This window comes from Eucalyptus grandis, chromosome 11 (assembly GCF_016545825.1).
Source record: "Eucalyptus grandis isolate ANBG69807.140 chromosome 11, ASM1654582v1, whole genome shotgun sequence".
NCBI lineage: Eukaryota > Viridiplantae > Streptophyta > Magnoliopsida > Myrtales > Myrtaceae > Eucalyptus > Eucalyptus grandis.
In genome coordinates, this window is record NC_052622.1 from 37,078,283 (window position 1) to 37,150,371 (window position 72,089).

Consider the following 72,089-nt stretch of genomic DNA (forward strand, 5'->3'; position numbering starts at 1 on the left):
GGTCTTTACATTATTTTTAATTCTCGTGATTTTATTTAAGTCATTTACTTTCTTGTTCTTATACATCATTTCCTTTTAGATACCACTTTCCTTGCTTTTCATATAGATCTGTTAATCTCTATACCTCCTTGTTCTCTCATATAGTACTCCGATCCTAACCCCTTTATGGTATATATATATATATATATATATATATATATATATATATATATATATATATATATATATAACAATACTCATGCAACAATTTACAACGAACATCAATCAATTGCAAGTAATTTGAAGATTCCAGAACTTTTTCTCTATCAAATAAATCCTAGCGAAAATCTGCATAGATGAAGCACATGCGACTGGAGAGGATTCCTTAATGTTGCTTAATCAATGCGAGTCACATATATTTGGTCAGTGGACACAGGTCACATGATTTGGGTAAAACACTATACAAGCAATTAATGCAACCAAATCTTTTTATTGGAAATATTTCCCATAATAGAGTTATGTCGGCAGTGCAGAATGATCAACTAGCTACTAAACAATACAACTGTCAATCATCTTTCTTTGTCAAATAAATTCCACCGGGTTGCCAAATTTCCCTACTCCATTATAACTCAAAAATTCAACAGAAGGGTCAAGCCATCACATGACAAAAATAAAAGAACCCACGATGTCAGCAATGTGACGGAATCAGAACACCACAAGGAATTATCAAACAAGGTCAAGCGTAAACGCAAGAACAAGAAAATCCCCCATGCACAGAGCAATTTCTACAATATTTACTTTGCTACCCAACATGCAGCGAATCTTTCGAATACTGATGACAATATTTCGCAATCAAAGTAATCCAAAAAACTGATTCTGACAGACGAGCCCCTAAACAACAAACGTGAACACGAGCAAATAACAAAACGAAAAGCACCAATACAACTCGGGAGCAAACAAGCACTGTACGAGAATTTTCCCATAAAAAAAAAAAACAAGCACAATAATCTCCAAACCAACCGTTGCTACCATTGAATTGAAGAGAAAAACAAAGGCAACACTAGAATGTAACTTAAAATTCTAGGACCTTTTCTATGTATAAACCCTAGAATTTCAAATTTAAAATTCTCACTCAATTCTCAACAAAACCATACAAATTATATATGGTTGGAAAGATCTCGACATGTAGAACAAAAGCCCTATGATTTTAGGATTAATCGAGTAAAATTCCACACGAATAAATAATGCCCATATTCGGCTCAAAGAGGAAGATTTCGAATTTGTTTATATAAAATAAAATAAAAAAATTGGTTCTACAATCATATATGACCGGCTCTGATACCACATGTAGAAAATTATTCACTTGAATAATTAATTAATCAAGAAGAATCGGATCCATATATGATTGTAAAACACCAAGATCAATAAATACAGCGGAATTAAAGCGTATCTGTTTGAGTCATTGCTTCACTTGAAGAAAATAGATCAATCTGATAACCACTGATCTGTCGGAATGTTAGATCTTCCTCTCTATGACATATTTCGATATAGCAGCTTTCAATGGGATTAAAACAATTGATAGGTATAACCTACCATTTTATAGACTAGAGAGGGGATCTAGCAAACCCTGATCAACAACGTGTCAACTGGGCCCTTCTCATTACGGGCTTCAATCAAACACAATTGCCTACACTTTGCTCCTCAACTAGGCCCGTTAATAATAGATGCCAATACCCAATTCAATCAGATCACTTAAGGGTTTAACAAATATTGGACTATCCATTAACCCAATTATTTAAAATAAAAAATTAATTAATTAATATAAGCCCATATTATAGGAAATTTCCAACAAAAGTCACAAGGTGAATCTAAAACAAACTCTGTTCTTGCTAACTTTCACTTGACTTATGGTCTCTAGAGACGTGCAGAAGTATCTGTTTGCCTTATAGGCAATTTATTATTTTTTAATGTTTGGCCGTTGAGACGTGACCTTTGAGATTCTAAGTCATTTGCTGTGAGGCATCTAACTTGGTCATCTTGTCACAATATTGAAAAGTCTCCGCATGTCCGTTTCATTCATACCTCGATCCTCCTCACATCACTGTCCCGCCAGGTGCCTGGCGTCCTGTCGCTATTCACTAAAGAAACATCAACCCTGCTGCTGTGATCGCAGAGAGACTTGAAAGAGGCTAAAGTTTGATGGCTATGTTTTTTATGGAATTGGTGTTGGTGCTAAAGTGCACCGTGCGCAGTTGCCGGGTGAGCAATTAGGAAGGGATGATGCGATGCAAAAGAAGCGGAGCATGAGGATCATGAAAGTGTAGGAGTAATCGATGGCAATGCGGCAAGATGGCGGATGTCAAAGCCATACAGTTGGATGAGAGGATGAGGTGCAAGTGTCGGCAGTGGGTGAAGACTGATTTCGAAGTTTGTGCTTCCATTAAACTGAAATAGTTCTTTGCTCGGTGTTGCTGCATATGAAGTTCCTTGTATTAGGCCATTACTTGGGTGGCTATCTTGTGTAGTATAGAGAATTTGTGTGGATCATTGCTTTATTTGAATGGATGAACCCTATTGACCGTTGATGGCCATCTTGCCAATTCTTTGAAGAATTGGGTTCACCTTGATACAACAATTAGCAATGAATTAATCGCTCACTGCTTGGGAGAAAATACCAATTGACCCATAGAGTTAAGGTGTGCACTTGACAATATAGATTAAACTTTGGTACAAGCATGGCTAATGCCGTACCTCAATAGTCTTAAAATATGAGTAAACACCATGATTAACAAGTGCAAAAAAATATCACATCACCATATGTCCTTGTTCAATAGTGATAGCACAAGTCATTTCCAAATCTTCACAGGACGGAAGAGGCGAGGCCAATTGGTGGATTCAACCATTTCAACATATAAGGGAAGCTTTAGTATTGCAGACAATATGACAGGGATGACCACCAACAAAGTAATGGGGATGTAAATCCACTTCCATCGTTCGCTTAGGACAATCACAAGAGCATAGCCAAAAGCCACGAGTATGAAGACGAAAGAGAGGAAGAGAAAAGTGAGGCCTAGTATCATTTTTCTTGGTAGTGAATGAAGAAAATCTTCTGCGGCATAGCGTGAGGTTAGGATAGCCAAGAACATCGAGGTGGCGGTGACAGAGGAGAAGAGAGATAAAGCGTATGCAACGGTAAATACCAAGAATGAGTCCCTTTTTAGAAAGACCGGGTTACCCCTATCGTTGCTTCCAGGTATTGTAAAAGCTACTGTAAAGATGAGGGTTGATATGACGCTACAAGATGATGACGTATCCTTTATCCATTGCCCCGCCTCTTTGACCAAATCTTTTCGCTGTTCTACAAAAACTCCCCAGTATGTCTTCCCGCTCCTTTCTTTTGTTTCTTTCAATTCCAGACTTTTAGAAGGACTGCTCTTATCTTCTTTTACCTTCATCGATCAACGCAAATGTAAATTCAAGAGCGAAAAGGGTAGCAGAACAAATAAGGTGAACTGACCTCAAATTTTAGACTTTTTATCAAAGGAGGACTCTTATCTTCCAGCACCTTCAGAAAATAAAGGACACCTATCAATGTGATTGTAAGTAAATTAAAGAGTGGCAAGCAAATATGGTGAACCAACCTCAAACCATTGAAGTTCCCTTTGCATAAGAAAAGCTGCTCCAGAAACATCTGCTGGTACGTATCCGGGGACCATTCTACTACCTGCCGCCATCGGGTCGCGGTTCCTCGAATATGGTACCTCAAATTTGGGATTGTGTTGTACCATTCATTAGTCTAAATAACTCAACATGCCTTCCCTTCACAATTTCTTTCATCAGTTCTTTTGCGAATTGTTTACTCCACATCAACTCCGGAAAATGCTCAAGACATAACTTGACTATTTCAGAGATTCCGCTAGATGCAGCATCAAGGACAATGGTCGAAGTCAATTTGAGTATTTCAGGTGCTTTCATACGAGCCTTCCTCTCGTTTAAAGTTAGTTTTGCTAACTCAAGCAAGCATTCGTGGCTTACTTTCAATTCTCCAATCCTTTTGATAAAACGTGCTGCACAAACATCAGATAAGCAATTTTGCCAGCAATAAAGAATCAAAGGATATGGAGGCTTTCACATTTGTGCCGTGTTCTTACGTATATAGTAGTTGAGAAGAGAATGATGAATTCAAGATATTAATCGAGGAAGCAAACTTCATATGGCTTGAAAATCAAAATGCATGTATCGGAGAACAGATGGATCCATTGATGAACATACAAAATATCATGAGATAAAAAGAAAAAAAGAAAAAAAGAAAGAGTTTTGAAAAATGGGTAGATTCAACGACAGATCAATAGATATGTTTTCAAACTAATTAGTTTTACATATTCTCTTGATGGGATACATGTCAATTAGACTTTGAATTGAATGGAATCTAATCATATCGTAGTATACAAATCAAGAGCCGATTCATATTGATAACTATGATCTCAACGGGATATATCAATAATATCAATTTACAATTTAAGATAGATATCTCTACCCATGGATGAAATAAGGTCCTTTTTCTATAGATACCATGGCATGTTTTTTGTCTAAAGATACCATGGCAGTTAGTGTACCTGGTTTTGTGGCAACATTCCGAGTAATGTCTTGAACCGGTGAGTCGCTGGTGTCACCACCATTAAGAGGAAAGAAAAATCATGTTAGCAAATTATAAATTGATGATGAACAAAAAGATACATATCAGCGCATGTAATTAAATTTATTAATGCTTGAATATGTGAGAAAAACAAATTGGATCAATCAACCTCAATAATCTGAGATCCAAATCTATTCTCGATAATTCTACTTGACAATTTGACTTGCCTAAGTAACTCAAACTAACTTTATAAATGTTAAATTAGATATTAAGTTGTACCACACATCATGATTTAGATATTAATTGTATACCCTATCCCCTAACTTTTTTTTTTTTTGTGAAGAAGATCTATGAATGATATGCTTTTTGTCATGTTAGTCCATCCATCAATCGGATTTAACAGAAATACCTCGAGCCATCTTCATGTCTTTGGTGTTGTCAAATGGTGTATCAACCAAGCAAGGGACACCTAAGAAGGGAACAGATAGAGTGAACCCTGTGTGGATAAGTTGTTTGAATTGTACAAATCTAACAAAAGCAAAAGAAGCGTAAGAAGTACCTACATTGGTAAATACATTTTTCCCAAAAATCGAGTTTAGCTCCACTACGGTAGTAGGACTTCACATGCACAAAGACTTCCAACAGGCCATTGTTTTTTGTATCAACCGACGTCGCTAAGTCACGGTATTGGTGAGCTAAATACAAGAGTATGTCTTTTGGGACACAAACAAAAAAGTAAATTAAAGTGAACAGTGAATTAATTGAGATAAGAAAAGTGAGTGTGAAATCCTACCCAAATGGCCGGCCTTAATAAGGTTCATCATGATATCATTACAAGGGGGGTATGTTATACGCTTGGCCAGGTACCAGATAACCTCCTTTTGCTTAGGAATACTTCTCGTAGCAGACAACAGGGCATCGTGTACCGTAGATTCACCACGGACTTTTTCAAGTTGTTCTATTGATTCCTTTGCCCTCCTTATTTTTCCTTTCTGGGCGGCAACGCAGAAGGCTTGATCTAAGCCGCGAGCTTTAAGTTCCCGAGGGATGCGCTTTAGCAGTTTCTCCACCAATTCATCTTGTCCAGTCACAGCCGCAATATTGAGCACAGTAAAGTCACCATCACCATCTTCTATGGTCATAAGTTGGGCCGTCATTGCTTCGGGATCTTTAGTGAGGATTCTCTCTATAGCTTTCCAATCACCTTTTAATGTGGCTTCAAACAATTGTCGATAATTTTCATCAACCACCGGTGTCGGTGGTGTCGGCTCGACTGCAAATATTGCACATTAAAAGTCCTCAGTCTTTAAAAGTTTTTTTTTTTGGTTGGGCTTTGTCAATTACAATTCAAGATATTCTTATGATTTTAAAAACTATGAAAATATTATATTTGAATTTTTATGTCAGCATTTGGACCCCGTGAAGTTTAAAATGTTTTGTATTACACAAAGTCAAAATCCAAGAAACACAATATTTATGAAAAAGGAAAAATTAAAGGTTCACCAGTCTAGGTGAATCTCTTTGTAACCAAAAAGAGAAATGAACACAAATAACCTTAAAAAAAATAATTAATTACACCTTGTATACTATAGATCATCTATTCCAGACTGATCAAGCTCATTCATTGCATGAAATTTTCTGTATTAAACTTAGATAGTGAACTTTTAAACAAGAAAAATTACACGTTAAACTGAAGGAAGGTCCTGATTTTTTTTTTTCAAGATAAGTATTATTTCATCAATTAGTTTTTTGGGACCTTCAAATTGTCATATCTTGGACAATGTGTTTTTAGTGAGTTCTTATTTTTCATTGCCATTGATCATATCCGCTATATCATTAATAACTAATGAGCTCGATCTTTTACTCTTTCGAGGTAATTTTTTTTTTTTTTTTTTGGGATTTCTTTGTATTAATTCAAGATATTATTCAAAATTTAAAAATTATGAGAAGATTAAATTTAATTCATATCTCAGCATTTGTATGCTGTAAAATTTAAAAAGTTTCGGAGTAAAATAAACCAAGATGCATCCTCCAACACAAGGTTAATGAAAAATAACAATTAGAAGTTCAAAGCGAAACAACTTTAGTTGGTTTGCGACTGCCTTGGAAAAGCTTTGTCAGTTGCCGTGCCTTCTGGATTTACATTTAAGAGAATGTCTTTAATAACAATAGGAGAGGATAAGGATACGACAAGTGTTAAAAATTTTATATGAGCATCATAACTTTTTTTTTCCATCACTCAAGCTTCATATCAGTGAAAATTTGTTTATTGGAGTGCCATGATTCATTGATTTATTGATTTTGGTAGAGTGAGACTTGTTCAACATGTATCAACTTATTATGAACGACTTAGATAAATCCTATTTAATCAACAGAGAAAGGAATGGCTCCCTTGGCAACGGCGTACCCCCCTGCCTTTGCTTCATCAAGAGAATTTTGTATTTCTGAAGGATTGGTTTCTTTGTTGGAGTCCACGTCCACACAAACATCTTGGATAATAGAAGGAAGAAAACCAGAGTTGATGCAAATCGTCTTTCTGAAACTTATATGTTCCTTCAATTTAGCGGGGCGAAAAAGCTGAATGGTCACCCTAGAATCTACAATTTTTAAATGGGTACATTTTGCGTATTTACTGTTTGCTTGAAACGAATAGTCATGCCATGGGCTCAAGAAAATGAATCAACTAGCAGTATTTCGTGGCCACACATTGCTTTTGCATTTTTAGTTCATTGGAATTAAAAATTTTCGGCCTCTGTAATTAGCTCCAATTGAATATGCCGCCAAACTAGATAAAGGAAACAAAGAAATTATAAGACCACATCGCTCATACCATAAATTTTTCTGGGTTGGGATATGAATATGTTTGTACTTGGTGGCGGTTCTGCAAGATCTGAATTTCCTTGTGTTTCACTTTCTTCCGGCGCCATTGGGTTTCTCTCCTCATTGCAATCTTTCAACAACAAAGTAAACGGAGGATGCAAAAATGGGTAAGATATTCAATTATCAAAGAGTTTTAGTCTTCCTACGCCGAGTTCATCCCTTCCCTTTATACAAGTACCTCCCCTAATATAAACCTACACCTAGAGCAAGTAAAGCATATAATTCTTTATTCACTTTATAGCGAGTGGAATACTTTTCTTTTCTTTTCTTTTTTATTGAAGCAGTTGGATTACTCAAGTGTAAAAAGGATTTTTTTTTTTTTTGAATGTAAAAAAGATTATCACTAGAAATAAAGACTAGACCTTTACAAGTTGGCAAGTAAGCTTAGGCTCTAGGGCCACACATAATTAGGTTTAGTACCTAGTGATCGAACTATTACTTGAAGGTAACTCTGTCTCTCTTTTTTATGATACAGTTCATTCTATTCCTTGAGACCAAAGGAGTCTTTTCCAAGTTAAGCAACTTCTTTCTCGAGCTCGGGAAAGTTATTCGGGCAAGTTATTTTGCAAGCTTTTAGCTGAATAAATCTATCGGCAAAAACAGGCATCTCACTTTGTCTGGTCCAAAAATAGGTTTAAGGATATTAGAAGTATCAAAAGTTTCAGCACTCATAATAGTGACAACCATTTTTATTGAAGAGTTATTTTTGGCTTAGAACAACAACATGATTTCCTTTTTGGAGATGACTATAGTGAATTGATTAGCTTGAGAATCGTGTCTTTAAAGGATGAGTCATGTAGTCTCTTAATGATAAGTAATTAAATATTCAAAACCCATTTGTTTTGCCGTATGCTCTTGACGAAATTGCTTTGTTGGACAACCAACTGCCAATCCGATTCGCATTTAAATTAGAAATGGAAAATAATTAGTCCTCACAAGGTGATTGCTCGGACAAAACTTTCCAATAAGAGGAAGTTTTCTGGTAGTTAATTTTAATGAACTGGTCATTGAGTTCTTATGAGTGACGAAACTAGGACTGACAAAAAGCAGTCGCACCATCATCCAAAACTAGGAGGGAACTTGTGCAGCCAAGTCATACCAAATTTAGGATATTTGACTTTGAGTAATACGTTTTGCTTTTGCTTACTAGTTTCTTGAATCAATCAACTGTATTTGATGGCCACACATTGCTTTTGCATTTTTACTTCATTGTTGGAAATTTATTTATCTTTGGTCCCTGCAATTACATATGCCGCCAAACTAGATAAAGGAAACGAAGAAATTATAAGACCACATCGCTTACACCATAAATTTTTCTGGGTTGGAACATAAATATGTACCTGGTGGTGGTTCAGCAGGATTTGAATCTCCTTGCATTTCACTTGGTTGCGGCGCCATCGGGTTGCTCTCCTTGTTGCAATCTTTCAACAACAAAGTTATGGAGGATGCGAAAATGGGTAAGATATCCAATTATCAAAGAATTTTGGTCCCCTTAAGCGGAGTTCATTCCTTCTTTTTATAGAAGTACCTTGCCTAATGTAAAGGTATGCAAGTAAAGCATAACTTGTTTTTATTTTGTTTTTACGTTATAGTGGTTGGATTACTTGGGTGAAATGATTATCACTAGGAATATAAACAAGACCTATACAAGTTAACAAGCAGGCTCAAATCATTAGGTTCATTTCCCAATGATCAAACCGTTGCTTTAAGGTGACTTTGTCCCTCTTTCTTAGGATAAAGTTCATTCTGTCCCTTGACACCGATGGAGTCTTTACCAAATTAAGCCATTTCTTTCTCGGCTTAGGCAAGCTATTTAGGCAAGTTAATTTGCAAGGCTTTAGCCGAATAACGCCATTCACAAAAACGAGCGCTCAGCTTTGTCGAGCCAAAAAGCACAAGTAAGAAACTTCAATTCCATAAATTTGCTTAATGTAGAAAATAATTAGGTTTCTTCAAAATTTCTCTTTTGATAAAATTAATTTCTAAGGAAGTAAAATCTAAAAATAAAGAGAAAACATAATGCATTTAATATATAAGGGATATCCACAATAAAGAAAAACAAAACATGTGATGTTGTTAGTTATGGCAACTAGATCCTACACAGAAATAGAAAAGTTCACAAAAGAAGGAAAGTAAATAAATTGAGATTAAGGGCAACTTTGTCTTTTTAAAGAAAATGGGGTGCACTTAGTCGGATAAGGTATGGAAATAGCGGCACCCGAAAGTTTTCATCTAATATATAATGGAAATTTTCCAATATTTTCATTTCTAAATTTGTCAATAAAAGTACGTTTGGTAAAAGTTTTGATTGCTGTGTTTGAAAATGAATACAGTTAAACTTGGAAAATTTAATCACACTTTGTATGCTTTAGATCTTGCATAGATGACTGGTATCAGGCTCATTCATTGTAGTGGAATTTTTTGCACAAAACTTATATGGTAAATTTCTAAACAAGAAAAATTAACAGAGATCATGAGTTTTTATAAATATGTATTAAATCATGAATTAGTTTGGTGAGACCTTCTAAGTTTCATACATCAAACGATGCGTTTTTACTGAGTTTTAATTCGTAGTTGCCATTGATCTAATCCATGATATCATTCATACATTGTAAGCGCGTTTTGTTCCTCTTTGGAAGTAAAAGAGTATTTCTTTTGGGGGTTTCTCAATTATAGATATTGTTCAAATTTTAAAAAAAAATGAAAAGATTATCTGTAAGTTCATATGTTAGCATTTGTATTCTATGAAATTCAAAGTGATTTGGACTAACAAAAGTCAAAATGCATTAAACAAAAGGTTTATGAAAAACTAAAATTAAAAGCTCAAAAAGAGACAAACCTCTAGGTTTTTTGCGACCAACTTGGGAAGCTTTATAAGTTGCCATGCCTTCTGTAGTCCCTTTTTTGTGAAACTCTTTGTTACCGAAAATTCAATGAATATAAATAACCTAATTAATTTTACTCTATATGCTTTAGATCATGTATACATTATTGGTATCAGGCTCGTTCATCACATGGAATTGTTTGCATGAAACTTAGATGGTAAAATTTTAAGCCAAAAAAAAAAAAATCATCGTGAGTTCTCTCTCTCTCTCTCTCTCTCTCTCTCTTTTTTTTTTTTTTCTTGTTTTTTTTTTCGGATAGGTATCAAATTAGGAATTAGTTTTGTGGGACCTTCTAGGTTCCATATATTGGATGAAATTCAAAGTGACTTGTACTAACAAAAGTCAAAATCCATGATTTATGAAAAACGAAAATTAAAAGTTCAAAGTGACAAATCTCTGGTTGTTTTGCAGCCATCTTGAGAAGCTTTATCAGTCACCATGCCTTATGAGCTCTCTTCTACGTGAACTTCTTTGTTACCATAAAGAGACATGAATATAATCAACCTTAGAAAATTTAATTCCACTTCGTATGCTTTATATCATGCATACTAGCTCAATCATTGCATGATTTTTTTTTCACTGAACTTAGATGGTAAACTTTAAAACAAAAAAAAAAATTAATGTTAAACTTAACAAAGATCACGACTTTCTTTTCGAAATAGAATTGTATCATCAATTAGTGGGAGGGATGTTCTAGCTTTCATATAGTGGACAATGCGATTTTGTAAGTTTTTGTCTCATTGCGATTGATCTTATCCATGATATTATTAAGTAAATTATGAGCACATTCTTTTACATTTCAGAAGTAAAAAAAAAAAAAAAAAAAAAAATTGGGCTTTCTCAATTATAATTCAAGATATTATCCAGATTTTAAAATTTGTAAAAAGGTTATATTTCAATTTATATGTCAGCATACGTATGCTCTGAGACTAGAAGTATTTGGGATTGAAAAGGTTAAGATGCTTGAAAATCAAGATTTATGAAAAACAAAAATTAAAAGTTCAAAGTGACAAATGTCTAGTTGTTTTGCAATTGTCTTGGCAAGCTTGATCAATTGCCATGTCCTCTGAACTCAAGTCTATGCGAACCTCTGTGTTAACAAAACATAAGTTTACATAAATAACTTTAGAAAAATTAATTACATTTGGTACGCTTCGGTCTCAATAGGTTGGGAAATCTCACTTTTAGCCCCTATACTTTGGTTATAAGTCCAGTCCTCTTACTGTTCTATGGTGACAATTTAAATCACTTCGTTAAAATTACCGGGACAAAGAATTTTGCGTCCCCCAATAATTTGGATGTAAGCTCTTTTTCAAAAAGAAAATTTTTTCCGATGATTTAGTTGGACTTTCCAAATTATTTAGGAGTCGTTTTCCGTTGGTCACACCAGAAAATTCTAAGCAGTGTCTTTTTAGGATACATACTTGACTCCATCGCATGATTTTAGGTACTCTGGACTCAGGTTAAGAGCACAACCATAATTGTATGAGTTCCAGCTTAGTGGAATCGACATTTTTGCCTCTTGAGTCAGGCTCATGTATTATTACACCATTTTTCTAAAAACAAAATCCACCAAGATATTTAGTGTACATACGGTCTACAAAAATGTTTTAGTGAATCTCTTATCTTCACCAAAAAGAAAATGTTTTAGTGACAATTGCTTCTTATTTCAACTTCCATTTTCTTGAAAAGATATTTGGAGGGTGAAAAGTAAGAGCTTTCGACAAGAATGAAAGTTATAGAAACATGTTTGGTGTAGTTGTTTAAAGCAAATCTCGTAAAAATAATGTCAATTTTGGTCGTTCTAAGTTTTAAAGTTCAGATGTCGAAAACACGACAACCAAATTTCTACCAAACATATTTTCATTGAAAACTTGTGGAAAGAAAGAAAATTGGAAAATTTTCTCAGACCAAACATGCCCTCAGGTTCGGCCCAAATTAACCCCCAAAAAAGCGACACTTTTCCAATTTTTCCATCACCTTTTGGGATGAAATCAGAACAAAGAAAGGAAAGAACAGAACATACCTGGCGATGGTTTCGGAATCGAACTGTCTTGGATATCCATGAAGGTTTCCAAGGCGTGCCGCGAGCAGGTAAAACTCTAAAGCGGTGAAGTAATTTCAAGGGGTTGAAGTCGAAGTTGTTTTCTGCTCCCATGGGTCTTCTCCTTTTATAATCGACCTGGGGATGGAGCCAAAGTTCCAGCTGTAGAGACGACGTTACCCTTCTCTTTTCCCGAATGACGTCCACATCTCCAAATTTTATGACGTCAGAAATTTTATAGAAATTCCTATTTATTTATTTTTCTTTTCTTCCACCATTCCCTTCTTTGCAAACAACATATTTCCATATATTTTTGTTAAGTGCACCCGCCGTGTAAAAATTTCTTACTTTACATAAGCGGGTTTTATAGAATGACAAATAATGCGATTTTTATATTTAGCATGTATATTTATTCCATAAACAGGTTTGTGTTTCCATTCTAACATTGCTTGTATTAAAAAAGACTATTACATCGACAGTGTGCGTAATATAAATCCTATTTCAATGGGCTTTTATCATGTACAATGGTAGTATGAAAATTTCTTGACACGAGTAGATTTTAGGTAATCAAGATAATCAATTTTTACTTTTAACGTGTAACTTTATACGGTAAATAGATTTGTATTTTCATCCTGGGGGATCGTATAGGCCAAAAAAAAAATGTACTTTTACAATGACGATATATGTAATATAGATATCCATAATATTTGTATTTCCAGCCATTTGATCCATACTTTATAAACAACATGGGGAAATCATTCTCTTCACCAATTTTTTCTTAACTTTTATTTTTATTGTCAAAAAATCATTCTAACATAATTTGAGCTTGGATTGCGCTAAGGTGTTATTCTCCCATAAGAAAGACATTGACATATTTAATTTTACCTCGTAAGGTGAGATTATTTTCATCCTCAATTAATAAAATAATCATATAATTTTAATTAATGTAAGTATCCTAAAAATCTTAATATCAGAATTCTTTCTAAGAATAGAATGATTGAAATGGCTGAATAACCTGACTCACGGTGGACCTAGTTAATTGAACATGGAATTTATGCTTATTTTTAAAAAGTAAGGAAAATGGGAAGGACAAAAATTTTGGATGAAAATTTAATCAATGAAATCAGCTCATTTTATATAATAAAGACGGAACGTTTTTTCCGTGTATCGTGGGCTAAGTAACATCGATACGAACATGTAATATGCGACACAACACAACATGTCAACACGTTATTAATCGAAAAAAGAGAATTTCAACACGTTTGGATATGTTATATATTAAATGAATATTAAATACTATTCAAATTCATAAATAAATAAATAAGCCTATAATAAATCTATACTAATAGCATTAATAAATTTATTCATAAAAAATTGGAACAAATGACTAACGAGAGATTAAAGTCAAAATATATTTTAACCCACTTATTTATTTATTTTTTAGCCTTACCTATTCATTAATAAATGTATTTAGCATTCGGTATTTTTTTTTTTAGCTGGGGCTAAATGGGCCCCACCTATTTATTTCATCCTCTTTGCTTTCTTCCCCCACCCCACCCACCGCCTGGTACTTGTCACTTCCTAAAATTGGAATCACCCTGCACGAGTCTCCATCCTCCTCTCCCTTCAAAAAAGAAAAGAAAAGAAAAATCACAAGTTCTTTCACCCTTAGCCTCTCGTTTCTTCCCCAGCAGTAAGTTAGGCATCCCATCAATAATTGTGACACCAGCTGTCCAACTGAATTGTTAACATTTGTACTTAGACCATCAGCATCGAATTTAATGGCCAAACTGGATTCTTGCAGTAAAAGATCCCTACCTTCATCTCGTCCCATCAATAATTAGGACACTCACTGTGCAACTGTACTGTTAACATTAATACATGGACCGTAGTAACGAATTTAATGACCAAATTGTTGGAAGCACGCAATAAAAAATCAATACTTTCGTATGGGGAAATCTTCAAAAAGAGCTTAAGTCTAAACCCGTCAATTAAAAAAAAACATATCTAATTAGATCTATCTTCACTAAAAAATTTAAGTGAATGAGTTTTGTGTCAATTTGGATATATTAACAGCTCCACACTACATTAATTCTCCGATATGGGATTTTTTTAACACAACTCACCCACACATGCTTCCTAACAATCTCCTCATCATGCATATGGGAACTTAGTGTTTTTAGGTCTACTTCCTCTTAATCCAATTATCAATATCTCATCTTGATTAGATTGGAGGCCCATTAATCTATCATCTGCTTCGATATCATTTATTGAGAGCGCGTAATAGAAGCCCAATACCTGCACCAAATGAGATAACCAAGAGAGAGCTCAAGTTTGAGCCCGTCAATATATCTAATTAAACTCAAGTTAATAAATTATGAACCAACTAAGAGATATATTAAGCATTTTACACCATACTAATTTTCTAATATAAGAATTATTTAACACAACTCACTCACACTTACGTCCTAACATGAACTTAACTCATAAGACTCAACTGATAGAATGCCTAGTAAGCTCATTGATTAGGCATGACAATGCAAATGACCCGCACAGGCCATCCACGGAACATCTGGTGTGGTCATTGATCTCAAGTTTCCAATGGGCAGAGTTTAAATGAAGCACATGACACGTGGTGATGATTAAGTGATGCAAAGCGTGCACAATTCACGGCGGAGTCAAATAGGATCTAAAACCTTAACATTAAACTTAACGAAAGTCACGAGTTCTTTTCAAAATGGATATTGTAGAATTAGTTTTATGAGACCTTCTTATTTTCATATTTTGGACCATATGTTTATCAAAGAGGTTTTATTTCTCGTTGCCATAGATCTTATCCATTTTGCATATCTTGGACCTCCTGTCATGAGTTGTTTTCAAATTAGATATTGTATCGTGAATTAGGTATGTATATATATGTATTATATGACCATCAATGGACATAGAAGAAAACGCATGATGGTTGACAATAAAATAAACAAATGCCACGTATTCAGTTGTTAATATACGACGACGCACGATTGGTAGCTGCTTGTATGAACACTGACGGGAATTTCTCATTAATGAAGTTTTAAATATTACTAAAAGAGCCAAGATGGTTAGCATCGAAGACGCATGTTGTGGAAAACAATAGTTGCTGTTCAGAGGCCTAGTCATGGAATAGTCACCAATAATTGCACAATTCTCAAAACACGATGAAGACGATTATGTAAAGCATGGGCGGAATGGGTCTATGAGAATAAAAAGAGAATGGGCAGAGTCGATGGCGGTTACTGGAGAAGATGCAATTGCTGAGTGGTTATTACGTTTTCATTATTATAAATACTACCAATTATCCAGCTAGAAAGCCCCGGACGAATCAATCACAATATTACCATTTTATCTTATTTTTCCTATACTTAACTTTAATTTCTTAGTCATAAATTTCAGATTCCCATCATTGATTAGATTATGGCGTGTTTCTTTATCCTAATACCTCGTTGTTGGCTAAATTTTGATGTTGTATCTTACCATCATTAACTTATGCTGTCAATTAAATTCCAACATAGTTTGAGATTGATCTTGTAACTTTTGGACCTTATCGTCGATTAAATTCTAGCTTGGTAAAAAATTGTACAGTGTTATTTAAAGGCGCTAGATTCCTCATTGCATAAGATATCTTCTGTCCGGAGTTGGTGTAGAACCATTGTCCCTTTTAATAGGAGAAAGATATTTCATTGTGAGAGTAATTATGGTGAAATGATACAAAAAATAGTTTTTCTTCAAATAAACGGATCATTTGTCTCCTTAAAATTAGTTCATTCCCACGAAATATACAAGTATCTCCCTTTAAATTAGGGAAAATTCCAAATATGGGCTTGAAGTGCCATTATTTTCTCAAATAAGGGCTTGAAGTGAAACTTGTTTCAAATTAGAGCCTAAAGTGCTCTCATTTTAGAGGTGAGGACACCTGGAGTGCCATAACTTGGCACGCCGGGACACTTAAGTGTCATAATTTTAAAATGGTACACTTAAGTGCCATCATCGGAGTAAAATAGGACACTTAAGTGCCACTCCGGCGAAAATCCGGCCAAATGGCTGACGTGGCGACTTTCCGGCGAGCTCGGTCCAAAACGGCGTCGTTTTGCACGCTGACGTGGCGTAGAAAATGCAAAAACAACGCCGTTTCGTGTCTACGTTTAAATAATAGTATATAAATTAATTAAATTAGATTTAAAATATTCAACAAATTTTAAAAAATAAGAAAATTTTAAAAAATTTAAAAAATTAAGAAAAATTTTAAAAATTAAGAAAATTTAAAAATTTTAAAAAATTAAGAAAATTTTAAAATTTTTTAAAATTTTAAAAAATAAGAAAATTTAAAAAATTTAAAAAATTAAGAAAATTTTAAAAAATTTTAAAAATTAAGAAAATTTTAAATTTTTTTAAAATTAAGAAAATTTTAATTTTTTAAAAAAATTAAGAAAATTTTAAAATTTTAATTTTTTCTGAAAATTAAGAACATTTTAAAATTTTTTTCAAATTAAGAAAAATTAAAAAAATTAAAATTATAAAAAAATTATAAAAAAGGGGGAGTGGGAGGCCGAACGGGCGGCTCCCTTGCCGCCACCGCCGGCTCCCTCACCGCCGCCACCTCCGCCGCCGCCGCCTCCCCCTTTTTTTTAATGTTTAAATTTTTTAAATTTTCTTATTTTAAAATTTTTAAATTTTTTTAAAATTAAAATTTTTACAATTTTCTTTTTTTAATTTTTTAAATTTTTTAAAATTAAAATTTTTACAATTTTCTTTTTTTTTTTTTAAATTAAAATTTTTAAAATTTTCTTTTTTTTTTAATTTTTAAAATTAAAATTTTTAAAATTTTCTTCTTGTTTTAATTTTTAAAATTGTTTAAAATTAAAATTTTTAAAATTTTCTTATTTTTAAATTTTATTTTTAGTTTTTTAAAATTAAAATTTTTAAAATTTTCTTTTTTTAAAATTTTTAAAATTTTTAAAATTAAAATTTTGTTTTTTTTTTTATTTTTTTTAAATTTTTAAAAATTAAAATTTTTAAAATTTTCTTTTTAAAAAAAAATTAAAATTTTTTAAAATTAAAACTTTTAAATTTTTTAAAATTTTTAAATTTTTATGCTGATTTGGAGCTCCGGCGAGCCACGTAGGCAAAAAATAATAATAAAATATTCCACGTAGGATTTCCAAAGAAGGTCGTCGGAGGTGGCACTTAAGTGTCCCACTCGAAAAAAAGTGGCACTTAAGTGTACCGTTTTGAAGTTATTGCACTTAAGTGTCTCGGCGTCAAGTTTATGGCACTTGTGGTGGACTTCCCTCTCATTTTATCATATAAGGGCTTGAAATAGTTATAGCAATTTCAAATAAGAGCTTACTCTCTATGGCTTGTCGGCTAGCATAATATTCCAGCTGATCAGAAGTATTTTCATCTAAACACATTTTTAATTTACATTTTAATTAAATTAGGTTAAAAAAAAGATAAACGTTTTTTTTTTTTTTTGTCAAAAGAGTAAACATATCGTTGATGGGGTGGTAGCAATAGCCGGCGAGGTTGCTGGTGACCCTCGCCAAAGACGGCAGAGGATGGCAACCCTCACCTAGGCATCAACCACCCCACCGGTGATGAGGCGGCAACCACAAGCGAGAGAGAGCCCTCCCATCCATGTGTGTTTTCTTTTTTAAGTTTTGTTTTTTTATTCAGTTTTTTTAATGGAAAAAAATTAAAAAAAATTAAAAAAACGAAATTGTCCTTCATAGAACAGTGACTTCATGCTCTTATTTGAGACTAATATGACTATTACATGCTCTTATTTAAAACAAGATTAAGTTCAAACCCTTATTTAGGAAAATGATGGCACTTTGGCCTTTATTTGAAATAATATCCACTTTAAATCCTTATTTAAAAAAATGATAGCAATTTGAGCCCTTATTTAAAATAATGTCTACGTTAAACCTTTATTTGAAAAAATGAAGGTATTTCAGGTTTTTATTTAATATTTTTAAAATTAACAAAGAATTTTATTTTGGTGGGGCTCTCGTGCAAAAGCTGGTGCGGTTTCGCTCTTTCGTTTTCAATGACTCGCAACGTTTTGGACTTTCGGATTTTCATGTAAAACCAAAAAAATATAAAAAAGAAACAGAGAGAAAAATTGTTTTCGTGGGCAGCGTGATTCACCATTTCTTAGAAACGAGTAGGATTGATGTAGCAATGGAAGGACTCGTACTGGTTAAAAACCGACGGAGCGAGCACGTGCATGTTACGTTCCTTCCCTTCCAACTGCGGGACAAACATGCAACGGTTATGAAGATGATTGATTTTTTTACTCAAAAAGACAGAGTCAATGCGGTCCTTTTGAAAATATGTTTCGCCTTTTGCACTTCATTTATTTCATAAAAAATAAAAAATGTAAACGTTTTTTTAAAAAATTATCATTTTATAGATGATGAAAATATTATTTATTTATTTATTTATTTTATAAGCGATAGAAACAATCATTTTTAGAAAAATGAATTATAAACTATTTATTTTTCACCTTTACCAAAAAAAAATTATTTATTTTTCACAAGATAAACGAAACCTTAATATTATTTTCCCAGCAATATATTTGAAGCATTAACTTCTCTTTTTTCAAGAGGGGTGCTATTTCCGCCCTACTAAGTCAACTCCATTTAAAAAAAAAAACTAAATTGCCCTTAATCATTTAATTGCAATTTAAAGTGATGACCTCATCTTCTTTTTATTTATTTAGTTCTATTTCTATTTGAGATCTGATTCTCATAATCAAACACTTCACATGTTTCATGTTGTTTATTGTAAGCATCCCACTAATATTAAAGGCACGACGTTTCCTTTTTTATATTTAGATTTTACTTCCATAAAAATAAGTTTTGTCGAAAAAAGAAAGTTCCAAAAAAATATGTATCAAGTTTCTTAATTGACTACATTAAATAATTTGTCTTTTTTTTCTCTACTATTGGTGACATATCTTTACACAAAGAATGTAAAGAAGTTATATGAATATTTAGGAATACACTAAAAACATTGATGTAAAAAAGTTATCTATAATGAGGAATCTTGATATTTTGTCGATGCACTTCATTGATGATATTAATTTTTGTCAATCCAAACTAATTTTAAAAAAAAAATAATCTTATTTTATGCAATTGAAATTTAACCTTTTAAAAGTTTCACATTGTAGAATGTAATGGTCATTTTATTTTGGTAAATCTCTAAAGATAGTCTTTTTTTTTGTTTCATCCTATGGTCCCAATATATGACAATTGATAAGAAAATGTTTGATGTGATATGCACAACACAAGTGTAAAGTTATAAACAAGTGATTGTGTAAAAAAAAAAAAAAATCTATGTTAAAATTTTTCTACACTATACTTGACAGTTGATTCATAAATCTGTTGGGCAACATAGAAGAGAACTTTTTGCCAAAACGAATTTTTCAGAGAAGTAAAATCCAATATTAAAGTGCAAAACATAGTGCCAACAATTAAATTAAAAAAAATGTAAAATTCTTAATTATGACAACTAAATTCTACATAGAAGTAGAAAAGGCTACCATTTTAAATTGCAATTGATTGGTTAGGGAAAGTGGATTTAGTCATATAGGGGTGAAAATAGTGTCATCCTGTTACAAATACTTTAGAAGTGCTCAGCCAATCATCAACTCGGTCACAGGGCCATGAATCACGGACTACGCTAGACTACGGAAAGTGCTAAATTCTTAGAATAAAATTGAGTAAATTTACACTGCATGAATGTTAATTTTGTCACCATTAATAAAAACTCCTAATCCATCCCTGTTTAGAAGACTTTTCTCCTATGCCTCGGACATTAGACACGACGGCTCATTATCATCTCACAGGTTAAAAGTTACTCGGAAAATCATTGGGAAGAATCTACATCTTCAGCCAAAAAGATAATGTTGTTTCATTCCTGTAAGGCGAGTACAGTCATAAACTAAAGATCATGTATTTCGTCAACTTCCAACCTTTTTCTTTCGTCATTGACCTTAGCGTAAGAAGGTTTCGAAAGCACCACACCGAAACTTCGAAAAAATTATCCAAAAAGTCATAAATCTATTTGCGAATTAATTCTAAACATTTTCACTTCTTGCCAATCGAGTCTATCCGACTAATTTTAGTTGGAAAATACTAACGTGAATGCTGACGATGTCATATAAGACCGATGGCGCTAACGTAGATAATTTTTAATAATATTTTAATATTTTTTGAAATTTTATCGTTTTTCTTTCTTTTATTTTTTTTTTCTTTTCTTTTTGGCTTTTTAATTTCTTTTTGCTGGTGGCCAATTGGCTAGCCTTGCCTGCTAGAGACATGGCCCAGTTGATGGAGGGCTAGCCTCGGCGAGGGTCGGCTTTGCCAACGCTAGGGCGGCCCTGCCAGATTTGGGTTGGGCGAGGTTGACACTCGCCTGGGCCATGGGGAAACTTGGTGAGGGCTCCCTTTGCCAAATCTGGCAAGGCCGGCCCTCACCCAGGCTAGGGCAATGATACGATGCCTAGTGTCGTCGTCACCTAGCCGATGCCTAATGAAGCCACCTTGGCCTAGGCGAAGCCGACCCTCGCCGAGCCATTCGCCAAATTTGGCAAGGCCGGCCCTCACCCAGGCTAGGGCAACGATATGATGCCTAGTGTCGTTGTCACCTACCTGATGCCTGATGAAGCTGCCTTGGCCTAGGCAAGGCCGACCCTCGCTGAGCCACGCTTGGGCAAGGGTTGCCCTCTTAGGGGTCGCCCTCGCTCGACCGGGCCACTAGCAAAAGGAAAGACAAAAGCTAAAAGGAAAAGAAAAAAATCAGAAAAAATAATAATTCAAAAAATATTAAAATATTATTTAAAATTGTCCACATCGTGCCTACGGTCCTTTGTGGCGCCACAAAGTCTACATTGGCATTTTTCAGCCAAAATTAATCAAATGAACTCAATTGGCAAAATTTGAAAATATTTAGAACTGAATTAGTAAAAGTATAATTGGTTTAAAACTTTTTGGGCAATTTTCCCTCAGAACTTCCTTGTTTGTGCTCTGTACGATTGGCGCTCGACCAAGCAGATCGTGAACCTTGACATCAGATTGATTACGGGTGCGTTTGGTTCAACATTCCCAATGAACTTTCGGCCTCGAAAGCCACTTGGGAAAATGCTAGCAACCATTTTAAATGAGCTTTCGGCCAAATGTTGACATTAGAAAAATTGAAAAGGCCAATGCTAGTAGGGACTAGCATTGGGCTTTCAACATGGCCAAATGATGAACTAATTTTTTCCTCTCAAGACTGTCCTTACCAATTTATTAAATTTTTCAATTTTGTCTCCGGTTATTTTATTTTATTTTTTTGTTAGAAAAGGAAACAACCTTCGTCGGTTCGGCGAAAGGCGATGACCTTCGACGAGCCAGTTCTGGCACTGGCGGCCATCGATTGAGGTCACATGAGATCGGGGACCTCCATCGAGGGTCACGCAACCCAACCAAGGGACGCGTGAAGACGAGAGTGACAGTCGCCTAGGTCACAACAGTCATCGCGGGATCTTTTGAGACCCAAGCAAGGGCCGCCTGCGATCGTGCAACCTCTGACAACTTTCGACTAGGTTGCACCACCCTCGTTGGAGGTCACTCGACTCAACCAACAATCGCCAGCACCAAATCTAGTTCATCTACGACCGGCAAAGGGGTTGGTTCATTTTTCTATATATATATATATAGTATGATATACCTAAAGCCATTGTAAAAGTTTTTTGTGCTAAATATGCATTCAATTCAAAGTCTATTTATAAAGAGGTTTTAACCAAACACAATTTGCATTTCTCTAAATAGCTTTGAGTTTCAATATTTACATTACACCCAAAACTCATTTGCAAAGCTTAACTAAATGCACCCTACATGACCCGACTTCCAGGGACCTTCAGTTCGGAACTCGCGCCAGATAAAAACTTAGCAACATCGATATTCTAATTTCATGTCTAAATCATGCCATTGATGCACTGAGCATGAGGACATACTTTGTACTTTTGTTATTATTATTTTTTTTTTGTCTCTGGTAAATTGTTTTAACCGAACCTTATTCCATCACAATTCACAAGTTATCATCTACTCAATAATAATAAAAACAGCGGTAACAAATTTGTTAAATGTCCAAAAAAAATTCTCAAAAAACAGAGAGCAAGCATATCTTTTTCTCCTCACTTTATGGTAGTTGGATTAGTTGAGTGCAAAAATCTTTATTTATGGTAATATAGACTAGACCCGTACCAATGGGCAAACAAGGTCAGGCTCTTGGGCCATGGATCATTAGGTTCAATCCTGGTGATTGAACCATTATTTTAGGGGGTGCATGGAAACACTCCAAAAAGTGTTTCCGGAACACTTCGTATGGAAAGTGTTCCCGGGAAAAAAAAAAAGAACAGAAACGCGTTTGGTTGCGTTTTTGTTCTTTTTTTTTTTTTGTTTCGGAACGAAATAGAAACAGAAAAAAGAAACAAAAAAAAGTTGTTTCTCCCGAAAGAAACACTTCTCGGAAGGAACAAAAGAACAAAAATCACTCTTCTCTCTCTTCTTCTTCTCTTCTTCTTTTCTTCTTTTTTTTCTTCTTTTTCATTTTGGCCGGTCGCCGGCCTCGGCCATGGCCGGCGACCGGCCGTCGAGGCTCGGCGTCGCCGCGGGGCGAGGCGAGCCTCGCCATGGCTGGGCGAGCTCGAGCTCGCCCAAACCAGCGAGCCCAAGCTCGCCCAGCCAAGGTGAGGCCGAGCCTCACCCAACCACGGCCGAGGCTCGGCCTCGCCGTGGGCCGGCGAGCCTCACCGTGGCTGGGCGAGGCTGCCGGCCCCGTCGGCCGGTCGCCGAAGGCCGGTGACCGGCCGAAAAAAAAAAAATAAAAAGAAAGGAAAAATAAAAATAAAAAAATGTTTAAAAAATTAAAAGAAACAAAAAAATAATAAAATTTACCAAACGTGTTTCTGTTCATTTTTTATTCCCGGACCAAACGTTACCAAACCTGTTTTTTTGTTCAAAAACTGTTCCCCGGTACATAAACACTTTTTTTTTGTTTCTGTTCCCCGGAACAGAAACACTTTTTTTTGTTTATGTTCCCAAGAACAAAAAAAGAACAGAAACAAATCCATGCGCACCCTTAGTGACCTGTCCCTCTTTCTTACCAAAGAGTTCATTTCATCCTTTGACACCATGATCAAATTGGAGTCTACACCAAGTTAAGTTGCTTCTCTACTCGAGCTGGGGAAAGCTAGTCACGACCTATGCTCGAGGGACCACCCTTAGGAATAGATTTAGAGATATTTACTGAAAAGAAACCTAGTGGTTCATTGAAAAGACGGCTCGAACACATTATCTTTTCAACCATCCAAGAAAAGGTTTATCGATCAAGAGCACGGGCTCTCTCAAGTTCATACACCACGTGATGTTACATTCTTTTATTTTCAGTTCAGATTAACCCTATCAAAATTTTATATAAGGAGTCGTCATTAACCAATTAAGATTGGCTAGAAACCAATTGAAAAGTAGGAGTGTCATCTAAATTTCTATAGAACCAGAGATCTAAGATTGGGCACTTGATTACACTAGCTATACAAATAATGCCCTTTATACCTAAAGTTATTTATATTGTCAACTAAAGTGTTTTTCATAATCTTTTCATCAATTTTAAGACTACTCCACTAAGCATACATGCGATGTCTTTATTGAAATCCTAAGCATGATAAAAGGAAAATAACAACCAATGTATAGAGATTGTGCAATCAAGTATAATCAAATTGAAATGTACAAGCAGCGTCCTAGCATCGTCTTTAAAGAGAAAACAAAATAAAACAAATCCCCATCGTAAAATTCTAAAAGCTTATTCAATTGGGTTTCAGAATTTTTTTAGGGATTTTCAAGTTTATTCAAGACTAAGAGAAGTCTATTTGAAAAGAAAATTCTAAGGTTGATTCACGCCGCTAAAAGTTGACTGGAATCAATTAAGATGATTTTCCCCCACGTTTTTCCAATTTTTCATTTTTTTTTTTTTTTTAGGAAATGGGCTTCAGACTGAAGGAAGGAAACCGGCCTGACTCACTAACTCAGATCCTAATGGTCCGGGTTAGGTTTGAAATTGGGTCGGCTTAAGGCCTAGTTCAATATTATTGAAATCGGCCTACAAACCTTCAACCCGCCTTCGATTCAACCCAACCATGTGACGCAATCCGACTAACCGGATCTGAACTCATTCAAATTATATCCAAATTTTTTTATTACTTTTCTTTTGATTGATTTTTTAATTTTAGATTTTTTTCCTGTTTTCTATTTTTGGTCTTCTTCTTCACCTTCTCTTCAAAAGAACCAGCACAATATTCAGATGAGCTCTTGCCGGCGCCCAGGCCGCCGTCGAGATGACCTATTGTGACAGACGCTAAACCACTGCCAGCCGTTAGCTGGCCAACAGTTTTTATGTCGTTGGACCTCCTCTAACGAAGAATCCTCAAGCTGCGAAATTGCACGTCCTAAAGCTCATATCGATTCTAGGCTAGTGAACACTCAAATGCACATGAAACAGACTAGCTGGAGCAGCCTCAAATGGCTGGCATTACCGGCAACGAAAAGCTTTCCAGCGGAGGGAAGGCGCACACATGGCTGACTCAGACAGTAAATAATATGCCACAAATCACATGAAAAACAACGATTCAGTGACGATTCAACAATTATAAGAACAAATCAAGCATAAGCGAGGCTCTAATTATCGATTTCCATAAAAGCAATTTCGGTTCTTCGTATAAAAATTTTATCGAACAGTTAGCATGCGATTTAGGAAACGAGCTTCCAATTCGACTCCGATACGCCTTTCGATCAAAACATGATGTACAGGCAACTAAATCATATTATTCTACAGCAAATAAAACCGTATTCGATCAATATTTTCTCGCAAACTCATCATTCGAACCTAATGCCCCGTTCTTGACTGAAACAGGGCACGTACAGAGCATATGAAGGAGCTCACCTGGCGGACAAACGGCAAAAATCGATCGGCGACGGAAGAGAAGCTTACGCTTGGTTCACTCTTTCGCAGTAGATGAAACGCAATTCCTACGCAACTTCTGACTCCACAACCGTTCGAAACGGCTCGCGAATTGAGCTTCAATCGGAACTCCGAGGCTCGACAATGAGCTCCGGCGGTGATCTTTTCCGAGAAATCTCTCGCTCGAAAACGAGATAATCTCCCTCTTCCTGTCTCTATCTCTCGCGTCTTTTCTCTCCTTTCCGTTTCTCGGCCGAGCGTCCCTTCTCTGTTTCTTCATCTTGGCCGAGCGAGCACACCCCTTCTTCTTCTCCCAAATAATCCTTTTTCTGTTGTGTAACAGAATTCCCGGCCAACTGTACCCAAAAGAAGTAATGAGCTGGGTAAAGAGAGGGAGAGTGGGCTGGACGCGTAGCGGGCCGAGAGCTTGGTTAAAAGAAAATTGGGCTAGGTAAAACCAGGCCACCCGATTTTGATTTTTTTTTTTTTTTTTTTTTTTTTGGTAAGTCGATTTTGATTTTGATTCTTATTTGTTTTACTATTTTTTATTTTTATTATTTTTTATTTAACAAAAATAAGGTGTCAACAAAGCTACTGAGGCAAGTTCATTTGCTAACCTTTAGTCGAATAAAGCTATTGGCAAAACGGGCACCTCACTTTTGCGTAGTTCAAGGGCAAAAGTAAGGAACTTTAATTTGATTCAAGACAGAATTTATTTTAAATAGAAAGCTTTCATGTAAAATATAAATATAAAATTTTCATTTCTTGTTTTCATTTTCAAATTTCTTTGGTAGAAAATTTGGTTGCCATATTTGAAAATTTGAATCTTAAAACTGACGACGACAAAAATTTACTTTGTTACGTGCAAAGATTGCTTTTAGAAAACTACACCAAACATGTTTTTGTAATTTTGATTCCCGTTGAAAAGTCATACCTTTCACTCATCGATCATATTTTCAAGAAAATGGAAGGTGATATTTTCATGAAGCAAATGCATTCTAAATACCAGGAAAGATTTGATGGTGATTTTTTTAGATGGTGATGATACATGACTCAGCTAAAGAGGCAGAAATGTTGATTCGGCTAAGTTGACATTGATTTGGGGGCATTCCAAAGTGACCTTGTAAGACATTTTCTTTTTGGTCAAAAACCTAGTAAGACATTGAAGCGCTATAAAATTATATATGAATCTCTATGTCAATAATTGTATAGTTAGAAAGGTTTCGAGTATTCACAAAGTTCTAAGTGCAAGAGTTGCGAAATTTTTTTTAGAAAAAAAAAAAAGGTAAAAAGAGAATCCTTAAATTGCAAATTGAGGAGAGATTTGACGTTGACTAGGAATTCATCTTGCTTATGGCTATTTGAATAAGAGTTATGTTAACTTAGGACTTTCACCTTCAATCTTGATTGGTGAAATCATGCTCGCTACATCATCTTTATCAAGAAAAATATGAGAATAATAAATCCATATATACTTGTGACCTTCCTTATGGTGAAGTGGCTAAGCCCAGATACTATTTTCTTTCATTGCTACTTCATTTCAATACAACACAACACACTATGCAGAGAGGTTGCGGGAATTGGGCATGAGACCAGGGTCAAGCCTCTAGTGCCATTGACTATTCTCGCCGCATCATCCATAAAATAGGGTCACGATAGATGAAATCCCCAGGTTATGTTTATCATTTAAAAGCATTTAACATAGTAATTTACACTTTTACTTGGCAACCTTGCAAAGCCGTGAAGAATAGGAATAGGGGGGAGAAAGCAGGTGAAAGTCACGTTTATTGACTTTGGAACCAAAAAACTAGAAGAAAACTGTTTTATAACAGTGGAGAACAATCCGATCATTTTGAAGGCTGGGTCCTTTAGACATTTATCCCTTGAAATGTTCATGCATAGATGTTGTAAAATAGAGGTTTCGGGAAGGAAATGTAGTACTTCATGTTGCTCCCTAGTCGTGCGTCCAATTTTGTTTTATGCTGGTGTTGGAACCTCTTATGTTGTGGATATTGCACAATTTTTGCTTTTGTTACACCCTTCTCTTGTCCACAGGTGGTCAATGCTGCAGCAATTGTAGATCCTCTATCTAATCAAGCGATTGCTGGGGCATGTGATGAAGTCTGCTCTCGGCAAACTCCAAAAACAGAAGTTGGTGCTGAATGTAGTAGTTCCACCTAATCTTCTGCTGAAATTACTCAATGGACAAAGCATGAATCATGTCTTCAACGCTGTTCCTCAGGTGGGGCAGAGCAAGTTGAGACATCCATTTCTTCTCTACATCCGCGATGGTGGGTAGATGAACAGACTGGCAGGAGCTCTTAATTTTGGCACCCATTGCGACATGCTGCGATGGTGGCCATTGAATCATCTGCTGCCAGGGACAGACGCTTATTCCCTGATGTGAGATACAAAGATGAAGCTACCATTTCAACCAAAAAAAAAAAGATGAAGCTACCAAAGAGAAGTTTATTCAATCTCCTGCAAAGTCTCAAGCAAAAAGACGGAAAACTGATGGCAACGACTTAAGCTTTTCCTCTACATGTGAAGGAAATCCTGGCAAGCCTTTCTAGCATGACAATGGCATCTAAGTATCATCTGCTTATTTGTTATAAAGTGCATCATCTTTTCTCAACATTTGTGAATATCATCATACTATTTCATTTGTTATTGCTCAACTCAAACTCCGATTAGCTCTCGGATGGTTGCTTGGGTGCATGTTATAATCATCCCTTGGTCAATTTCATTGTCTTGATAGACTTGCTAATAGTCAACTCTGTATATACAATGATTATTAAGTGAACACCTTTTCATGGCAATGCTTACTCAACCAATAATACATGCACTGTCCACCAATTAACTAGTTGGCACTGAACATGAAATGCTTGAGGATCATTTGGCACTGAACATATGGAACCAATTATTGTATTTGATTCTATAGATCGATTCTCTGCTTCTCCACTATTTCCATGAGCAGTATCATCTTTTTCATCATTGTTGACCTGGATTCCCACAATTATATAGGTGTCAGTGCCAAGATGAAATATCGTCAGATTAAATGGAAAGATCTCTCTAGTAGACCGTATTTATGCACTGGCAATGACATCTACCTTGTTTGGGAACCATGCACAATGTAAGTTAAACGAATCAGCTGCAACTATCTGGTTTGGTGCATGTGCAGCCTATTTGACTTATTACCCTTTGCCCAAAATATCTAAGATTCTGCCTGGGACAGTACTGGTTCATTGCAAATGCACTTTGCATTCCTGTCCTCTTTGTAGATTAGAATTTTTCACATTTGAGATCTGGAGAAAATAAAATGGAGAGTTGCAATTCATTTGGCGTAACAAGTGTTAAGAGTTGTAGATATTTTGAAATAGAGTGATGAAATTCCTGATATTGAACTTTTCTGCTACATCTTGTCTTGTTTAAAGTGTGCAGTGGCACTTGTGCATCAGAGAATCAGGCGTGTGTTTTACGCTTTGCCAAATCTGAGTGCGGGAGCGTTGGGCAGCGTTCACCGGCTACAGGGAGAAAAAAAGCTTGAATCATCAATACGTGGTGTTCAGGGTTGTGGTGCCACAGGATATCCTCGACAAAGCCAAAACATCGATATCTGGGAGCCAAGAATGAGAATGTCGATTTGAGGGTGCCTCCCATTTTGCAGGAAGAAGATAGTAGGAAGATTGTATTGCATCATTTATCTTCTTGGTCATCAGATTTTGGACTTCTTTTTCCCCTTTCTAATCTTGTTCGAGTTATGTATTGCATTTAGATGCCCATATTTAAGTAGTAGATATTCCACAGTTATTATAAAGTTGGCCCTCGTGCTTTATTCTTATGAATGAGAGAATAAAATATGCAGAGCAAGGAACGAGAGAGATGGTATAGTAATTGGGAGAGAAGCATCTGAAAGACTCACTAAATGGCTTCGAAGACTAGGAGTGGTGACTTGCGAGTATAGCATGTTGCTCAACTCCATTATCATGTATGTTATGGCCTCTTGACCATTTCTGGAGATGTCTTGTTGAGTTGAATTGCCCACTAGCTTGAAATTGGCTTTAGGATTGGGCAACTTCTTTGAAAGACCCAGTCTGTAACTTATTCGAAGAGTTCGTGATCCCTGTCCTTCCATTGCCTTGTAATGATGCATCTCTGCTCTTCTAAGATCTTTTGAACAATTTGTGAACTCAAAGTTTTTATAGCAAGGTTAATTTTTCAGGTTATAGCTCCGGTAGATCAGTCGTCTTATTTAGTTTTGCAGCTAGTGAGTTTGGTACCATAACTTTCCCCAAAGGAGCGCTAATGTGCATTTGTTCAATCAGAAGGGCTCACAATACAACAATTGATGAATTTTACTTATATTTTGAAGCTACGACAATGGACTCAACAACCCTAGGGTGCAAAAGCTTTTACAGCTGAGCCAAGAAGGGGATACAAAGACATGCTACTTAATTGAAACAAGAATTTGCTTGTACTTTTTAAAGACGGTGGAACATCTCCTTATTCTTCAAATCTTTACACTCATTTTGCAACTTGCATAGAGAGAGACTTGGCAAATTCTATACACGAAAGGGGTCCTTTGAATTGCTCGGCTTGAATTGCTCGGCAAAATTTGCTTCGACATCGAATCCTAGATTCAGCTCATATCGAGATGTCAAACATGTTCTTCACCAAGTTGTCCATCATCTGATTCGCGACTTCCATGGTGCATTGTATGTCCGAACACCAATTCTCGAACTTACCATACAATGTGGACGGGGACGGGTCCTTGTTAGCTTCGGGAGTTTGAGTGGGCAAGAGGACAGGGGAAGAACCGGCAAGTTGTCACAGTTGCAGATCTCGATCATGTGACCGTCCAGGTCGTGGAAGAACAGCTGATCGACCTTGATGCCGCCTTCTTCGACGACTGTGGTCACGTACTCAATGTTCATATCTTCCGGCTTCTTCATCACGAGCTTCATGTCGGAGCACTGGAAGGAGATGTGGTTGTCCTAGGGATTTATCGCCCCTTTCTTTGCAGGAACATCCTCCACTTCAAGCAAATGGATGCCAATTCCATAGTTGAACAGCATGAAAACGAGAAGGGCCGATTCTGTTATCAAATCCGGTCCGCGCCATCAACTCGCGTATCGAACATTTTTCTTGAATTCGACAATTTCGCAAAAGAGGAAAAAGTCAACAAGATTCCCAAAGACTAGTACTATACATGTAGGTACCAAAAGAACTAAACATCCGCCTAAACAGAACTGCCTCGAAGAAGCTATCAGGTGATGATGGATTGGAGACTTGTTCTTATTTAACTAGTCAAGGTAAGAGTGTCAAGTCAAAAGAGTTGGTGGGAAGTGGACACAATCTGGTTATCCCAAATTTTGGATAATCAACCTACCTGCTTTAGAAGCAGGATTTTGTAATTGGATTTTTGATTTTTTTTTTCCCGAAACACTTGTTAAGCATTTAATTATCCCAAAAAAATTACTTTAGAAAATTTTAAATATCTGTAATGATTGTCTCGCCAGCGCACTTGGGGCCCTTTGCTAAATTAGAAATGAGGAAATTAACGCCCCCCCCCAAAAAAAAAAAAAAAAAAATGATAAACGCACCCCAAAAGGGAAACCCACATCACCTCATGTTTACTCCTTTGCTTCTTTTCCACGCTAAACGAAGTCACTTCAGAAAGGCTGCTAACAATATAAAAGGGCAAAACAAGCTGTTCTAAGCACGAATCAAGCAAAGTTAAGTCTAAAATGCTTTAATATCTCAAAAGACTTCTGTAGGTCCAAATGGTTTGATGATGAAGACCACGTTGGAGTAAATTTCTTTAAAAGCTCTCAAAACTATAACCAAAAAAAAAAAAAAAAAAAAAAAAACCACAATTTGGTTTCAAAGATGACATGATAAAAGGTTTTGGTGGTTCATAAAGACAGGAATTTGGAGAAAACATGTTTCTCACTATAAGCTGAGCCTCATTTCAAAAGCTTCTTGTTGATTTGAGTGAAATGGTGTGAAAACATTCATGTAGGACGGCTAATTCGTGATGCGAGAATCATTCTTTCGACTACCACCAAACATCACCAAGTAAGCTAGAGACGAGCCGAGAGATCTACGTGCTCTAACCACACTTACATTTCCCGTCCGACCGGACTGACCGAAACATGTACAAAGAAATGCCCACATCTAAGACCGGGGTCAGTACCACGATGCGTACACCCTGGTCCGACCGATGTAGTACGAGTTTCAAAGCATTGATTTCGAGCGAGTCCGACAAGGGAAGCAAAGTGGGCCAAAGCGAAAAATTAAAAGGGGCATAGTAGGATTTATCAGGCGCCTTCGAAGTTGGAGGATGAGGGGCTCTTGATGAGGACGAAGCCCAGGACACGCTCGTAAAACTTCCCGGACTCGGCCACCGACTTGCACACGAACGAGACGTGGTTCAACGAGAGCAGGGGCAGCTTCGGCTGCTGATGCATTGACGAGGAGGAGGAAGACTCCCTCAACCATCTCTGCATCTCCTCCTCCTCTGCGCTCACTATCTCTTTCCCCATCCGTGTGTTTGTGTGAATGATGCTGAGTGTTCGCGAGCTTGATAAAGTGAGCAGAATAATATGACATGAGTGAAGGAGGAGGGGAGGGTTTACATTACATGAAGGCGGAGCCAGCACCAAAGTGAGATATCACGCGTCTTTTGAGGCAGCAAAAATCTCTCTCATCACGCCCAAAAGAAAAAGGAAAGAGAGAGAGAGAGAGAGAGAGAGAGAGAGAAATTGCAAAAATATATATGATAATATGAGAGCCCTTTCTAATAAGTGACGAATTAAGAAGGCTTTTTTTTTTTTTAAACAATAAATCGAGAATAAGTCCTAGAGAATCGGTGAGATTAATGCGTTTTATTAGAAATGATGGTGTAGGAAGTTTCTTATTTAATTTTTTTGTTTCAAAATGTTACCAATTTCACTTTCTACCGTAAAGGATAACATTATGGCCGTAATTGTTTATGTGTATATATGTATGATCAAATTTTTTATATCAGTAAATAAAAGTCATGTATATTCGACAGTCCTTTTTTTATTTTTTTATTTAGCATCTCTCTTCTTTGAAAGGGCAAGTGATCAAGAATTCAAGTTAAGTACCGACGATTTTGGTGAAGACAAGGAGTGAAAACCGATGGTTTTGTTTTGTTTTGTTTTGTTTTTTTGCCGATTCTACTCTATTCATATTCTAACTATCACTTTTAGACTTTTGCCATGCCTCCTTGCAGGGCTTAGGAGTCGAAACTCACATTTGAAACTAATTCGTCCTCACCTCAACCCTCCTGAGAAAGTGAAAATTCAAATCCCCCACCTCATTCTTTTATGTTTAAAGGGTGGCTATTATGGTTAAAAAACCGATGGTTCAAAAGTATGATTTTTGTAATTATTAATTTTTAAATTAGATATGTGTGATTACGTCTACATCCTTCAATCCTTCATATTGATCAATAAAGAAATGAAAGTGACCAATAATTCAAATAATGGAAAAAAAAAACTCTGCTTAAATAGCCTCCAGCTACTAATTACAACATTCTGTTCTTTATGTAAATTCTGAAATTTACCGATGTAAATCTACCTTTTCCACTTTACAATAATAAAAATTGACGCCATATAATTATGTGAACTTCTAAAACATTATGGAGATCACAACACGATTTCACTAATTTAATCTTTAAAGCATGTCTAACAAGTTTTTGTTATGGTCACAACTATCAACATCGCTTAAACAATTATTATTCTATTTGGGATACGTGTCACCATGTACTTTGTAGCTAGAATTGCCCTTCCTCCCGCTTAAAATGACTCGATGATGAATAAATAAATAAATAAAAAGAAAGAGAAAAAAATTAATACCATAAAATATTTAATATTTATTGTGATATGAATACCTGAATTTTTACTGTGTCAAAAAAATCATAAATTATGCCAATCGCTAAGCTAATCTCTCAATTTTTTAAAGAAAAAATTACACAATCTATACTAAACATATTGTATGGATATTGGTTCATTTCTAAATTTTTGTGCGAAATTGCCATTTAGTCTGATCGCTCACATGCAATCCAATTGTCATTGGTAATCTTATGTAGCACATCACCACATTCACAATTTTCGGCGAAAATTGGCCAATAGGAGTAGGTTAGAATTTCGCACAAAGGTTTGTAATTAAATTTGTAAAATTGAAAAGTTTAGGATTAACTCGACAGTCATATAAAATATGGTTTATGACGATTTCCCCCATTTTAACCTTAAACTTGGACCAACGTGATGAGAATCGAGGATTTTTTTATCACACTATGCAATTTGAGAATTTCTATGACATATAAATTAGGGTATTAATGTTATAGTGTCTATATTTAGAATTTTTTATGGTACTTTCTTTTAAAAATAAGGGAAGCATAAAAGCCATTTTTTTAACATAAAAGCTATTTGAATTGGAGCTACAGCAAGCGAAAGTGAAGACAACGTATGAACAGGTGTGAGGAGTGTAAAAACGGACCGATAATCATTAGAATTACATAAATGTAAGCGATTTCAAGTTTCATATAGGTTTCTTATTTTTTGAAACCTAAAACCTACTATGCATATCCAAAAATTTGGAACCTACCCTGATTCTAGATTCCATCTATATTATCAATTGAACGATTGCAGTGAATTAAAATCATTAATGATCATTACTTATTGCTACAATTTACTGACCATAACTTATATGTAGACATATGAAAAATATGAACATTAATAAAATAAAATTCTTAATCATAAAATAAAAATTCAAACTAGTGCTTCTAGAATATACATTCATTATCAAACGATATGGAATATCATAGGATTGTATAAAGACATGGACTAAGAAAAACATTAAAACTAAAACGTTGCCATATGCAGCCTTATTATTCATTGAAAGTTGTTTATTTTCCCGGTTAGTTCTTAGACGCTTCGGGTTTATGTTATGAGAATGAAACTGAAAGCCAAGCGGTGGGGGTGAAAGAAAAAAGAAATAGAAAAAGGTAACAAAAAGAAGAGAAAAAAGACAAAATAGGGAGGAGTGAATTAGCATGGGTTAGCGACCCAAAAAAAAAATTAGTATGGGTTTAATTGATTAATTAGGTTTGGGCTAGAACGCGTTTGGGTTTTGATGGACGTGGGCTCAAAATTAGCTTGTTGAGTTTGGGCTCACCTCCAGTTATAATAACACTGGAAGATTTTGATGTTAAAGTGGGCTAGGTTCGTTTAAGGAATGGGCTGATATTTTAGTGAGCCGGAGATGGCTGGTCTGAGAAAAGAAAATATAAATGGGCTGGAGGCTCCGAGTGGGCTAAGAATTTTATGGGCTGACTTGGTTAATTCGGAATGGGCTCTAGGGTTGGTCCGGATTTAGTCGAGCCGGGTCACCTAGCCCGACTTTTTTAAAATAATATTAAAATTCATAAAAAAATTAAAAAAGAAAGCATAAAAATTTAAAAATGATAAAAAAATATTCAAAATTCATAAAATTCATAAAAAATATTTTAAAATATAGAAAATTATTAAAATGTTAGAAAAATCGAATCCCTAAAAGTCCAAAAAAATTCCAAAAAATTTCAAAAAAATTATAATTCCTCGAAAAGGGTTTAAAATGGTTTTTGGGTAGTTTTCTCCTAAAAGTGTGGGAAAATCTTGGATAAAAATTATGCTCAAAATTGAACAAACCTAGAGCTTTACAATAAGGTTTAAATGTTTCTTTTTGAGATAAATGCCTTTGCTTGCACTCTTTCAAAATGTTGATTGTTTTTCTCTCTTAGCCTAGTTAGAAATGGTTGCTGATTTTTATTTTAATAATTGCGCACCCATATTATCACCTCATAATTAATGGATAAGCTTAAAATCAATTATGAATGGAATTGAACAAGATTAGATACCGAAATGACACTAATTGATTAATTAGTATAATCAAGATATTGACCCTAGATTCTCTAATTTCATAGGAAGTGAGGTATACTCCATTGCCTCACTTCCCCAGTAGGCCAATGATGACTCCTCATTTGAAAATCCTCATAGCGTCATTTGAAGCCAAAATTGAATACCCCAACGTTGCACAAGGTATGGGCTTGGAAGAGCCTGTGCCTAAACGAGAGTATGGGTCTACCTTTAGGCGATATCCCTAAATTTGTGTCCTTTTCCCTCGGGACGAAAAGGGTAGGTCGCGGCAACTATGTACTAAGCATCATATACAAGAGGTAAACTAGTGGAAAATTTAAAATAATATGCATGTCGGTGGATTAAAATATATATATTTAAAGAGACATATAGTTCAAACAATCCTAAATGGCAACTTCACAAAATTGTTTAGGCAAGGGGTGAGATCGAGTTTAGTTAAGATAGGAGGGAAAATTGTTCAAAAATTCTCAAACCTATTAATATTTCAATTTTGCCAATTGAATTTTAAACTTTTTAATTTTTTGCTAATTGAATACAACTGATCGACCAAAAAGAAAAAAGAAACAGCTGGCACACCTTAACTGAAAATTGTTGACATGGATGTTGACTATTTTAGATAGCACAACTGAGGCTGACATGAACAATTTTAATAATATTTGTAAAAAAAAATTCATTTTTTTTTGTTGCTTTTCAAGCCTAGTGAGAAATGAGCAACTCTCCCTAGCCATTAGGCAAGGCCTTGCCAACCCTCAGTGTCCCTTGGGCGAGAGCCATAAGGTCATGTCACATAAGATAGTTGACATCAATATTAGTGATTTTCGGTCAAAATTGGTCGAATGGACTTAATCAACAAAAAGTGAAAATATTTAGGATTAAATTGGTATAATTAAAAGATTTAGGATTGAATTGGTATAAATGCAATAGTTTTATGACTTTGTTGGTTGTTATCCTAAGGAAGCTAGCCCTAGTTGGTGCTACTCATGGCTTAGCCAATTTGCCTTAGGACTCAAGCCCATTGTGTCATACATAGAGACTTCAAGGCGAGCAACATATTATGGGAATGTGATTTTATGCCCAAAGTGTCAAATTTCAGTTTGGCTCGCACCACTATGGATGAGGAAAATAGACGCATTTGTAAATGTGTCATGGAAACCTTCAGGTTAGGAAACTCCTCTCTTGTTCAAATAGTTCCTTTGGTTTCTCATCTCATACTCTTTGGTTAATTCTAAATGTGTCGGTCGTAAATGTTGGTCCAAAGCAATATAAGATCAGTTGATTAGAAAGAATCGGTATCCTATTCCCCGAAACTTCAATCGTAACATCACAAGGTGAATTGAAAACAAACTTTGCTCTTGCTTACTTTTTCTGGACTAATGGTCTCGAATGGCGTGCAGAAGTATCCGTTTGCTCATAGGCAATTTGTTCTTTGATGTTTGGTCATTGAGACGTGACCTTGGAGATTCTAAGTCGTTTGCCCCGAGGGTATATCTAATTTGGTCATCTTGTCACGACATTGAAACGTCTCCACATATTGATTGCATCCAGGTACGTTGATTCTCCTCCCTTCACTGTCCGGCCAGGTGCTTGGTGTATTAGCGCTATTCACCAAAGAAACGTCTAAGCCTTTTGCTGCTATGATCACAGAGAGACCTGAAAGAGGCTAAAGTCATGGTGAGGGGGGAGTGCGGGATTTTGATGGCTATGTCTCTGATGGAGTTGGGGCTGCTGTTAACGAGCATTGTGCACCGTTCCTGGGTGAGAAGTTAGGAAGGGGTGATGTGGCGGAGAAGAAGCGGAGCATGATGATCATGGAAGTGCACGAAGCATCGATGGCCAACGCGGCTAAGATGGCGGAGGTCAAAGCCAAGGATTTGGATGAGAGGATGCGGCGGAAGTGTGGGCAGTGGGCGAAGACTGATTTTGAAGGTTGAGCTTCCATTGAACTAAAATAGTTGTTTGCTTGGCTTGCCATATGAGGATTTCCTTGTGTTGGGCCACTACTTGGGTGGCCATCTTTTGTAGGATAGAGAATTTCTATTGATGAACCCTATCAATATTAAATATTGATGGCTGTGTTGCCAGTTCTTTGAAGAATTGGATTCACCTTAGTAGTTAATACAACGAGAAATGAGGTAATTGCTCACTGTTTGGGGTAAAAAAAACCAAATCCCATAGGTATGGTGTGCATTTGATAGCACACATTAAACTTAAGCTAAGTATGGCTAATGTCATACCTCAATAGTCTTAAAACATGAGTGCATTTCACACACAATAACAAGTGCAAACAAAGATCACATCACGAATGTCCTTGTTCCATAACAATAGTAGAAATCAGTTCCAAATCTTCACGGGACAATAAAGGCGAGGCCGATAGGTGGATTCAACCATTTCAACATACAAGGGAAGCTGTAGGATTGCAAATAATATGACAGGGACGGCATCCAACAAAGTAATGGGGATGTAAATCCACTCCCATCGTCTGCTTAGGACGATCGTAAGAATAGAGCCAAAAGCCATGAGCATAAAGGCCAAAGAGAGAAAGAGAAAGGTGAGGCCCAATATCATTTTTCTTGGTAGTGAGTGGAGGAAATCTTTTGTGGCATAGCGCGAAGTTAGAATAGCCAAGAACATCAAGGTGGTGGTGATGGAGGAGAAGAGAGCTAGAGCGTCCGTAATCGCGAATACCATGAATGAGGTCGTCTTCAAAAAGATTGGGATCCCTCTATTGTCGTTGCCTCCAGGTACAGTAAAAGCTGCAGCAAAAGCTACTGTAATGATGAGAGTCGCTACAAGGGTACAAGATGATGATGTATCCTTCATCCATTGTCCTGCGTCTTGGAGCAAATCTTTGCGCTGTTCTACAAAAACTTCCCAGTACATTTTCCCACTCCTTTCATTCGTTGGTTCCAATTCCAGACTTTTAGAAGAAGGATCGCTTTCGTCTTTCTTCACCTTCATCTATCAAAACAAATGTAAATTAAAGAGCACAAAAGGGTGGCAAAACAAATAAGGTGAACCAACCTTGAATTTTAGACTTTTAAATAGAGGAGAGCTCCTATCTTCCAGTGCCTTCAGAAAATTAAGGACGTCTATTAACATGAATGTAAATAAATTAAAGAGTGGCAAGCAAATATAGTGAACCGACCTCAAACCATTGAAGTTCCCTTTGCATAAGAAAAGCTGACCCAGAAAAATCTGCCGGTGCATATCCTGGTGACCATCCTACTACTGCCTCCATCAGGTCGTGGTTCCTCTGAATGTCGTACCTCAATTTTGGAATTGTGTCGTATGCATTCATTACTCTAAACAACTCAACATGCCGTCCCCTCACAACTTCTTCAATCAGTTCTTTTGTGAATTCTATATCCCACATCAGTTCCGGATATTGCTTAAGACATAACTTGACAATTTCAGATATTCCATTGGATGCAGCTTCAAGGACAATGGCTGAAGTCAATTGGAGTAATTTAGGAGTTTTCATAGGATTCTTTTTTTTTTTTTTTTTCGGTAAGTATTCTTCAACGCTTTAAAAACTAGAATTGCTAACTCAAGCCAGCATTTGTGCCGTAACTTCAATTCTCCAATCCTGTTGATAAAAGGTGCTACACGTAACACTAGATGAGCAATTTTGCCTGCGATGAAAATTCAAAAGGTTATAGAGGCTTTCGCATTTGGGTCGTGATCTTATGTGTGGAGACACGCATGTGTGTAGTAGTTGAGAAGAGAATGATGAATTTAATGTATTAATTAGGGAGCAAACTTCATATGGCTTGAAAATCAAAATGCATGTATCAGAGAACAAATTGATTTATGGATGAACACACACAATGTCATGAAGGAAAAAGAGTTAAGAAAAATGGATACATTCAGCAATTGATCGATAGATCAATTTTCTACCTAACTATTTTTTACAAATTCTCCTATTGGATACATGTCGATTGGACTTTAAATTGAATGAAATCCAATCATATGTAATATATGAATCGAGAATCAATCTATATTAAAAACTACGATCCTAAAGGGATACATCGAGCGCATTAATTTACAATATAAAATAGAGATCTCTAACCATGGATAAATTAGGTCATTTTTCTGTAGATACCACCGCATTTGTTTTTTCTTTTTTTGGTCTGAAGATACTATGCCAATTCGTATACATGGTTTTGTGTTGAGATTCCAGATTAATATCTTGGACCAAGGAATTGCTCGTTCTACCACCATTAAGAGGAGAGAAGCATCACGTCAGCAAATTAGGAATTGATGATGAACAAAAAGATACATATCACATTTGTGAAATGAAAATTGCGCATGTAATTAAATTTCATAATGCTCAATGTTAGAAAACAACTTGGATCAATCAGCCTCCCTGACTTGACAATCAAATTTACAATTCTCAATATTTCTACTTGGCAATCCAACATTAAGTAAGACTTCTCAAACAAATTATACAAATGTTAAGTGCGGCCCTATTTCCCTCTCCATTTTGGCTAAGAGACTCCTTTTTTCCAGTCAACTTACCGAAATAACCTCATTTCTCTCTTCAAAGTATTGTTTCTTTTCTTTATTATCAGTTTCATCAATTTCACAATAGAAATGCTCCATTATTACCTGACAAACTATCACTTTATCACACATCTTATTCTAACTTTGCCTAGAAAATGTTGTCAATTTTAATTTATGGTATTATATTTTCAAACGGGTTAAATTGTTAGAAGCATGATCACATGTCAAACATATTTATATTTAGATCATATCAAAATATTAACCAAGGATAAGAACATAAAGGAAAAAAAAAAGAGAAACTTCTTGTTGTTCTAGTCCAATTATGAAGAAAGTAACTATAATGATCATAGATTCAATCTCACATCAAGTGTATCCAAATTTTAAAACATGCTTAAAGCTTTCCTTTGAAAAATTCTGGTGTGAGTTTTAAAGTGAAGAAAGCGTAAATAAATTTTTAACCCCCATCCTGCAATTCATATTATAGTCTAAAAAGCCCAAAGAAAAAAGTTAAAATCAACGATGTTTAACTTTATAAACCTACAAACTTATTCTAGAGAACCACTCACAATGTCAAAATCGGCTAGATAATTAGATTAAATTTTAATTTTCAACTTTGAAATAAAGTTTCCCACAAACTATTTGATAAGAATATGCAATTAATTATGAATTTATCGGCCATCATAACTAGAATTTTCTAACCTTCTATATAAATTTTGTGATTAAAATATGATATAAAAAATGAAAATTAACAATCTTGTTTAGACAAGATAATAATAGGATAAATGATATTAAAATATCTTTTGGGTGTAATCTGACATTTATATTGTGAAATTGATAAGATTAGAGAGATGATAAAATTTTAGGCAGTTTTGTAGGTTAGTATAATATATAAAGAAACAATAATTTGGAGGGGTTATTTCGATTAGTTTCTTGGAAAAAATGAGTGTTTCAGCTAAAATGAGGGTGTAAATAGCGTTACTTGTTGTTCAATTAGAAATTAACTTGTTACACACATCATGATTTATATATTAATTGTATACACTGATGTAGTCCCTATCCCTTAACTTTTTATGAGTAAGATCTTTGAATGATATGCTTTTTGCCGTATTAGTCCATCCATCAGTAGATTAACAAAAATACCTCGAGCCATCTTGGTGTCTTTGACGTTGTGAGATGACGGATCAACCGAGGGAGGGATACCTAAAAAGGGAATAGATAGAATGAACACTATGAGGATAGAGTTGCTCTAATTGTGCATATCTAACAAAAGAAGCGCAAAAAGTACCTACATTGGTAAATACACTTTTCCCAAAAATTGAGTTGTGCTCCACTGCGGTAGTAAGACTTCGCGCCCGCTAAGTCGTTTAACAGGCCAAGGTTTTTGCTCACGTCAAAGTTCGTTAAGCTGGGGTTTTTGTTAGCTAAATATAAGAGTATGTCTTTTGGGACACAAGAACAAAAATATTAATTCAAGTAGACAGTGAATGAAATCAGATAAGATGAGTGAGTGTGAAATCCTACCCAAATGGCCAGCCTTAATAAGGTTGAGCATGGTATTATACTTTGGAATGGATTTCATACGTCTGGCTAGGTACCAGATAACCTCCTTTTGCTTAGGAGCACTTTCAGTAGCAATTGACAAGGCAACTCCTACACCTGATGCAGCAACTTTGTCAAGATCATCTACTAATTCCTTTACCCTTGGTATTCTTCCCGTCCGAGCAGCATGGTAGAGGGCACCCTGTAAAATGGGAGCTTTATTTTTCGCAGGGACGCGCTTAACCAGGTTTTCCATAAATTGATCTTGTCCGGCCGTAACCGCAATATTGCTCACAGTAGCTGGACCAATTTCTGAGGTCAAACCAATTTCTGAGGTCAAAATTATGGCCGTGATTGCTTCGGGATCATGATTGAGGATTTCCTCGGCACCTTTCCAATCACCTTTTACTGCGGCTTCAAACAATGATCGATACTTCTCAATGACCACCGGTTTTGGCTTAACTGCAAATATTGAATTTTAAGAGTCCTCAGATTTCGCACTTCTTGCTTTTAAGGTCAAGTGAAAGTGCAAAAACTTCCGATGAAATGCCAATCCAGATCAAGGGGCGGTCGTTACTTAACAGGCCTGTTTCCATGGGCGCCTTCCTTTACTCTTTGGAAGTCAGTTCTTTCTCTTTTTCTTCTTCTTGGGTTTTGTTTTCTTTTTCTTTTTTTTTTTTTTTTTTTGGGGGGGGGTGTTCTCAATTCAAATTGAAAGATATTATTATGCTTTTAAAATAACGGAAAGATCATGTTTTAAATTTTATGTCAGCATTTGCACGCCGTGAATTTAAATATTTCGAATTAAAAAACAAAAATGCAAGAAAAGTAAGATTTACAGAAAAGGAAAAAATTAAAAGTTAAAAGTGACAAACCTTTAGTTGTTTCGCAATCGTCTTAAGAAGTTTTATTAGTTGATGTGTCTTTTGAACTCGAGTCCATGAGAATCTCTTTGTGACCAAAAAGATAAATGAATATAGGTCATCTATTCAAGATTCATATCAAGGTCATTCATTGCATGGAATTTTTTTTGTATTAAACTTAGATAGTAAAATTTTAAACGAAAAATTAAACATTACACTGAAGAGATTTCCTGAGTTTTTTTTATTATTTTTTTTTTTTTTTTTTGAGATAGGTATTTCATAGTGAATGAGTTTTCTCGTTGCCACTGGTCTTATCCACAATATCATTCATAACTGATGAGCATGATCTTTTACTCTTTCAAAGTAAAAAAAAAAAAGAAAAAAAAGGGCTTTCTTAGTTATAATTCAAGATATTATTCAAAATTTTAAAATTATGATGAGATTATATTTAAATTCATAGTTTAACATTTATATGCTATAAATTTTTAGCGTTTCCGAGCAAAATAAAATGCAGTCAACACAAGATTTATGAAAAATGATGAACTAAAACTTCGAAGTGGCAAACCTTTAAGTGGTCCAAGACCGCCTTTTTTTTTCTTTTTTTTTTTTGGGTCGGTGTCCAAGACCGCCTTGAGAAGCTTTATCAGATGCTGTGCCTTCTGGATCAACGTCTGAGCGAACCTCTTCATATCAAAAAGAAAGAATAAGAACATCACCAATGTTATGATATTTATACGGCGCTCAATCGAGAGCTGACTTTTTTTTTCTTATCATTTGAGAGCCATATCAGTAAAAAATTATTTACTTGAGTGCCTATTCCAACAATTCATTCATTTATTTATTTTGGTAGAAAGAGAATTGTGCAACACATATCAACTTATTATGAATGACTTAGGCAAATCCTATTTAATAAACAGAAAAAGGAACGGCTTTCTTGGCAACGGCGTACACTGCACTGCTTCATCAAGAGAAGTTTGTATTTCTGAAAAATTGTTTTCTTTGTTGAAGTCCCCGTCCACACAAACATCTTGGATAATAGAAGGAAGAAAACCAGAGTTGACGCAAAACGCCTTTCTGAAACTTAAATGTTCCTTCAATTTAGGGGGGCGAAAAAGCTGAATAGTCACTCTAGAATCAATTTTTAAATGGGGACATTTTGCGTATTTACTGTTTGCTTGAAACGAATGGTCATGCCATGGGCTCGAGAAAATGAATCAACTGGCAGTATTTGGTGGCCACACATTCCTTTTGCATTTTTAGTACGTGAGAATTAAAATTTGTCGGCCTCTGTAATTAGTTCCAATTGAATATGCCGCCAAACTTGGTAAAGGAAACAAAGAAATTATAAGACCACATAGCTCATATCATAAATTTTTCTGGGTTGGGACATGAACATGTTTGTACCTGGTGGTGGTTCTGCAAAATCTGAATTTCCTTGTGTTTCACTTTCTTCCGGCGCCATTGAGTTTCTCTCCTCGTTGCAATCTTCAACAACAAAGTAAACGGAGGATGCAAAAATGGGTAAGATATTCAATTATCAAACAGTTTTAGTCTTTCTAGGCCGAGTTCATTCCTTCCTTATATACAAGTATCTCCCCCAATTCAAACCTACACCGAGAGCAAGTAATTGGATTACTTTTTTTTTTTTTTCAAAGCAGTTGAATTACTTGAGTGTAAAAAGGATTATCACTGGAAATAAAGACTAGACCTTTACAAGTTGGCAAGTAGGCTCAAGCTCTAGGGCCACACATAATTAGGTTCGGTACCTAGTGATGAAAATATTACTTGAAGGTGACTTTGTCTCTCTTTCTTATGATACAATTCATTCTATTCCTTGACACCAAAGGAGTCTTTACCGACTTAAGCTACTTCTTTCTCGAGCTCGGGAAAGTTATTCAAGCAAGTTATTTTGCAAGCTTTTTGCCGAATAAAGCTATCGGCAAAAACAAGCGTCTCACTTTGTTTGGTTCAAAAACAGGTATAAGGACAATAAAAGTGTTAAAAGTTTCGTCACTCGTAATAGTGACAATCATTTTTATTGACAAGTTATTTTTGGCTTAGAACAACAACATGATTTCCTTTTTGGAGATGACTATAGTGAATTGATTAGCTTACCAATCATGTCTTTAAAGGATGAGTCTTATGTAGTCTCTTAATGATAAGTAATTAAATATTCAAAACCCCTTTTCTTGCCGTCCGCTCTTGACGAAATTGCTTTGTTGGACAACCAACTGCCAATCCGATTTGCATTTCAAGTAGACATAGAAAATAGTTAGTCCTCGCAAGGTGACTGCTCGGACAAAACTTTCCGATAAGAGGAAATTTTCTGGTACTTAATTTAAATGATCTGGTCATTGAGTTCTTATGAGTGACGAAACTAGGATTGACAAAAAGCAGTGGCATCATCATCCAAAACTACGAGGGAACTCGTGCAGCCAAGTCATACCAAATTTAGGAGATTTGACTTTGAGTAATACATCTTGCTTTTTTGCTTACTGTTTTCTTGAGTCAGTCAACTGTATTTGAAGGCCACACATTGCTTTTGCATTTTTAGTTCGTTGTTGGAAATTTATTTATTTTTAGTCCCTGTATTTAGTTCCAATTACATCTGCCGCCAAACTAGATAAAGGAAACAAAGAAATTATAAGACCACATCACTTATACCATAAATTTTCTGGGTTGGAACATAAATATGTACCTGTTGGTGGTTCTGCAGGATTCGAATCTCCTTGTATTTCATTCGGTTGCGGCGCCATTGGGTTGCTCTCCTCGTTGTAGTCTTTCAACAACAAAGTAAATGGAGGATGCAAAAATGCGTAAGATATCCAATTATCTAAGAGTTTTGGTCCCCGAAGCGGAGTTCATTCCTTCTTTTTATAGAAGTACCTCACCTAATGTAAAGGTAATCCCCTATACCTAGTGCAAGTAAAGCATACTTGTTCTTTTTTTCCTTTTTTTATATTATAGTGGTTGGATTGAGTAAAAATGATTATCACTGGGAATATAAACTAGATCTATCCAAGTTGGCAAGCAAACTCAGACCCAGGCCACATGAAGATCATTAGGCTCATTCCCTAGAGATCGAACCATTGCTTTAAGGTGACTTTGTCCCTCTTTCTTATAATAAACTTCATTCCATCCCTTGACACCAATAGAGTCTTTACCAAATTAAGCCACTTCTTTCTCGGGCTTAGGCAAGCTATTAAGGCAAGTTAATTTGCAAGGCTTTAGCCAAATAATGCCATATGCAAAAATGAGTGCCTCAATTTTGTTTGGCCCAAAAGCACAAGTGAGAAACTTCAATTCCATAGATTTGCTTAATGTAGAAAATAACTAGATTTCTTCAAAATTTCTCTTTTTGACAAAAATAATTTTTATGGAAGTAAAATCTAAAAATAAAGAGAAAAACGTAATGCATTTAATATATGGGATATCCGCAATAAACAAGAACAAAACGTGTGATATTATTCAGATTTTAAAATTTATGAAAAGATTTTATTTAAAATTATATGTCAGTTTTTGGATGCTTGGAAGCTTAAAATGTTCTGGATTGAAAAGTCAAAATCCCTGAAACACGAGATTTATGAAAAATAAAAGTTCAAAGTGACAAACCTCTGGTTGTTTTGCAACCGTCTTGGGAAGCTTTACCAGTTACCATGCCTTGTGAACTCCCTTTTTCATGAACTTCTTTGTTACCATAAAGAGAAACGAATATAATCAACCTTAGAAAAGTTAATTACAGTTTGTATGCTTTATATCATGCACACTAGCTCAATCATTGCATGGAATTTTTTTTTTCATTAAACTTAGATGGTAAACTTTTAAACAAAAACAATTAACCTTAAACTTAACAAAGATCACGACTTTCTTTTCGAGATAGAAATTGTATCATGAATTAGTGGGACCTTCTAGCTTTCATATAGTGGACAATGCGATTTTACTAAGTTTTTGTCTCATTGCCACTGATCTTATCCATGATATCGTTAAGTAAATTATGAGCACATTCTTTTACTTTTTGGAAGTAAAAAAGTTTTTTTTTTGGGCTTTCTCAATTATAATTCAAGATACTATTCATATATAAAAAGTTATAAAAATTTTATATTTCAATTTATTTGTCAGCATATGTATGCTTGAAACTTGAAGCATTTGGGATTGAAAAAGTTAAAATGCCTGAAACACAAGATTTAAGAAAAACAAAAATCAAAAGTTCAAAGTGACAAACCTCTAGTTGTTTTGCAACTGTCTTGGCAAGCTTGATCAGTTGCCATGTCCATTGAACTCAAGTCGATGCGAACCTCTTTGTTACCAAAAAGAGAAATGGACATAAATAACTTTAGAAAAATTAATGGCACTTTGTATGCTTTGGATCATACATACATGAGTAGTATCGGGCTCATTTGGTGCCTGGAATTTTCTGTATTAAACTTAGATGGTAAACTTAAAAAAAAAAATTAATGTTAAAATTAATAGAAATGATAAGTTATTTTCGAGATCTTAGTGCCATTAATCTTATTTGCGATATCGTTCGTAAATTAAGTTTATACAAAATTTATGTATCTTCATAATTCCAAATGATAACTATAACAGAACTATACATAAATAAAAAAATTACGAATTTATTAAATCATATCGATTTTATCAATTAATAAATAGGTCGCCATCTATATAATATACAAGTTTACAACATTCATACAAATGCATTGCATGGATTTTTTTTCCTTAAATAAGTATATCGTTTAACTTTATTGGATAGACATAATGGTTGGAAAAATAATTGATCTAATTTTTCTTAGAAAACCCATGTTATCTTTCTTGTTTTTGTGGCAAGAATGTTCAACCATGTGTCACGGTCTATGAATCCTCTTGTATTCGTGACACTTGTGAGTGGTGGTTGGGGTTATCTGGTGAAGAGTGTAAGGCAGAAGGGTAGAACACAACTAGTCCGTGGGAGTGGCGTCAGGATGGTTGGTGCTAGGAGTTTTAGGATAGAAGGATTATATCGCTTAGGAGTTCTGAAGACGGGGTAGGCCTCCCGTGCACAAACTAGTCGGTAGCTGATGCCGCTCTCCTGACGAGGCCATGTAGGCCGAAACCAGTTGTTGTGTCTAAGGAGAACTGCTGTCTTATTCGATGGACTAGACGCCCGAGCAAAGCTGGGCGTGGTAGGATCTCGTATGAAGAATCATTCACCATATCGTTTGTTGGAACAACTATAGAAGGAAGGCTGGCCTGGTGAATTCTGCTTGCCAGGCGCCCGCGGGTCGTTCCGAGGCCAAGGAAACTCTCGGCCCATGACAAATGGTATAAGAGCAGGAATCCCTCTAGTAAGTGAGCGAGTTGGAGAATCGGACTCCTCGCTCCAATGTGAGTCAAGCAGACAAGTCCTAGTGGGACCAATCCTAATGGGCGGAGAGGAATCTGTCGGGACCAAAAGATGCCCAAACGTGGCGGGGCTCTCAGCTCCTAGGATGACAATGGGTACTGGGACGAGTCGGCTTGTCGCCGAGCGGATAGCGAGTTTGAGAAGAACTGAATCCTCACTGAATGGGGATAACGTTCCTGGATCGATCGGTGAATATGAAGAAGAGGTCTACTACTGCGTTTTCAACAAGAAAAGAACCTCCATTGGTTTGTTGGGGTCAAGATGCTGGTTAGGCTGAAATGGTGCTGCCAAAAGATGCGATTGGCGAAAAATGCCACACTTTTCAGAAAGCGCAGGTGACCGAGAAGGGCCGAGCGGCTGAGATCAAAAGAGGCTATCGATGGAGCAAAACCTGTTTTGTTGGGTGAGCGTGACCGTTCGATGTGAATTCCCAAAAGTGGCACATCAATAGTTAATTTACGCAAGGAAGCGACATAGCATATCACAACGACGGCGTTGCGAATTAAGTGGGGGAGAATGTCACGGTCCGTGAATCCTCTCGTACTTGTGACACTTGTGAGTGGTGCTTGGGGTTATTTGGTGAAGAGTGTGAGGCAGAAGGGTAGAACACAACTGGTCTGTGGGAGTGGCGTTAGGACGGTTGGTGCTATGAGTTCTAGGATAGAAGGATTATATCACTTAGGAGCTCTGAAGACGGAGTAGGCCTCCCGTGCACAAACTAGTCGAGAGCTGATGCCGCTCTCCTGACGAGGCCATGGCAAGCCAAAACCAGTTGTTGTATCTAAAGAGAACTGTTGTCTTACTCGATGGACTAGACGCCCAAGCGAAGCTAGGCGTGGTAGGATTTTGTACGAAGAATCATTCACCGTATCGTTCTTTGGAACAGCTATAGAAGGAAGACTGGCTCGGCAAATTCCGTTCGCCAGGTGCCCGTGGGTCGTTCCGAGGCCAAGGAAACTCTTAGCCCGTGACACATGCATGTATATTGCACTATGTGTTTGTTAGTGAATTCTCTTTTCTAATGTTATCTTAAACTTTGTCATGACCGTGACAACCACTTTTATCGACAAGTTATTTTTCACTCAAGACAATGGTATTATTTATTTTTGGGAGATGACTGTTGTAAATTGACTGGTTTGGAGATCACGTGTTAAAGGGATTAGTCTCATGTAGTCTCTTAAAGATAAGTAATTAACTATGTAGAAACAGTTTGTTTTGCCCTGATGAAATTGCTTTGTATGACATTGTGTGTGCTTACAGTTCACTTGAAAGGAATAGTCATGCCCGTGGGCTCAAGAAAAATAAATCAGTTAGTGGGAAAAGTGTCAAAAAAAGTTATAAATTTATTTCGTTGGTGTCAATTTAATCATAAACCTTATGGTCTAGTGATAATTTAGTCATTTCAGCTAATTTTGATAAGATATTGCTGACGTTGACGCCGGATGGCTAACATGGCACTGCCGGCGTTGACATAGATAACTTTTAATAATATTATTTTAAAATTTTAATTTTCTTTTCTTTTTTTTCCTTTCCTTTTTATTTTTTTCTCCTTCTCCTTTCTCCAACTAGTTTCAGACTTTGGCAATTGGCCAAAGAGAGAACCGACGAGGTCGAGGTTGACCTTGCTGGCCACTAGCGAGGGTCAAGCCCTCACCCGAGGCCACAAGGACAGCCTCGCTGGCCATGGGTGAGGCCTGATCTTGCTAGATCAAGCAAGGTCAAGCCTCACCCAACCACTAGTAAGGGCTCAAGCCCTCGTAGGCACGACCTCATGACCTCTTGCGAGGGCTCTAGCCTGGCTGATCTAGCAAGGCTGACCCTTGCCCATGGCCGACGAGGGCAAGCCTCATTAGTGGTCAACGAGGCAAGGCTTGCCAAAGGCCAACAACATCAACCTCGCCGACCCTTGCCTTTGGCTGATCGCAGTAGTCTAGTAACCGATTAGAGGAAGGAGGAGGAGAAGGAAAAAAAAAAAAGAAAAATAAAGGAAAAAAAAATTAATTAAAAATGCAAAAAATATATAAAAAATATTAAAAGTTGTCCCACGTCGCGGATTGGCATCCACATTAGCAATATTTGATCAAAATTAGTTAGAATGATTGAATTAGCACTAGGTCAAAAGGTTTAGGATTAAATTAGCACCAATAAAAAATTTAGGACTAAATTGGTATCATAGATTTAGGACTTTTCTAAGACTTTTCCCTCAATTACCTATATTAGCTTTTGCATTTTTAGTTTGGGGAAATTATATTTGTTCGGCCTCAATAGGTTGGGAAATCTCACTTGTAGCCCCTATACTTTGTTTGGTTATGAGTCCAGTCCTCATAATGTTCTATGGCGACAGTTTAAGTCACTTTGTTAAAATTACTAGGATAAAGAATTTTGCATCCCCTAATAATTTGGAAGTAAGCTCTTTTTCAAAAAGAAAAATTTTTCTGATGATTTAGTTGGACTTTCCAAATTATTTAGAATCCAAGCAATGTCTTTTTAGGATATGTACTTGAGTCCAATGCACGATTTTAGGTACCATGGACTCAAGTTAAGAGCACAACTATAATTGTATGAGTTCTAACTTAGTCGAATCAACATTTTTGCCTCGAGTCAGCTAATGTATTTAGGGTACATTCGGTTTACGAAAATGTTTTAGTGAAAATTGCTCCTTATTTCAACTTCCATTTTCTTAAAAAGATGGTTGGAGGGTGAAAAGTAGGAGCTTTCAATAGGAATGAAAGTTATAGAAACATGTTTGGTGTAGTTGTTTATAGCAAACCTCGTAAAAATACTGTCATTTTTTGTCGTTTTGAGTTTTAAAGTTCAGATGCTGAAAACACGAAACCAAAATTTCTACCAAACGTACTTTCATTGAAAACTTGTGGAAAGAAAAACAGGAAATTGGAAAATTTTCTTAGACCAAACATGCCCTCAAGTTTGGCACAAATTATTCTCCTTTCACACTCTTTCCTTTTTTAAGAGGGTTTTCTTTATAAAGTGTCGGGATACTTGTTAAGTAATAAACAAATAAAAACGTTGCCATTTTATATTACTTAGAAATTAACCCCCAAAAAGCGACACTTTTCCAATTTTTCCATCACCTTTTAAGATGAAATCAGAACAAAGAAAGGAAAGAACAGAACATACCTGGCGATGGTTTCAGAATCGAACTGTCTTGGATATCCATGGAGGTTTCCTTGCCGTGCCGCGAGCAGGTAAAACTCTAAAGCGGAGAAGTAATTTCAAGGGGTTGAAGTCGAAGTTGTTTTCTGCTCCCATGGATCTTCTCCTTTTATAATCGACCTGGGGATAGAGCCAAAGTTCCAGCTGTGGAGATGATGTGCCCTCCTCTTTTCCCGAATGGCGTCCTCATTTCCAAATTTTATGACGTCACAAATTTTATGGAAATTCCTATTTTTTTTTTCTTTTCTTCCACCATTCCCTTCTTTGCAAACAACATATTTCCATACATTTTTGTTAAGTGCACCCCCGGCATATAAATTTCTTACTTTACATAAGCGGGTTTTATAGAATGACAAATATTACGATTTTTATATTTAGCATGTAGATTTGTTCCACAAACAGGTTTGTGTTTCCATTTTGACATTGCTTGTATAAAAAAAGACTATTACATCGACAGTTTGCGTAATATAAATCATATTTCAATGGGCTTTTATCTTGTACAATGGTAGCGTGAAATTTTCTTGACATGAGTAGATTTTAGATAATAAAAACAATCAATTTTTATTTTTAACATGTAACTTTATATGGTAAATAGATTTTTTTTTCCATCCTGATATTGTATGGGCCAAAAAAAATTTATTTTTTTAATGATGATATATGAAATATAGATATCCATAATATTTTTACTTGCAGCCATTTGATCCATACTTTATGAACAATAGAGGGAAATCATTCTCTTCACCACTATTTTCTTAACTCATTTTATTGCCAACTCAAAAAATCATTCTAACATAATTTGAGCTTGGATTGCACTAATGTGTTATTCTCTCATAAGAAATACATTGAAATATTAAATTTTACCTCATAAGGTGAGATTATTGTCATCCTCAATTTATAAAATCATCATATACTTTTAGTTAATAAAAGTATTCTCAAAATCTTAATATCAGATTTTTCCTTCGAATAAAATAACTGAAATGGCTAAATAACTCACTCACATTGGACCTAATCAACAGAATATGGAATTTATGCTTATTTTTAAAAAGTAAGGAAAATGGGGAGGACAAAAATTTTGGATGGAAAGTTAATCAATGAAATCAACTCTTATTTATATAAACGTTTTGTCCGTGTACCGTGGGAGGGGACACGGGCAAGTCTGAAAATTTGCAATTACGTATGAAATTATTTAGGAATTTTCTGGAACTAAACATGACATCTTTGTACAACAATTTTTGGGCCCAACATCGGGGCGCCTTAGAGGTGTCATTCAGGAAAGCCGCAGAGGTTCCTCACCCCGAGGACGTGACACGCTTGCCTCATCTTGACGTCATCGATGACGTCACTGATTACGTCCTCAAGTAGTAAGTTAGCTCGCATCCCATCAGTAATTATGACGCCCACTGTCCAACTAAATTGTTAACATTAATACTTGGACCATCAGTATCAATTTAATGGCCGAATAGTTGGATGCCCGCAATAAAAAATCTTCATCTCGTCCTGTCAATAATTATGACACTCGCTGTCCACCTGTATTGTTAACATTAATACATGGACCATCGGTAACGAATTTAATAGGCGAATGGTTGGAAGCACGCAATAAAAAACCAATATCTTCATTTAGAGAGATTGTTAAAAAAGAACTCAAATATGAATCTCTTAATTGAAAAAAAGAAAAACAAACATATACCCAATCGGATCTATCTTCACTAAAAAAAAATTAAGTGAATAAGTTTTGTGTCAATTTGGATATATTAACAACTCAATACCACATTAATTATTCAATGTGGAATTTCTTTAACACAACTCACTCACATATACATTTTAATAATCTCCCCCTCATGCATATGGGAGCTTAATGTTTTTAGGTCTACTTCCCCTTAATCCAACCATTCTTTTACATCAACATATCACATCAATCTATCATCAATTCTGATATCATTTGGTGAGAGCATGCGATGAAAACTCAATACCTTCACTAAATGAGATTACTAAGAGAAAGTCTAAGTTAGAACTTGTCAATATATCTAGTTAAACTCACATTTACTCAAAAATTTAAATTGATAAGTTATTAACCAAGTAAAAGATATATTAACTATTTCATACCACACTAATTCTCCGACCTCAAAATTCTCTAACACAACTCACTTATACTTACATTTTAACATAAACTTAACTTATAAGACTCAATTGATAGAATGCCTAGTAAGCTCATCGATTAGGCATGATAATGCAAATGACCCGCATAGCCCATTCATGAAGCGTCCGGTGTGGTCATTGATCTTGGGTTTCCAATGGGCAAAGTTTAAATAAAGCACATGACACGTGGTGATGATTAAGTAATGAAAAGCGTGCACAATTCAAGGCGGAGTCAAATAGGATCTAAAACCTCAACATTAAACTTAACGGAAGTAGCTTTTCTTTACTTTTTCATCCTCCTCCTTTTCTTAAATGCAAGTTCTATGAAGATATCTTATCAAAATTTCTCTTATCAAGTAACACGGCGACTAATATTCTCTCTGCTTTGCAGAGTTTCTCTCTACCCGAATGGTAGCCAAACCCTAATCCTCTTTCTTCTCAAATCCTGTATCTTCACCATGAAGTCGCAAATTTCACTGCTGTTCATTCTGCTCCCATCCAATTTCACTTTGTCTTTCACTAGCTTTCAATCATGTAGTTGACTCTTCTGGTCTCGTTGCCCTGTTTTCATCACCGATTCCCCTTTTCGCTGGTTGCATGTTTGACTTTACCCATACGATACCTGTCCCAAGCAATTGTATCCCCCAAGTGATTAGCAAACTTCACAAGGTTCGATTTGCCTTTGCTTTTTTCCTGATTCCATTCACTACTTGTATGGCTCAGGAAGACGAGGAGAATTCCACTCACCTTGCTGCTCTCTGTCATCGCCTGGGACGTTTATGCTCACCACATGAAATTGAGGTCTGGAATGATGTGCCATCCCCTGCAAAATTGGATGAATGCCGATTAATACTTATCGGTAAGGTTTTCTCCACTTCTGCTATCAATTTTCAAGCCCTTCAAAGTATATTAAAAAGGGTTTGGAGAATAGAACAGGTAGATACATCACAGCGAGAGAATGGAGTCTATGTGGCAAAATTTAAACTGGAGACAGATAGGCAAAGGATTTTATAAGGTAGACCTTGGTTGTTTTCTGGGAAACTTGTAGTTTTTAAAGCCTGGATTCCCAATACCCCGCTACATTGCTACGACTTCTCCACCTGCGCATTTTGGGTACAAGTATTTGGCCTACCGTTAGAATGGTGCACAGAACAAACTATCTCAAGAGTAGTCCGGTCTATTGGCAAAGTCCTAGAGGTGAAGGTAGATACAACAGACAATTTTACCTTGAGGTCTGGTCGCGCAAGGGTTGAACTAGATCTTCAGGCACCCCTGCAGACAGGTCACCTTATTAGAATAAATAACAAAACCTTTTGGCTCGACTTTAGATATGAGCGGCTTTCTCATTTCTGTTATTCCTGTGGAAAGTTAGGCCATTATGTCACGTCGTGTAAAGATTTTCCATATGACGAAAAGAAATTAGATGGAAAGGAGAAGCTGCCCTATGGACAATGGCTCCGTGCAGAAGTTAGGGAGCATAGTCCTTACCGGAAAATATATTATGAGTTGATAGACATGAAGGAAAGTTTGAATAAATTGTGCCAGAAACACCTCCTACCAATGCACAACCCCTTCCTTTATTGCCGTTGATAGCCACTGCAATGGATGCTACCTCTGTTTCAGCAATTCAGAAGGCTCCAAATGACACCCATCCTTCACCAGCTTTGCTGGCTAGTCAAGGTCTTGTGCAGCTAACAACTTCAGCAGCCGAAGCCATCTCTGTTGTCACCATACCGATGCCCCATTGGGATACCTTTCCTACAACAGGAGCACTGCCTCAGCCAGGACTTGGACGTCCTATGCATGGCAGCAATATTCACACTACAATGATACTTGCAACAGAGAAGATGAAAGGGGTTCAGGAGCAGCCTAGTAGTTTACAACTTGGGAAAAAGATCAAGAAATCATGCCATACTCCAAAACTCAGCCTTGCAAAGAAGATAAAACGTCATAATCCCTATGATATGAGAAGTGCAGCTCTAGCAGATTTGGATGAATCTTTTCTTTTGGATACTCCGATCATGGAAATCCCTACAGCTGGGATTTGGGCAAAGGTGACTGGCCCTCAACAGTCACCTGGTTACAAATGAAACTCTTAAGTTGGAACTGTTAGGGTTTGGGCAATCCCTTGACAGTTCAAGCACTAGAAGCCCCTGTGGCTAAGGAAAAGCCCGATCTTCTATTTCTGATGGAAACTAAAAATAAAGAAGATGTTCTACAACGCATGAAACATCGCTTGCGTTTTTGTTATCTACATGTTTACAACCCGGTTGGCTTAGCATGAGGCTTAGCAGTATTATGGAATGATACCATTTCCTTAACTTTTATCAGCTCTACTTTCGACTATTTTGATTTGACTTGTAAGGAAGGGGTGGATGGCCATTCTTGGCGCCTTACTTGTCTTCATGCCCCTGCTGTTCAACACCTTCGTTAGCAAGTTTGGCATGATCTACTCCAGATTAGTCTTGCCAATGTTCTTCCTTGGGTCTGTATCGGAGATTTCAATGAGATTCTATACCACTGGGAAAAGCAAGGGGGATGACCAGCGGAATTTTAATCGATTAGCATCTTTTCAAGTTGTTGTGAATGAATGTGGCTTAATGCAGGTTGAAGCAAAAGGGTGTGCGTTTACTTGGACGAATAATTGTCAGGGGGATGCTTTTATTAAGGAGTGTCTTGACCGAGTTCTGTGCTCTATGGAATGGCGCCTGCTTTTTCCTGGGGCTGAAGTTCAAGCACTCCCTGCTATAGGTTCAGATCATAGCCCGCTTCTTTTAGATACTAAGCCAGCAATGAGGACCAAATAGCACTACTTTATGTTTGAAGCATATTGGAACCAAGATGAAGATTGTCGGGATATTATCAATACCTCTTGGAATTCTGATCGGTTGAAGAATGTAGTGATTATACATAAGATTCGTGCAGTTTCTGGTGCTCTAGCAAAGTGGAGTCGCACCAAATTCTCACATACTCGACTTCATGTGAATGATTTGCAGCTACAACTACAGCAGCTAATTAATCAGCTGCAAGGTTTGTATGACAACTCAGTAGCAAAAGCTTTAAAAGATGAGTTACATATGGTGTGGAGTCGTGAAGAACAGTATTGGGCTATGAGATCCAGGCTAAATTGGTTAAATGGGAAGATAAAAATACCAAGTTCCTTCATGCCACTACTATTCAACGACAACAGCGGAATAGAATTACTATGTTACAGGATGATAATCAATGTTGGGTGCGGGACTCTACAAGATTATAGGAGATGGCGACGAATTTCTTTTCATGATTATATACCACTATTGGCAGTCGCGACTATGAACCTATCTTGACACAATGTCCTACTATGGTTACACAGGAGATGAATGAACGTTTAACTGCTATTGTAACCTTTGAAGAGGTCCATCAGGCTACTTTTCAATTAGGGGCCACCAAAGCTCCAGGTCTGGATGGTCTCAACGGCTTATTCTATCGAATGCATTGGGACATTATAAAAAATGATCTCTTCCGAGAGGTGTCGCCACCTAATTTTTGCAGGTTCACCACCTAAAACTAGGCTAATGGATTACTAAGTCTTTAAGCTTAGCTCGGACTCTCCCAAGCCCATACCAATTCGCGACTTAGGTTTGAATTTCTTAACATGCAAATTGATTTTATTTAGGAGTCGCCACTAATCAGTTTATGGTAGGTCGATTAGACACCTAAGTAAAATAATTGGAGAATTACTTTACTCCTACGAACCAGAGACTAAGGGTACGGGAACTTGATTACATTAGATTTCTCTAATGCCCTTTCGGTACCATTCTTTTTATTTCCAAAAATGTTTTTTTTTTGCAGGCAGCTGATTTATTTTAAACTATCTCCCTAACATGTGAGGTTATTATGCGGGTGCGCAAACCACCAATTTAACACCCAAGAAAGCAATTAAATAATGTAGAATTTACCTCAAAGCAACGAAAGCATCTGCAGTGTTAAATTAAAATCCACATCAACAATCCTAGATATGGTTTCTAATTAACAAGCAATTACTCAATTTTTGTTTTCACTTTATCTAATGAGAATCATGCGATGCATGCTAATAATCTAATATGACATGGGAACATGACCTAAACTATATGACATAAAGAAATGCAATAATTAAATGCAATCTAAATGACCTAATTCTAATGACATGCAATGCGATGCAATGACATACAAAATTATTTAACCTAAGATGACATGCAGCATACAATTTAGTACGCGAGTTATATGTCATGCGACATTTATTAAATGACTTAGTCTAATGACGAGGAAGTTCTAATTAAATGAACCTAATAAAAACTAAATGACGTGCATTTGATATTTCTATTTTAAAAAATGCAAACATGATCTAGCTAGATTAAAATTCTATCTAATTTAAACTAAGGATTAAGTCACATTAAATTCTAATTTAAACTAAGATATTATCTTAATCTAACATGCAATTTATTTAATATGCGATGACGTGCAAAAAAAAAAAATGCCCTAATTCAACATGATATATGCATGATGATTTTTTTGTGTTTTTATATTAATTTCGAAATTAAAATTTCACATGCAATTCAAATGATGATAAAACTAACAACCTAAATGAATGCACTTTTTTTGTTTTTGTGTTTTTGGTTTTTTTTTTTTAATTTGGAATAAAATCCCTATTCTAGATATACAAGATAATGAGAAATATTCTAAAACAAACTGAATCCTAATTCAAAAATTTTTAGATTTTTTTAGTGGTTTTAAAATAACAAGCAATTATCAACTAAACATTAAATCTAAACAATCAAGATATTCAATCAAATAAAGGATTAAAATAATCGGAAAAATAACTGTTGTCTCACATGTCAAATTAACGATTATCCTAACCCTAATTATCACAACAAAAAGATCAAGATAAATAAAAATCTGATCCGAATTCTTACGGATCAAATTGATAGTTATATTGATTCAACAATTAAAGTACTATCAACAAATTCCAAGAATTAAAATAATTAAAAAAAAATGACCCGACATCTTACGGGTCAAATTAATAATTATAATAATTATGGGAAAGACCTGCATGGATAATGCCTACAAGACTCATAAAGTGAACATTGGGATCCAATTAAATAACTAAACTACATAATATAAACAAAATAAAGTAAATATAAAAAGAAAATAAAACTACCTAATTTCTTTTTCTTTTTCTTTTATTTTTCTTTTCTTGCTTTCTTCACCCACGGCTGCTCGTGCGGCGATCTTCGGGCAGCGGGTTCGATCGTCGGAGGGCATCGCAATCGGAGCTTCGGGTAGGTGAGGAGAATCGGCGCGGCAGCGTCGCGGGACTGGCTGGGTGCGGGCGTCGCAGCTGGAGCAGGGGGTTCGGATCTCCTGGCGTCGGTCACGAGCGAGACGGAGAGCAACCCCGGGTCGTTAGGTCACTGGATTCGTGGCGTCGAGTCACCGATAGCAGGCGGAGCGTGACGGAGCGGGAGGCTTCAGCTACGGGGGGAAAAACGCCGTAAGGAGCTCGGCGAAGGGGATCACGGGGGCGGAGGCGCGAGTTCTTCTTGGGCATCGAAGCGAGAGGGCTGTCCGTCGAGAGGATCGAATCGGGCGCGAGCGTCGCGTCGCAGCGCGGGGGCGGGCGGCGTCGGATCTGGGTCTTCGACGAGGCTCGGCACCGGCGAAGATCTGCAAGCGGAGACAAAACAGGGACAGCAGCAGCGTCGTCGGAGCGAAGGGCTGCGATCTGGCTCGGGTCAAGATTCGGGGTGTGCGGGCGATTGAACGGAGACAGCGTCGCTCTTTGGGCTTCGGGGACGGCGCCGGGTGCGAGGCGGGCGACTTCGCGGACGAACGGCGTGGAATCGGTGACTGTGGAGCGCGGCGGATCGGGCGTGGGAATGGCGAGGAAGATGAACAGTATTATGTTATTTTGTTTTTTTTCTTCCTTTTTTACTCTCACCTGTCTCTCTCACGTCCCTTTCTCTCGCCCCCGTGTACTTTCTGCAGCTTCTCTTTTCTTTTCTGAATTTTTTTTCTCCCGAGAAGCCCCTCTTCAATTGATCCATACGTATCCTTTTATAGGCGAAACAAAACAGGATCTTTTTCGTTAATATTTTCATCTCCCGAATATTGCTTATAACCTCTTGATCACAAAAATCCTTATCTCAAAAATATTCTCCCCCGATTTCATCATCTATTGATAAAAAATAAGATTACAATGCGATTTTTTTAATTTCCAAAAATCATCATAATATCGCATGAAATCTTAATTTTTCACAAGATAATTAATTAAACATAACAACGGGCTTGGGTTAAATTTCTCCTTTCGTGGGCCTAGCCTAGCCTGCTAATTTAAAACCCAAAACCACTAATTCGACCCATCCGCCATCGGTTCAGTAAATAAATGTAAATTAAAAACAAATGCACCTAAATCTATATGCTATGCAATTAATATTTTTTTCAGGGATACAATTAATCCATAATTTTTAAGGCGATAAATGACTAAATGGGTCGCCAAAATTTAGGGGTCAACAGTTGCCCCTCTTAGAAGGTGAGCTCGTAGAGGTTACTTTCAAAGATAAATTGAGACCTAAATTTTGACTATGCATATGCACTGAATGATTTTTTGATTTGATTTTTTTTTAGTTGGGAAATGAATCCCATTTTTTTTTTTAAAAATGCAACTCATATGATGCATGTAAATGCTAATGCAAATGCATGATGTGAAAGGAAAGAGCGTACCTACAATTACTTACCAGTCAGTGCGGTAGAGCATCTTGAGGTACATGATAAGTTCCTATTTACTCTACAAGTACCCAACTCTCACTCAGGTTCCTTGAAAAGTGTAACAGGCAATAGATTGAGACATCCAGATCCAGACTGAGATGTCAAGATTTTTGAAAAACTCAAAATACCTAGATCCAGACTAAGGTATAATGAGAAGGATTGACAAACATTCACATCCAGAGTGAAATGTTTGAATGAAAATAATCAAGACATCCGGATCCAGACTGGGATGTCAAGATTTTTGTATTCGAGATACCTAGATCCAGACTAAGTATAACGAGAAAGGTCGAAAAAACATTCACATCCAGAGTGAAATATTTAACGAAGAGAACTGAGACATCCAGATCCAGACTGAGATGTCAAAATTTTGGAATGCAATTTGTATGCAAATGGTAAAGGAACCTACCTGGAATATCTTACCTTCAAGGAGGGTAGAGTGATTCAAGATAGTTGGTGTTACATGTTCAGGACCCGTACCTTTCTATGGTCGCCTAAAATAGTAACGAAAAGATTACTTTCCTAGGACCCGTACCTTTCTACGGTCGCTTAGTAGGGCAGCAAGGTTTTGTAAGGAAACTACTTTCCTAAGACCCGTACCTTTCTACGGTCGCCTAGTAGGGCAGTGTTTGGTTGTGTCTAGGACCCGTACCTTTCTACGGTCGCCTAAACCGGGGTTTACCTTTCAGGACTCGTACCATTCTACGGTCGCCTGAATAGGGAAATAGATGTTGTCTAGGACCCATACCATTCTACGGTCGCCTAAACAGGGATTTACCTTCCAAGACCCGCACCATTCTACGGTCGCTTGAATAGGGAAATAGGTTTTGTCTAGGACCCGTACCATTCTACGGTCGCCTAAACGGGGATTTACCTTCCAGGACCCGTACCATTCTATGGTCGCCTAAACGGGGATTTACCTTCCAGGACCCATACCATTCTACGGTCGCCTGAATAGGGAAATAGGTTTTGTCTAGGACCCGTACCATTCTACGGTCGCCTAAACGGGGTTTTGCTTGGTTAGGACCCGAACCATTCTTCGGCCGCCCAGCCTTGCAATAGAGATCAACTAACCAGGACCCGAACTGTTCTTCAGTCGCCTTAATCAGATTGAATCTAGAGGAAAATCTTTGGGGGACAACTCAGTCGAGTGTCGACTAAAAGGGACTCTGGGCTACAAAAGCACGCTAGGTCGATATAAAGGACACCGGGCTACGAAAGCACGCCGGGTTAATGAAAGAGACTTTGGGCTACGAAAGCATGCCAGGTCAAGAACTGGACATCGGGCTACGAAAGCACGCCGAGTCGATATAAATGGACTCTGGGCTACGAAAGCACGCCAGGTCAATATAAATGGACATCGGGCTATGAAAGCATGCCGAGTTGATTAAGAGGGACTCTGGGCTACGAAAGCACGCCAGGTCAATATAAAGGACAGCTTGACCGAGTCAAGTGTTGATGCACTTGAGAGAGAATATCTGCACAATGACAAGTATTTTAGAGTATGGTAGAGATATATTTACCTGGTGATATCTCTAATTCTTGGGGATATGTCTTTTGGTATTTAGATACCCTGTGGAGGTCTTTCATCTTCTAATATCATGAAACATTCTGAAAGGAACTTGAATTACCTGTCATACATGATTTAGAGCAAAAACTGATATGCATTCATCAAAGAGATAGACAATCTAAGCTACTCTAGAATGCACATTTCAAAATTTAGTGAGGTTTTCATCAACTCAATCAGGGTTTATGCATAATGACATTTGTATCACCCAAATTTCCATTGGAGAGAATTATCATTCAAGACAATCTTCACTCATGACATGGATTTCTTAAGAATACTAAATGAGAGACTTTCGATTAGAAAGGACTTTCACCCACTCTCATTTAGAATGTCTATTTTATGCTAATCACTCAATTTCATCATATCGACATGGGTCTGAGTATTCTCGCAAGCGGTACGATCATACCAATTTGAGAGGTCTTTAATAGGGACCATAATGAGGGCTTGGTCAATGGCTTAACAAAAGGACTCTTTGAGTCAAAGTTATTGAATGAACTGTCTTGTAATCATCTCCGGATTTACAAGTCAAGAACCCTGCAAAATGAAAAAGAAATAATATTGCTCGCACTTCTTCGAGCGATGCTTATAAACATATGAACTCCTACATTAATTCAAATGCCCTAATCTAAAGAGACTTTGTAAGGGACGTAACGTAGGTTGGGTTCATGGGTTGAGAAATGAAATGATCATTAGGCTCAAAATGTGTGTAAAAGGTGAGAGTTGATGATCATCTTGGCATTACCATCAATTTTCTTTTTCACCTTTGGGGATTGCCTTCATGAAGTCCCCCATTGATTGTAGAAACTCAGCATTTGAGTCCTTTGACTATTACTCCATTGGGATTCGATTCTTGTAGTTGACAGTCACCTATCTTGACTCCTTTTCATCTATGGGCTTTGGCCTTGCTTTTACCAGGCACACCGCTTTTTATGCCCCCTAGTTTTCATTCACTTTTCTTCACTTCTTTTTCATGGGCACTGGCCTTGCTTTTACCAGGCACACTGCTTTTTCATGCCCTTTAGTTCTATTTTGAATTCAATTCTTGCGTATAATGCATCCGTCAAGCAATTACACTTTGAATGACATTTGAACTTTTCAAGAGTCTTCATTTGCCTTTTGTCTTGCCCCAGTGTGGGGGATGATCACCAATTGGGTTTAAAGAAATGAAGTTGCAGGCTCAAGTGGGCTATGCGAAGGATATAAGTGTATGGGATAAAGAAAGAAATGCTCTTCATCATCCTAAGGCACTTAAATTAACACATGAATTCAATGTAATAGCATGACTTGAAGATTGATGCAAGTGAGAGCAAGAAAATTTCAATCAATTTTCCTCACCTCATGATGCCATTTGATCTCTTAGTTGCCCCGATGTGGGGTGATTCTTGACAGGGGTGATTTGAAAAGAATATCCATAAGTGTATGGGCTCAAAAGGGTTAAGCAATGGATCACCTGTAGTGTTTGGGACAGAGAAATGAATTGCCTCTCATCATTTCGGTTGTCGTACCTCTTGCGAGAGAACTCTTTACCTTATGGATCTGAACCTTCCTACACTCATCTCACAAGTGTATGAATATGGGACTGTGTATAGGATAGGGTTTGCCTTTCATCATCCCGACTCGTCTCATTTAGTATGCTCAATCAATTCCACATCATTCATTAAATTAGTCCATCTTGATGTTCTTTAGTAGAATTAGTAGATAGAACATGTAAGAGTCATCCTGCAAAATCCTTTTTTTTTCTTTTTTTTTAAGAATTCAACAGCTTCAAGCATGTCAACTTCAAACAGTTTTCTATACTGCAAAATGGTTTTAAGCATTCATTCAAGGATTCCTCTACAATGGGAATTGCCTCAGCAGTTGATGTATTTGGATTGTCCCTATCATTCAAGACTGAAAATCCACTTTTGCCCCTGCACAAGAGAACGTGTATCAGTATGATATTATGCAACATCAAAGTAAATTCAAATTGCACATCCATTTTGGCTCAGGTTGAGATTTATCCCAGTCTGGTCACTACCAAAACCTATCATGCCCCTAATTTGTCAACTCTTCCACCAGGGAATGATGGTCTTCTTTTATTTGCCCCAAATCTTTTCATTACAAGTGCGCTCTAAACCTGTTGATCACAAGTCAAGTTTATAATCATTGAAACTTGATACGCCATTCTCAGATGTCCCTTGTCATAACAAGTTATAGAATCATGTTCTGAGACAAGAAGCAAATGAGTCAGACAAACAAACAGGTTTAATCTGCTACAAGCTTTGGGAAATTGTTTTTTTTTTCGAAAAGGTTTTTGGGAGGAAACATGAGAAAGTCCAGCCCTCAGGATTTCTCCGTGGATGATATTTTCTTTCATGGTTGGATATCGTCATTGGACTGGTTTGGTATACTCCATCATGTCCTCAAAATTGGAAATAAAATTATAATTTCATTGAATAGAATCAAATGAATTACATTATTGGAATGGAAATTGTGATTCCTAAACCCCTAAAAAGAGAAAAAATCGAAAACGATTCCTAAAAAGCGAAAACCAGTTCCTAAAAAGCAATAAGAATTCCCACGCAGGGGAGGTGCAATTGAGCAAGTTACTCTTGCAGGCTAACGTCCATGTCTTCCGAAGGTCCTTCGTCATTGGCTCCTATGAAGAGGTCATCGAACAGACCTGTGATTCCTTCCAAGGCGTCATCAGAGTTCTCTGTCTTTGGAGACGTCAGATCGTCCATGTCATCCCATCCACTTGGAATTATGTTGCGGGAGTTAAAGTAAAAGCTGGGAGGAGCCGAATACTTCACCAGGTAATCAAACTTGCCACTAGGCTGCCCTAGAGTATCCATCACTTCCACTTCATCTTGCCCCATCTTAGGGACATTGTCAAGTTTAGTTTTTTCAGCAGTGACCAACAGTGGGTCATCTTCCAGGTCAGCCATGTCGCCATTGCTCATTTGGGTCTTACTCGATCGCTTTCAGACTACTTGTCTCGGGGAGAGCAGTGCGGTGGAGTCAAATCCGTTTGGAGTGATTGGATTTGAGCTGTCATGAATTGCATAGAGGCGAGCAACTGTCGGAGTTAGTCTTCCATAGCGGAGATACGATCACGCATTTCGGTTTGGTCAGCCATTCTAGTTCTTGATCACCTAATGAAAATGGAGATATGTAAGAACGAGGTATACTGAAAAAACCAATCCATGACAACAATCTATTTTTTAGTTAAGAAAAGTCCACAAAGAAAAGGATGTCTTAAAATTGGACTAGGAAAACAAAAACATGAGATGCCCCAATAGGGACAAAATTTCCTACTCATGAACTAGGAAGAGCCAAGATTTGAATTGAAAACAAATTTCCAATTTTTTTTTTAATTTTTCGAATGATTCATTACCTGGCAATTTCCTCATTTCAGTCATGAAATGAATTAGATCAAATGATTATCCTGAATTGTCATGGGTGGACCAAAAGCATGACAAAGTAAGTAAATTGCATAGTATAGAGATAGAAGACTTACTTCACCAAGGGAAATTAATGGCAATCACATAGACATGCACATGAGATGTGAGGCTCGATTTCTGTCTAAATGGCTTAACAAGGTGGAGCTAAGAGGATAATCTGACCGTTGCAGTCTCGCATTAACGTGTCAGGTCCCCCTAATTCTGGCTCAGTCGAATGGAATACCCAATAATCACGCAGTCTCGCAGATATGGACAAACACATTTGACACCATGAAAGAAATTTCGGGGAAGAGAATCTCAACCTCTACATAGCAGTCTCGCTTTGGAGGAAGTATCATTCTCAACACCATCCTAGAAATCCTATCGCAGCCTAGGTCCGACCGCAGGTTGTGTGTGCAAATAGTGTGGTGCTAAAGCAATAAAGCATGCACAACAGTTTAAATGCAAACAACACTTCTATAGTTTTAATTCAAACATTCATCCCTAACTCCAACCTGCAAGACAGGGGTTAGCAAAGACTACTCTCCTTATATCTCCCATTTGCAAGAACATTTAACACCTTAGGAATGTTAGGGACATACCTGAGATCCCCGCTGCCAAACAAAAATACTTTTTAAAAAGAAAAATTGGCCTAAGTCCACTAAGTGTTTTAACACAAGTCTCCAGCGGAGTCGCCAAGCTGTCGCCACCCAATTTTCGCGGGTTCACCACCTAAAACTAGGCTAATGGATTACTAAGTCTTTAAGCTTAGCTCGGGCTCTCCCAAGCCCATACCAATTCGCGACTTAGGTTTGAAATTCTTAACATGCAAATTGATTTTATTTAGGAGTCGCCACTAGAGACTAAGGCTACGGGAACTTGATTACATTAGATTTCTCTAATGCCTTTTCGGTACCATTCTTTTTATTTCCAAAAATGTTTTTTTTGCAAGCAGCTGATTTATTTTAAACTATCTCCCTAACATGTGAGGTTATTATGTGGGTGCGCAAACCACCAATTTAACACCCAAGAAAGCAATTAAATAATGTAGAATTTACCTCAAAGCAACGAAAGCATCTGCAGTGTTAAATTAAAATCCACATCAACAATCCTAGATATGGTTTCTAATTAACAAGCAATTACTCAATTTTTGTTTTCACTTTATCTAATGAGAATCATGCGATGCATGCTAATAATCTAATATGACATGGCAACATGACCTAAACTATATGACATAAAGAAATGCAATAATTAAATGCAATCTAAATGACCTAATTCTAATGACATGCAATGCGATGCAATGACATATAAAATTATTTAACCTAAGATGACATGCAGCATACAATTTAGTACGCGAGTTATATGTCATGCAACATTTATTAAATGACTTAGTCTAATGACGAGGAAGTTCTAATTAAATGAACCTAATAAAAACTAAATGACGTGCATTTGATATTTCTATTTTTAAAAAATGCAAAAATGATCTAGCTAGATTAAAATTCTATCTAATTTAAACTAAGGATTAAGTCACATTAAATTCTAATTTAAACTAAGATATTATCTTAATCTAACATGCAATTTATTTAATATGCGATGACGTGCAAAAAAAAAATGCCCTAATTCAACATGATATATGCATGATGATTTTTTTTGTGTTTTTATATTAATTTCGAAATTAAAATTTCACATGCAATTCAAATGATGATAAAACTAACAACCTAAATGAATGCACTTTTTTGTTTTTGTGTTTTTGGTTTTTTTTTTTTAAATTTGGAATAAAATCCCTATTCTAGATATACAAGATAATGAGAAATATTCTAAAACAAACTGAATCCTAATTCAAATATTTTTAGATTTTTTTAGTGGTTTTAAAATAACAAGCAATTATCAACTAAACATTAAATCTAAACAATCAAGATATTCAATCAAATAAAGGATTAAAATAATCGGAAAAATAACCCGTTGTCTCACATGTCAAATTAACGATTATCCTAACCCTAATTATCACAACAAAAAGATCAAGATAAATAAAAATCTGATCCGAATTCTTACGGATCAAATTAATAGTTATATTGATTCAACAATTAAAGTACTATCAACAAATTTCAAGAATTAAAATAATTAAAAAAAAATGACCCGACATCTTACGGGTCAAATTAATAATTATAATAATTATGGGAAAGACCCTGCGGATAATGCCTACAAGACTCATAAAGTGAACATTGGGATCCAATTAAATAACTAAACTACATAATATAAACAAAATAAAGTAAATATAAAAAGAAAATAAAACTACCTAATTTCTTTTTCTTTTTATTTTATTTTTCTTTTCTTGCTTTCTTCACCCACGGCTTGCTCGTGCGGGCGATCTTCGGGCAGCGGGTTACGATCGTCGGAGGGCGTCGCAATCGGAGCTCCGGGTAGGCGAGGGGAATCAGCGCGGCGGCGTCGCGGGACTGGCTGGGTGCGGGCGTCGCGGCTGGAGCAGGGGGTTCGGATCTCCTGGCGTCGGTCACGAGCGAGACGGAGAGCAACCCTGGGTCGTTAGGTCACTGGATTCGTGGCGTCGAGTCACCGATAGCAGGCGGAGCGTGACGGAGCAGGAGGCTTCGGCTACGGGGAAAAACGCCGGTAAGGAGCTCCGGCGAAGGGGATCAGCGGGCGGAGGCGCGAGTTGCTGCTGGGCGTCGAAGCAGAGGGCTGTCCGTCGAGAGGATCGAATCGGGGCGCGAGCGTCGCGTCGCAGCGCGGGGCGAGGGCGGCGTCGGACGGGTCTTCGACGAGGCTCGGCAGGGCGAAGATGCAAGCGGAGACAAAACAGGGACAGCAAAGCAGCGTCGTCGGAGCGAAGGGCCGCGATCGGCTTGGGTCAAGATTCGGGGTGTCTTTGTGGCATCCCAGGAAATTCAAAGCCAAGCCTTAAGGTGTGTTAAATGTCTTTAATTAGGTGATAGAATTTTATGGCTTATGCTTTAGCCAATTTGTCTTTTAATTTGATGAATTTTGCTTGTGTTGTGGAAATTTAAATTTAAATGCTTGGCCATATGATTTAAATTTCAATAATTAAAATATCCCAAGACTTTGGCCAAGATGAAATTTGAATTTAGAAATATTTATAAAAAGGAATTCAAAAAAAAAAAGAGGAGAAAATAGGGTTATTTTCGAAATGGGCCTTGGACCCATTAGCCTAGAGCTTGGTGGGCCAAGCTAGTCGGCCCATTGGGCCCAATAGGTGGCTGTCGACCAGCCCAAGGAGGAGTGGCCAGTTGGGCCTAAGCCCAAGCCCATTAACCCAAATCAAATTTCAAAAATAAAGATTACAAGTGGCATAAAGAAATGGCATGCATTGGTGGGATTGTAGGCAATCTCATGATTGCTAATCATGAGAAGATGGGGATATAAAAAGAGAGAGGGAAGAGAGAGAGTGGCCGTTTTCTTCATTTTGGCCAAGAGAGTGTGCGAGAGAGGGCTTGAGCGGAAGAGAGACCGAGAGGGAAGGAGGCGGAGCCGAGAGGGAGGTGCTGCCCGTTCGCCGTCGCCGCCTAGTCCGACCGTCCTACGCCGCCGTGTGTTGCTGTGTGTTCTTCTTTAAGGCAAGTGGGGGTTCATAACTTCTCTTGCATGTTGTTTTGATGGTTGCATGTTAGATTCTAGGTGTGGTTTGGACGAAATACCGAAGTAAGGGTTGAATGTGTTCATGTTATGTGGCTGTTTCCGTTCGGTTTGTGGTAGACAGTATCTTATTCGAGCTTGCATGTGTATTTGGAGTGTGATTTTGGCTTTGGTGTCTTCATAAAAGTTGAAGCTAACATCTTGAGGTATAACATACTCGAATTTCATGGAAAACGATGGTGATATGAGGGGTCAAAAGTTCTATTTCACGGAGGCTTTAGATCTGCGAATTCCCTACTGACCTTTAGTTGATTTCTTGGTTGCATGTTGATTTCTGTTGGAGATCTCACTTTGTTGTCTTCATGGAAGTTGTTGGTAACATCCTAAACTACAACATACTCAAATTTTAAGAGAAATGAACAAGTATAGCCTAGTGAATCGGCTAGATCTTTGAGATGTTTGGTTCTGTTGAAGTGAACCGAGACACCCGAGACTTCAAGGACTTAAAAGAGGATCATACCTTGGTTATTTAACCTAGATCTCTTCATGAAACTTGTAAAGGACACATTGATACATAACATAATCTAATTTCAGAAGAAACGAAAGAGATTTGATGGGTCAAACCTAAGTTTTTCGGTGATGTACGTTCTGGACGAAACGGTAGAGGTTCCAGAAGCTTCATGGAGTTGTATAAATTAATCTAAAAATAATTTGGCTTAGTGTTATTCATGAAAAATTCACGAAAATGTGTTGGCTATCACCCTGTAAAATTTGGGAATTTTCGGAGGTCATATGAGTATTTTAATTGAATTAATTCGAAAACTGTGTAATCTGGCCATTATCCGAATATTGTGTGTATTTTGTGGAAATTCGGGAAATTATGTAAAATGCAAATTGGCCATGAATTTTGCATAAAATTGTGATTCTAATTGTTTAGTGATTGTTTAAATATTATGATTTTGGGAAAATCATAAATATTAAATGAAATGTTTATTTATAAAAAATAATAATAAATTAATAAAATAATGGGAGAATTACTTTACTCCTACGAACTAGAGACTAAGGCTACGGGAACTTGATTACATTAGATTTCTCTAATGCCTTTTCGGTACCATTCTTTTTATTTCCAAAAATGTTTTTTTTGCAGGCAGCTGATTTATTTTAAACTATCTCCCTAACATGTGAGGTTATTATGTGGGTGCGCAAACCACCAATTTAACACCCAAGAAAGCAATTAAATAATGTAGAATTTACCTCAAAGCAACGAAAGCATCTGCAGTGTTAAATTAAAATCCACATCAACAATCCTAGATATGAGGTTATTAGGCGATTGAACGTAGACAGCGTCGCTGCTGGGCTTCAGGGACGGCGCTGGTGCTGGGCGGGGCGACTTCGCGGACGAACGGCGTGGAATCGGTGACTGTGGAGGCGCGGCGGATCGGGGAGCGAGGAACGGCGAGGAAGATGAACAGTATTCTGTTCTTTTGTTTTTTTCTTCCTTTTTTTTCTCTCACCTGTCTCTCTCACGTCCCTTTCTCTGCCCCCCGTGTACTTTCTGCAGCTTCTCTTTTCTTTTCTGAATTTTTTTCTCCCGAGAAGCCCCTCTTCAATTGATCTGTACGTATCCTTTTATAGGCGAAACAAAACAGGATCTTTTTCGTTAATATTTTCATCTCCCGAATATTGCTTATAACCTCTTGATCACAAAAATCCTTATCTCAAAATATTCTCCCCGATTTCATCATCTATTGATAAAAATTAGATTACAATGCGATTTTTTTAATTTCCAAAAATCATCATAATATCGCATCAAATCTTAATTTTTCACAAGATAATTAATTAAACATAACAATGGGCTTGGGTTAATTTTCTCCTTTCGTGGGCTTAGCCTAGCCTGCTAATTTAAAACCCAAAACCACTAATTCGACCCATCCGCCATCGGTTTAGTAAATAAATGTAAATTAAAAACAAATGCACCTAAATCTATATGCTATGCAATTAATATTTTTTTTCAGGGATAAAATTAATCCCTAATTTTTAAAGCGATAAATGACTAAATGGGTCGCCAAAATTTAGGTGTCAACAAGAGGTAAGCAATTTTTTCACATATGGTATTATGCCCTTATCTATTAACCAGACTCTGATTTCTTTGATCCCTAAAGTTCCCCACCCTGAACGCCTAGACCAATATCGCCCTATCAGCCTGTGTAATTATGTTTATAAAGTTATCTCTAAAGTCATAGCCAATCATTTGAAACCTCTACTACCAGTTCTCATCTCAGAAGAATAGTCTACTTTTGTGGGGGGTAGGCAGATACAGGATAATATTTTACTAGTCCAGGAAGTTCTTCACCAGCTTAGGATAAAAAAAAGGGAAGCGTACTTTTCGAGCAATTCTTAAAATGGATATGATGAAGGCATATGACAGGGTGGAATGGGATTTCCTACAAACCTATTTTCTTAAGCTGGGATTTCACCCTATGTGGGTTCAGTGGGCTATGCAATGTATAACGACACAATCTTCTTGTGTCAAATTTAATGGGCAGCATCTACAGTATTTTCACCCTTCCAGAGGTCTTCAACACGGTGATCCCCTTTCCCCATATCTTCTTATCAGTCCTAATTAATAATGTCGTTAGCATGGAAACCCTTAAAGGAATCAAACTCAACAGGTGGTGTCCTTCTTTATCCCATTTGTTCTTCGCAGACGATGCTATCTTCTTTCTTGATGGTACCGTTCGTGAAAGTCAGAATTTATCAACTATCTTACATCAGTACTGTGTAGCTACAGGGCAAGAAATTAATCGTAATAAATTAGGCATCTTTTTCGGGAAAGCCTGCCCTGTTAGTTTACAGCAAAATATGGCCAGCGAACTAAGAGTTCCTATTTTGTAGAAGTCTGGGAAACATTTGGGGATACCTTCTAATTGGGGACGTTCAAAAAAAGACATGTTTTCTTGGATAATGGGGAGAGTTAATAACAAGTTGGAAGGTTGGAAAGAAACACTGCACTCGAAAGGTGGGAAGGAGATCCTTCTTAAAACTGTTGTACAGGCTATTCCCCAGTATGCCATGTCCATTTTTAAGCTACCTGTTTCTATTTGTAGATCGATTGAGAAACGAATTGCCAGGTTTTGGTGGCAGACAGATAAGAGTAGATCAGGCATCCATTGGCAAAGTTGGGAAGTCTTGAAAAAAAGAAAGGAAGATAGGGGTTTAGGATTTAGAGATCTCTTAAATTTTAACAAAGCCATGTTGGCAGACAGGCTTGGCGGTTATTTACTCAACCTTCCTCGCTATGGAGTAAGGTCTTCCAAGGCATTTATTTTCACTCAAAGACATTCTATAATGCCGAATGAGGATCTCGTACATCTTGGGGTTGGCAGAGCCTGCTAACTGGACGTGACGCCATCCTACCCAACATACGTTGGTTTGTAGGTGATGGAAGATTAATCAGAATTCAAGGTGATCGATGGCTCCCTATGGGCATATTAGGAGGACCTACAGTCCGCGAGGAACCTCATCTGGTGGCCGATCTTATTGACCAGACCAACGGTACTTGGAATGTCGCTTTGCTTGACAATCTTTTTGATAGACAGGTAATAGACCAAATTACTACTATCCCTATAAGACCCCATTGTGTTGAAGATCAACTCATATGGACTGCTACCAAAGATGGCTCTTTCACGGTTAAAACTGCTTAT

At 36.7% G+C, this 72,089-nt stretch overlaps 2 protein-coding genes, 1 long non-coding RNA gene and 1 pseudogene across 3 annotated transcripts; all 4 read right to left on the reverse strand.

Moving 5' to 3' along the window:
• Positions 1–2,825: 2,825 nt before the first annotated feature.
• Positions 2,826–3,713, reverse strand: LOC120289924. Its single transcript, XM_039305322.1, has 3 exons — positions 3,621–3,713; positions 3,497–3,544; positions 2,826–3,428 (listed from the first exon to the last, which is right to left on the reverse strand). Exons 1-3 carry the CDS (start codon positions 3,711–3,713, stop codon positions 2,826–2,828), a joined length of 744 nt encoding a protein of 247 aa, XP_039161256.1.
• Positions 3,714–7,487: 3,774 nt separating this feature from the next.
• On the reverse strand, positions 7,488–10,418 carry LOC120289988. Its single transcript, XR_005547789.1, has 3 exons — positions 10,335–10,418; positions 8,836–8,916; positions 7,488–7,565 (listed from the first exon to the last, which is right to left on the reverse strand). It is a non-coding gene; the product is annotated as an uncharacterized LOC120289988 (long non-coding RNA).
• A 19,663-nt stretch (positions 10,419–30,081) lies between these two features.
• Positions 30,082–32,007, reverse strand: LOC120289925 (annotated as a pseudogene).
• A 5,730-nt stretch (positions 32,008–37,737) lies between these two features.
• LOC104440379 (ankyrin repeat-containing protein NPR4) lies at positions 37,738–43,773 on the reverse strand. The gene is made up of 5 exons (XM_039305324.1): positions 43,716–43,773; positions 41,491–41,910; positions 41,050–41,109; positions 38,552–38,853; positions 37,738–38,364 (listed from the first exon to the last, which is right to left on the reverse strand). The coding sequence occupies exons 1-5, from the start codon at positions 43,771–43,773 to the stop codon at positions 37,738–37,740; spliced, it is 1,467 nt and encodes a 488-aa protein (XP_039161258.1).
• Positions 43,774–72,089: the final 28,316 nt, after the last annotated feature.

Coding starts and splice junctions, on each gene's coding strand:
- LOC120289924 (XM_039305322.1), bottom strand. CDS start 3,713: ATGGCGGCAGGTAGTAGAATGGTCCCCGGATACGTACCAGCAGATGTT. Junction 3,545..3,620: donor GGGAACTTCAATGGTTTGAG/GTTGGTTCACCA, acceptor TATTTTCTGAAG/GTGCTGGAAGATAAGAGTCC. Junction 3,429..3,496: donor TAAAAAGTCTAAAATTTGAG/GTCAGTTCACCT, acceptor TGATCGATGAAG/GTAAAAGAAGATAAGAGCAG.
- LOC104440379 (XM_039305324.1), bottom strand. CDS start 43,773: ATGGCGCCGGAAGAAAGTGAAACACAAGGAAATTCAGATTTTGCAGAA. Junction 41,911..43,715: donor TTTTGCAGAACCACCACCAG/GTACAAACATGT, acceptor CAATATTTGCAG/TTAAGCCAAAACCGGTGGTC. Junction 38,854..41,049: donor AGACACCAAGATGGCTCGAG/GTATTTTTGTTA, acceptor AATTGACTTCAG/CCATTGTCCTTGAAGCTGCA.